The following is a 72,089-nucleotide window of genomic DNA, read 5'->3' as shown; positions in this document are numbered from 1 at the left end:
GCCATTTTCGATACTTTACCTCTCTAATCATACCTGCTCGAAGTAATCTTTCTACCTCTTCCTGGATAATGGCATTTCTTTTTGGTGCAAACTTCCTTCTTTTTTGATGGATTGGTTTGATTGACCTGTCAATGCCAAGTTTATGAGTGATTATATTCATAGATATACCTGTCATATCCTCATGTTTCCATGCAAAGGTAGACTTTCTTCTTTTGAGGAAGGATACTATGTCTTCTTTCATTTTACCAAGGATCCCTGATCCGATATAGATTTTTGATTCAGGATCATTAGGATCCAAGAGGATTTCGTCCACATCCTGTTCTCTCACCTCCAAGACATTCCTTGGAGGATACTGTAATTGCTATTGCTCCCTTGGCTTCGAGGCTGGTTTCATTGACGAGGTGTAACAATCCTTAGCCTCCTGCTGATCACTGTCGATCTTGATTATTCCCCATGGGCTAGGGAGCTTCACACATTGATGGTAGGTGGATGGGACTGCCTTCATATCATGTATCCAGGGCCTGCCAAGGATAACATTACAGCAAGACAAACAGTCAATAACACAAAATTTTTGATAATTATGTAATCCTTCCACATAAATTGGGAGTTTGATGTCCCCCAGGGTTTTCTTAGTTTCGCCACTAAATCCCACAAGCACGGAGGATCTTGGGGTGATGTCTGATTCAGGGATACCCATCTTCTTTAGAACATCAAGCTGGATAATGTTTATTGAACTTCCTCCGTCAATAAGGATCATGCGGACAAAGTGGTTAGAAATAAAGAGAGTAATAACTAAACTATCGTGATGAGGATCCTGGATGTTAATTCTATCATCCTCATCGAAGGTTATGATTTTTCCTTCCGAGACGCTTGATGTTCGAATAGGTCTTTCTCCGTTATCCATTTTTGCTTCCTTTGCATGCCTTTTAGCTGCTGAGAAGGATGTACCACAGATGTCTGATCCTCCAGAGATAAAGTTGATCACTTGTGCATTTGCTGGAGGGGGCAGGAGCTTTTTCAGGGATCCTTTCAGGATCCTGAGTCTTTTGCTTTTTTTTCCCAACAACTCTTTTAAATGCCCCCTGCTTAGCAGATATCCAATTTCCTTTGTTAATGCGATGCATTCTTCAGTTAAATGCCCGAAATCCTCGTGGTATGCACACCACTTTGATTTGTCTTTAGTTCCGGCTGGTTTGTCATTTTTTCTGGGCCATCTAGCTTTTTCTCCTAGATTCTGCATTGCAAGGATTAGTTCATGATTATCAGCGGAAAAACAATATTCAGAAATCGGAGGATAATCCTCATCATCCTCTTCTTGGTCAACAGCATGCACGTTCTGGTTGTCATTTCTATTGTAGGACTTGAATCTGTTGCTTTTGAAAGAGGATCCTTGCTTTTCTTGTTTTGAGGATCCTACTTGTCTCTCCTGGATCCTCTTGTCATCTTCTAGCCGGATGAACCTGAGTGCCCGAGTTCTTACTTCATCTAGGTTCCTCCATGGTGTCATAACAAGATCATCATAGAACAATGAATCCCTAAGCAATCCCATTTTGAAGGCCTCAACACTTGTGGCCATATCCAAGTTGGGAATCTCCAAGGATTCTTTACTAAATTTGGTTATATAATCCCTTAATGATTCATTATGACCCTGAGTTACCCTATATAAATCACTAGTCAATCGTTCAAATTTTCTGCTACAAGAAAATTGATTATTGAATAAGTTAACTAAATTAGCAAACGAAGTAATAGAGTAAGGGGGAACACTTAGCAGCCATTTAAGAGCTGATCCAGTAAGAGTGGATCCAAATCCTTTGCATAGGCATGCTTCCTTTAACTTTTCTGGAATTGGATTGATCTCCATCCTTTCCCTGTATTGTGCTATGTGTTCCTCAGGATCCGTTGTACCATCCTACGGCTTCATAGTTGGAATATGGAATCTTTTGGGTATCTCAGCATCACAAATTGGTGGTGCAAAACGAGATACCTTATGGCTTCCATCTGCAATTTCCGGGATAGGTTTGACTACCCCTGGAACACTTGATATCATATCCTTCAGTTTCTGAAGTTCTCTGGCTATAGCATGATTGATACCTGTATCCTGCATAAATCCATGGTTAGTGGTGAGAGAATTATTAAAAGTGTTACCTCCCATCGGGTTCAAGTTAGGAACATTGGATGTGAATCCATATTGCTGGGATTCTGGGATGATGGAGGGACCAGTGGAAGCAATGGTCTGCATCGGAATAAAATCTCCTTGATGGACATCTGGACTTCCTGTTTGCAAATTCTTCAAGGATCCTGGTATCTGAAGGGATCCCTGAACATGGGATGAACCTGGAACGAAGGAGGATCCTTGAACCTGGGATGATCCTGGAACGAAGGAGGATCCTTGAACCTGGGATAATCCTGGAACGAAGGAGGATCCTGAGTTCATGAAGGATCCCATATGCTGAGTATAGGATCCTGTCGGTTGGAAATATGATCCTGATGCCTGAGTCACTACTGCTGGGCCGAAATGTACTCCTCTTGATCCACACATGTGTTGAATGTCTGGGACCTCTGATGGCTGAGAAGTAATCATCGGAGTATCAAAATTCAAAGATTTGGGCATTAGTGGGGAGTGATCCTCTGCCGTTTTCTTTTGTCTTTTGAGATCTCCGATTTCCTTGAGGATCCTATCATTAGTTTCATCCTGCTGCTGCATACGATCCCTCATCTGCAAAATCAAAGTAAATATATCACTAGTACTGGGAGCAGAAGAAGTTAGAGCAGAAGATGAAGGTTTAGAGAAGATAGGAGTTGTTCTCTTCTCATCATTTTTCAGAGATCCAGATGGTGGTGGAGGCAAATGTGGAATGCCATTAGATGAATTGACTGCAGACATCGCTGTGGAAGTATTCTTCAACGATGAAGCCATGCAACACTTCCGGAATGATCACCAACAGAAAAAATTTCTTATGAATGAAGCACCAATTGCCCCACGGTGGGCGCCAAACTGTTTTGGTCAAAAATCACTTAAAGATAATGCAACCAAACTTTATGTAAGCGAGGAATGATGCTTGGTATGATGAACAAAGTGAAGGATCACTCAAATGTAAAATGCACAAGTGACACAAGGATTTATACGAGGAAAAAGCCCTTGATCAATGATCTCCGGCATAAAAAACCTCGGGTGATGGAAACTACCGATCACCAATCTTCAATATAACAAATAATGGTTACAACTTTGGATGGTAACGAGCTAGGTACAAGGATCACTATAGTAATGTATGCCAAAGCGTGTGGGAAATGTGGTGTGTCTTCCGAATGTGGAAGAGTGCTACTTATATAAGTGTGTGTGGTCGTATTTTAGGTAAATAACCTAACTATTAGCTCGTTACCCCTTCAAGAATAGAAGTAAATTTAGCCTAAATTATCGCCCTTAAATTGTGCTGAGTTTCCATATTGTCCATAACGTCCATCTTTGATTATGCATATGCCAAAGTAGCGTGACAGGTTCCTTGTTTACGTTGCTAAGAGCGGATCCTACTCGAAATTCCTGCAAAATAACATTAAATCCAAATAGAACAATCGTTAGTATGAGGATCCCTAGGATGGTCCGTGATCCTGTCCCTGGAACTCTTCTGAGGATCACTATCTGCCAAAGAAACAAGGATCACCGATTAGGATCACATGTAAGGATCACAAGTCATAAAAATCCAGCCCTAACAGCAGGTATTCAGGATCCCGAAGCGGTGTATCCTGAAGAGGATTCTGTATCCTGGACGTCCCCAATCATGAGATATCTCAAGGAAGGACATATCTCCGAAGATGAAAATCCTAAGGCATTTAGGATGAAGGTATCACGGTTCACTATTATAAATAACATTTTATACAAGAAATCTCTTGCAGGACCATATTTGAGATGCTTGGAGGATCCTGAAGCCAGAGAAGTACTTCAGGATATACATGAAGGGGATTGTGGTAACCATACTGGGGGCAGGTCATTATTCTCAAAAGTATTGAGGACAGGATATTATTGGCCAACAATGAGAAAAGATGCCGCAGAGTATGCTCGAAGATGTGATGCGTGTCAAAGACATAGTAACATACTGCATCAACCTGCTGAACCATTATATCCTATTGTTTCCCCTTGGCCATTTATGAAGTGGGGGATGGATATAGTAGGAAATTTACCAAAGGCCCCGGGAGGAAAAGTCTTTATGTTAGCAATGACGGATTATTTCTCTAAGTGGGTTGAAGCTGAAGCGTTTGTCCAAGTTAGAGACCAAGAAGTAGTATCCTTCATAAAAAGGAATATCCTGACCAGGTTTGGGGTACCAGCTGAAATCATCTGTGATAATGGGTCCCAGTTTATAAACAAGAGGACCACTGATTTCTGCAAGAGTTGGGGGATCAAAATGATAACATCTACTCCAGTACACCCTCAAGCGAATGGGCAGGCAGAATCCTCAAACAAGATAATTGTCAACAATTTGAAAAAGAGACTTGGGGCTAAGAAGGGAAGATGGGCAGAGGAATTACCATTTGTCCTATGGGCTGACAGGACAACTGTGAAGAATGCTACTGGGTAAACTCCATTTTCCTTAGTATTTGGAGCAGAGGCAGTAATCCTGACAGAGATGGTGATACCTACAGCAAGATCCAACCTCAGGGATCCTGAGAAGAATCCTGAAGCCCTATGTCAAGAATTAGATACTATTGATGAGGCAAGGGACGCGGCAAAGATGAGAATGGCAGAATACCAACAAAGAGTATCCAGAGCATATAATAAGAATATCAGGACCAGAAGAATTAAGGTTGGAGATTGGGTGTTAAGAAAGGCTTTTCAGAATACTACGAATCCTGCTGATGGAAAGTTGGCCCCAAAATGGGAAGGACCCTATGAGATTGAATCAGAATCCGGAAAGGGAGCATACCAGCTCAAGAATATGGAGGGGGATATACTACCAAGATCCTGGAATGCTATACATCTCAAAGCCTATTTCACTTGAGTTTAGAATTTAATTCTTAACTCAAGATGGTATGAGTTCTGTCTCTTTTGAATATACTTTATTTTATTTGAACCCAATACTAACTTAAGCATCGGAGGGGTGTTAGTCAAGCTAACACCCACCTTAGTTTTGGAATGTTTTGCAGTATATGCTTCGGGTTATAGCTTCAGGGTATACGCTCAGGATGCTTCGGAAGATTAGAGGATTGGCCCCCTCTCTCACGTAAAAGGGATCCCGATCCCTTCATAGGTTTAAAGGTATTCACCTTTCATCCGAATTGGGTTTAAACACCCCGCCTGGAGCGCAAGTTATTCGGGAATAGTTCAAGGTGGCGGGACCAGTCCATGTAAAAGTGGCTGACAATTTCGTTACTGTTGGCTATATCCGGAATCCTAAAGGTATATGAGGATTGATCACCCTCTCTCACGAAAGGGTATTTTCATACTCTCTAAGGTTCAAAGGTTTTCACCTTTCTAAGTCTTGGAGTTTATACACTCCCGCCTATAGCGCATGAAAATTTGGGATTATCCCCAGGATACTAAGGATTCATCTCCAGGATATTTTCGGATTTTACCTCAATAACACGAGAACTGTCTATGCACTCTAAGTAATGTTTTCTAAGACTCTGTACACAGGGGACATTTCTCCTAAGGCAATTATGTAAGGCACTAAGAGTTAAGACCAAGCAAGAAAGGACTGGGGACATATTGGTACAAGGAATTGCAAAAAGGATTGAAGTTTGAAACTAGGCTTATAATCTATTTCTGGTATGATCTTTCCTTTGAAAGTCCTAAACAATTTGATTGAGCTTTTGAAACTGTGTCAGAAGTTTAATCATACTGACTAGGATATACCCTCAGAATATATCTTCAGAATATGTTCTCAGAATATATTCCCAGGATATAATCCGGGATATCTGTTTGGAATATTTGGAGTTACAAGGATTTAAGTGTAAAATCAAAATGGAATTTGTTCATAAAAGCTAAGTAGACCATTTTATTTCTTTAAACACTTTAAGATATTCGAGGTTTTACAAAGAACAAGTTATTTTGAAACTTTTATCCAAGATATGAGATTTTGAGAAGATCTGTTTACCAAAGTTTGTTTTTACAAAGTATTGCTAAAAATATGGATTAAAGCATTTGAATGATTACACTAGTTGGTATCAAAGCAATATGTAATAAGAATCTAAAGTATTGACAAAGGCAAGTAAGTTAAAGGTAGGTTATATTATTAACATGTCAAAAGTTGTGCTTTTGGTTTCACCTTAAACCAAGGTCCATCCACCAAAAGCACGAGGAATTCATAACCATATTTACACAACGATTGAAGGTTTCGTTTCAAACTGAAACCCGTCCACCTCCAACCGTTGTATTGTCCAAAACAAAACAAAACAAAACATACTAACTGATAACCAAGGGCTTCATCCTGAAACCCAGGATCCATCCACCTTTGGTTATCAAATTGTTCTAATGCAGGAAAGGTAAATTGTTCAAGAAGACATGGAAAATAAATTGTTCGACAGGTCACAACCATCAAGCTTAAAAAAGTGGGCTCCGGCCTAGGCATAAACATCCATCATCGCCCACTTCGCTGCTTTCAAGGGGCAGCACCCTCTTCAACTACCACTCCATCAGCACCTGCTCCAGCATCGCCCCCGGGATTCTTCTCAGCATCCGCCACTTCCTCCGCTGCCTTGGAAGATCCTTCACCCGCAAGCTTGGCAGGATACTCAACAGGACTTCGCCCGAGGTCTCTCAGTTTGGCCTCCCAAGCCTTCACATCCCAGGAAGGGCATTCAAAGCCCAGGGTTTTGGCTTCATAGGCCATCTTTAATCTGGCTTGAAGGAGGGAGATTACAACTGATCCCTTGAGACCTTCTCGGTAGGAAGTCTTATCCTGCTCGCATTGGAGTTGGGTGGCGTCCATTTTGGCTCGGGCATCTTCGGTGGCCTTGTTGATAGCAGCTTTGGCTTCTTGGTTCACGGCCTTGAATTTGTCTTCATAATGCTGAGATTGTGCCTTGGCGATCATCCCTTGGATATAGGTTAAGGATACGAACCTGATTAAGAAAGCCAGTCATGAAGCCACTGGACTCAACGAACCCATGGTTCTCAAAGGGGAAGGTTTCAGACGAGGCTGGTGAGTCAGTCTCCTTTCTTTTTCGGGAACTTGAAGCACGTGGCTTGGTAGCAAGGGTAGGCTTAGGAACACTTGCCGGTTTGGGGCCGGATGCTGGTTTGGAGGTGGAAGTAGGTTTGCTGGGTTCTTTCTTCACTTGAACAGGAATGGCATAGCTATCTAATTCGTCAAGATCAAAGATCTCTGGAGCTTTGAGTGGTGCTGCAAAACAGGGAAGATATCTAAAACTATATTCTTGTCTCTTACTTTAATATTAATAAATGTGCAAAATTTATGAGAATCTTACCAGACATGTCTGACGAGGAATACTGGCTTGAACTCGGAAGATGCTGTGAAAAGGACCTGTCGCAATCAGGCAACTGGTAGATCCGGTTGATTCGTTCTTGAGATTCTTCGGAGGGAGGAGCTAACTCTTTGAAGTTTGCTGCAAAAAGAAAAAGAAGAAGTCAGGATATAACTCAGGATACATCACCAGGATATGTTTGGGGATATCTAAAAACCCTAAACCCTACCGGAGGTCAACCATTTCACCGGAAGGCTTTTGCCCTCGGGAATGGAATCCCGTTTAACAAAGAAGAATTTTCGTTGCCACCCATCCTCGTTTTTTGAAGCTTTGAGGATGAGGGGATTGCTAGAGGTTGAACAGAGCAAAAAGCGACTATTGCCGTGAGATCGGAGACGGTAAGCGAGAGGAAGGTCTTCGATGCAAAGATCGGGGACGTGAAGGGTTTTGATTTGGTTAAGAACAATCAACACTCTCCAGACCATAGGCATCGTCTGAGCAAAGCAAAGACCGGTAATCCGAAAGAACTCCATGATGAATTCAGGGAATGGATATCGGAGGCCAAGGGAAAAAGGATATGAGGAGAAGCAGACACACTCCTCGGAACATACGTCGGAACGAATGTTCCGGTCGAATGGACGAATGATTGCTGTGTCGGAAAAAGCACCGGAGGTTCTTAACGCGTTGATATCGGCGTTATCAAAGGAACACACTTCCTTCTCAGGGTTTTTCAGCAAGTTCTGGTTAACAAACGACGAAGTGGATTTGCCGGAATGGGAACGTGTTCTGGTGGCCATCGGAAAACTTGAACGAAAAAAGAAGTTAAGAGATAGAGAGAGAGAAGTACCTGAGAATTCTGGGGAAGATGATGGTATATCAATAAGAAATAGAGAAGATATAGGGGCTAAATGGATAGCCATTGAGTGAAAAACGCGTTGGGAGTTGCACAATGTCACTTCAAGGGTCATTCTGGTTTAATTACCTCGATACACGGAATAAATCTTAAAATATATCCGTTGGAGTTGGTATACCAACAGATATATTTTGGGGACAATTGTTATGGGCCATTTTCTGAACGTGTATCTTGACTAATATTCTGATTATGATTGTTTATTTGTGATCAGGATACTGGACGGGGATATTGCTAACATCCTGGACAATATCCTGGGATGTTTTAAATTAATCACGTGCAGGTTAGAGGCTGGAGCTTGCTAACGGTCAATTGGACTTCTTCTCCTCAAGACTCGGACGTATCTGTTGAGGGAGAGACGTTGAACCCGAAAGACTGGGTCTACAACGTTCGGCTAAGGAATATTCATTGGATCCCGGTTTTAGAGGATAGTTAGTTGCTTTATTTTTACTATAACTAGATGAGGGCGGATCAGTTTAAGGCACATCATCTTTCACTAACACTCTCGTACACTCTCACTCTCTAGTTCACAACAACCACCACACTTGTATCCAAATCATATTGTAACACTTAGTTGATCCGCACCGCATCCTGCACTGTATCCTGATATTTGAAGCAATAGAAGAACAAGGCAGCTGCGATTGTCAGCTCCCGAGGTTTTATGCCGGCGATCTAGATTGATCAAGGGCTTTCCTCGTACATCTCGTGTCATTTACTTTACTTTCCGCTCATTGTTTGATCATCGATACAGCTCGATATCCTGAGCCGTATCCTGAACACTGATTTTCTAAACAACTTAATAAGTACATTTTCATTACACTTTCTAGCACACTACCTCACTTAACTAATTTGATCACTAAAATGCTTAGGTAATTTTTGACCAAAACACTAGTTATGAGAAATGCTTGCTTGGTTTTGGTAGACGGCGTGCGTGTAACTGGCTGTAAGTTACTACGCACGACTACTAGACTTGGTTGATGATGATCCACTGCTTTTTGAGTGTTGGCGCACGCGTTCATTCGATGACTATGTATATTGTGCGGCCTTATTAACTTCTGCATGAAGTTTGTAGTAATTTTTGGGCGGGAAAACCCTCGAATTTTGAATTCTGACAGGTTGGTGCAAATGTCGTTGATGGCGACGTTTGAGTTGACTGCTGACACGGCCGTCATCAAGTTGTCCCTGACGGTTCGGCTTTTCGCAGGCGAGTGAGGCCCACGCGCGCGTGGTAACCGTCACTCCGAGAATCCCGCCTTACGTGGCATCTTCTAATTTGTCACGTGCGCGGTGATCTCGGCACATTTACCCAAACTGTTCCTCTTCTGTTGCTATCCTTTCCTTTTGTTTGCACTCGGATTCTCTTTGAATCTTCAAACCCTTGAAGAACACAGTAGCAGATCTTCAAGTTCCTTGAGAAGATATTCGAACTTTCTACTTGAACGTCCATGGCTGAAGATCATCCACAAGAAGAAAACCTAGGGGACGAAGGTCCCCTCCGTGTCCTCAAATGGGACCTGGGTTTATTTGAATAGATTACAAGAGGCTTCCGGTTTCCACCGGAGTGGGATGCCAGATATCCCGGTCAAAACCAGACCGCTGCCGATGCACCGCCGGGATATATTACGTTTTTCGAGGACTTCTTCCTACAAGGCAACTTCCGACTACCGGCGACGGACTTCATGGCCCATATACTTCAGTATTATGGGTTTCATATTTCGCAGATAAGCCCACCCGGCATGGTTAGGGTGAGGCATTTTGAGTTTCTATGCCGGGCTGTAACGCCCGTCTGGTTTTATTAATATTTTAATAAAAAGATACACATTTTTATGCTAAAATGTATCTTTACAAAACTTGTTATACCAACATTCCCAAATGATTACAACATTTCAAAAACAATTTATAAGTGTTTACATAATTCACTTATAACAACACAAATCAAGATTTGACGCGGAAGCTTCATTTAACGTGTGTTCGGTTCTTGCTCGCCGCTTGATCTTCATCCAGATTAGGTCCATCTTCACCTACGGTCAAAACCATGTAAATAATTAGTTTTGACACTTTAATAATCGAGTATAAACAAGTTCCGTGCTTAACGTAACAAAACAAGAAATTATTTTTGTTTTGTTTTCAGCCCCCTCACCCGGCCGGTTCGGATTAACCACCCGGCTGTGTCAGCTAACCATAAATTTTTCACAGAACCTTCACCCGGCCGTATCAGCTAATCACCCGGCCGTGTCAGCGCTGCACTTTTCTCAGCCATTAGTTCTTACCGAAACGGACATAACTCTCTCGTTTTTAATCCGTTTTACACGATTCTTTTTCCTACGCGTCCGTAACTTAATTCTCCATCATATGGAGTTAAAATCCGACATCCGAATTAACGAAATTTAAGACTTTTAAATCTTTGGCTTATTACCCTTTTTACCAAATTTTGACCCGTTCGTGATTTTATCAAACAAACATGCCTATTTGATCTTTAAACCCATGAACTTCATAATTTCAATATCTCCTATTATATTAGACTCAAAATCATGGGTTTGTATACCTTCTTTAACCCGTTTTGACTTAGAAGCTTATTTTGACCCGTTAAGGGTATTTAAGCACTTTTACCCCATAATTCATACCCATTCACTTCTAGCATTGTACTTCCATATTATTTATCAATTTATCTTCTACCACAACTATATGTGTGGAGGATTTAATGTAGAGATCTATTTATTCCGAGTGTTACCCCTCGGATTATCATTTTACGGCAAAGACTCATATAGAGTCATTTGACCCAACGATTCGCAAATTTCACTTTTTACACTTAATACAAGTATCTATTTGGTCACAAAACTCATTTCTAAGCAACCTTTAGGGGTCGTTTGCTTAATTTCACTTATAAGGGCATTTTGGTCACTTTTACCCCTCCTATTACGACGAAGGACCTTTAAAGCCATGTTCGACCAAAATCCCACTTTTAAAACTATAATCTTGTTTAGAAACCATTATATTTCTAAAATACCATAATCATGACCCAATTTATTCGGTTTACCTTAATGATAACCGAATATCTATATTTTATCCTTGTCTAACTCTTATAGAACCTCAAGTTCTACATGACGAGTTGAATCATTATACAAACCTGGCTCGGATCAATATATTGACCCATTTCGATACCTTGCATTAGTAGCCGCTAAGTAATAGCTATGTCAACATTCAATCGATATTTATTCTTGTAATCATACAACTCGACAAACCATTAGTCGATATTGTCAAAGGGTGATATTTTCACCTTTTGACCCATTTGGTCTAAATGACCGTTTACTTTTGCCAGATGGATTTATCATCCTCTCGTCTACATGACTTGTACCGGTTTACACCGTACGGTCAATTTTCCTTATAAATCTATTTCTTGATCATTTTGACCCCTTTATAACTTACGCCATAAAGTGTCCTTCAAAACTAACGGTTATCGTCAAATAGTGACCATCTTACCATTTTACCCTTATTAATTGTATTGATTTACCTTACAAGGTAATCATTCAGAACTCGTTATTTATTAGTCATTGCATGACTAAATGATCTTATTAGCTCTTTTTAATCATTCAACATGGTTTATCATTAATGTCTTTAGTTCCGAACCGCACATGACGGGTCAAAACATCATAAGTCAAATATGACTTTTGATTATTCATAATCTATAAAACCAATAGTTGTTAAAAAAAGGTGTAAGCTTTAACTTACCTAGTATCCGGATTATGCTCTTTTCCGCGTATACGATCCGTTTGACCCGCTTCTTTCCCCAAGCGTCCATCTAGCTTGTCAAGAGTCAAACTAGCATCATAATTCGTAAGATGGTTAGATTAGTCATCATTATTATGACTAGTTCATCTTACGGACTTTATGTCGAAACTTCTATTCAACTTCATCATAGGTTAGTTCGACTTTCTAATGTCAACTACCTTTAATCATATAATATGCACGATTAAGGCAAATCAACATTATGATTAGAACCCGTTTTATCTCATATCTCATGTAATTAGTCAAGCTTACCAATTACGCGTTTCACTTGAATTTCAACACTTTACTTCTCATTTAGGCATTTTAACAAACACCTAATGGGCATTCTTTTATAGAATTTAACAATCAAACTTATGGCTACCTATCTTGCCAATTTCAACATCTTTTACTAGAAGATCATCAAATTCATGGTTAAATGTCAAGATTAACTTCATAAAGTTTAAAAACCACTAGTTTGACAATCATGGTTCTAGTGTTCATCATGTTTCTACATAACCCATTTAAACACCCATAATGGATGATTATGAACTTTATAATTTCAACACTAATTCAACTAGTTATTGACTAGGGTTTACTCCTAGATATGATTTCATCCTAAATTCATCCAAACTTTAATCATGCAATCCAAATTTTCGATTTCATATGTTCACCAAGAATTCAAGATGGAACTATATAATGAAATTTGGCATACCTTATGATCCCTTCATCGAGGTGATCATGAATTCGTGCTTGGTTCGATTTAGATTGGATTTACCCCTTCAATTTGTTGATATTATGTTTGTTAGGGTTTGAGCATGAGAGCCCTTCTTGGCTCCTGTGTTTTGTACGACCAGAACACACACAAAGGTGTGTGTTTTGGTGTTTTTCGTTTTAATTAATAAAAACCCATTTTCTCATCTTAACCATTTTAGTCCCTCTACTTTACCCAGGTTTATAAAGGTTACTACATCAAGTTCCCTCATTATTTTAAAACACTAGACTAACTAGGTTGATATTCCTAGTTATTTAGTGGGTTCCAGGAGTTATAACCTGTTTTATTTTAAGTCCCGTTAACTAGGACTTCTTATAAACTTACTCCCTTAAAAGCTTTTATTCACGTTGTATTTAATATTAGGATTATTCCTTTAAATCCTAATATTTTCGGGTTAAATTTTACCACTAACGGTATTTCACCCGTCTTTCAGTATTAACGGAGTTTGATTACTAATCCCATTTTCGGGGTGTTACAAGTCTACCCCCCTTAAAGAGGTTTCGTCCTCGAAACCTTTTCTTACATAATTCATTGAGTTTAAACTCAATGTATTCGATTCGAGAAATCTTTTAAACATTACTTATACTTTTAACCATTCGTTAGTATTACCAGAAAAGTATGGTAACATCTTTTTGGTTACTAATTGTCTACATATCTCATACGACATAGTGCAACTCGAAATAATGTAATGTCGTTATTTCCACTAGTTTAGTTAACTTAGCGATATCCATCGCTTTCATATACTATCGAATTCTTTATGAATCCGTTACTTTGACCCGTTTAAAGGTCTTTAGTGAAAATTTTCACTTTTTGCAACAATTTCTTTTGTTTTCAAATTTATTTATTCGGTTCAATTATACCGAATCCACTGCTTACTATCATTTGATTTGCATATATTCTTATTTGGTTATGTCCCATTACCGGGCTCATTACTCTTTTGCATTTAACGCTACCTTTATCCCGCTTGCGTTTACTCATGCCGTTCGGCATGATATTATATTCGACCCGTTCAACTTTGAAATAGTTGAACATAATTTATTCAAAATTTCTATTTACATTATCTTGTCGTCTTTTAGTTACGACTCAAAACCCGAGTCTTTTAACTTTCCATCCGAGTTCCCGTTTCTCAGTCTACACATGTGTTTAATTCTTACCCATCAACCGGGTGTTTCACCGAAGTCGTTATTATTGCAACCCACCCGGTATGCATTAAGACCTCGCTTCATTTTTATATTCCGACCTTGTCTTCAAATTTGACGTTTTACAAGAACGACCCGTTTAGAGACATATTCGCATTTTCCGGGTTTGAGTGTAAGTACACTCCCTCCCAATGCATATCTTGATCATTCTACATGCTTATATTCTTCGGGTTCGAGTGTAAGTACACCCCTTCCCAATACATGTCTACATCATTTTACATGTTTGCGTTTTCCGGGTTCGAGTGTACGTACACCCCCTCCCAGTGCATATCTTAATCGCTTTACATGTTTACATTCTCCAGGTTCGAGTGTAAGTACACCTCCTCCCAGTGCATATCATAATCGTTTTACATGTTTACATTCTTCGGGTTCGAGTGTAAGTACACCCCCTCCCAGTGCATATCTTAATCGTTTTACATGTTTACATTCTCCGGGTTCGAGTGTAAGTACACCCCCTCCCAATACATGTCTACATCATTTTACATGTTTCTTTGTCCCTTCTCTCGGGCTCATTATCCTAATATAATACGCTTCCGTCACTCGGCTGTACGTTTACATTATGATCAAATATTTTGCTTATCTAATTCATTTGGGTACTTTTTAATTTGTCCCACTCGCCCCGTCCTTACTACATCGGGTGTAAGCATGTCCATCATAAAAAGTTCATGGTATCATGCGTTCACTACCTACTTGGCCAGAGTAGGCGATCAACACCTGGTATACATGACCTTTTTATAATTTTCATATTACACCCCATGTAAGTAATGCCTCTATTTGTTTCTCTTGGAAGCAATATCCCGGATAGGTTTTCTATTCGGGTTTTTCCAAGTTTTCAATCTACATATGCAACTTTCAATCTCTACGTATTTGTTGTATATTACTATATGTGCAATTAAATTTAAAATGTGCACCTGGTAATGCTTGCCCTGACAGGCTTTTCTTGCCATTAGCCTTGTTCGCGATCGCTGCGTGATTTAGGTCCTTGGTGAGTATGTTCTACTTGTCGTACTTTGGACCGTTCCTCCGTCAAGTCCGCAATATGTTAGACTCCCGCTATCTTTAGATGCGAGTGTCTTTCAACTAAAACATTTACAAGAGTTAATAATATCAACTTCAATAATCGCCCGTATTATAATACAAGGCTTTTTCTACTATGTGCATCAACGCGCGTATTTTCATCAACTATATCAATCATTTTAATTAGGGTAATGTGTATTACACGATAACCCTATGTGTTGTTTACAACACTTTAACACGCTAAACCATTAACATACTTGTACTTACCGGATTTGCGATCAAGCCTCGAACCGAACACTTTATTCTTTTTAACCTTGAGCTCTGATAACCAGCTTGTAACGCCCGTCTGGTTTTATTAATATTCGTAAATAAACGAGGCCCAAAACGCAAAGTTACCCCTTCGAAACCAAAAGGCCAGGGCAATAATGGCAAAAGATTTGAAAATCTTGAAAATCAAGTCTCAGGCGACCCGCGTTAGAGATACAAGTGATCTTACGCGGGCCGCGAGCAAGGTGCAGATTCGTTTGTTGACAACAGGATCCAGGCGACCCGCGTAAGGGAAGCCTGATCCTTCACGCGGGCCGCGTCAAGGCGCCAGATGCAGAATTCGGGGACAGGTTCACTGTTTGCTATTTTAATCGCCTTAGAACGCAATTATGGCAGCATGGGCGCCCCCTAAACGACCCCTAGCACCCAGGGACACATGTTGATGATCAAGGAACCCTTGTAGCCTTAGTTGTGATGATCTTGTGCTACCATTTTCACTATAAAAGGCCATAAGTTGTGTACATTGTAACCACATCTCAAACCTGCTTTCTTGATCACTTCTGGAGCTCAAGAGCACTCTTCTAACATCTCTAGTCGTGCACCACACTTCTGTAAGTATGCCAAATCCTTTGTGGTTTAGTTTTTGCTTAGTTATAGCCTAAAAGTCAATCCATCGTAATTAACGATTGACTTTACGATAAATCACAAATGGTCCAGTGGTTTGTCGAATCAAAGGTAGTTATATGTTGGTAATCATATGGGCTTTAAACCCCTAAAAGGGCACCCTCTGATTCCCACTCTAACTAGTCCAAATGTCGAGTCAAACTTGCTTAGAAAAAGTCAACAGAACGCTATTTTGCGATTTTATGCATAATCGGTAATGTAGATAGCGTGTAACCTGTCTTAACACTCATATAACATGATAATAAGTATATTAACTAGTCTAAGCTTGTATGATCCGAACTGTTTAGACCCGGTTCGGAACCGAAAGTCGCAAAACTTTGACTTTTGCTTTGACTTCAGTTCTGACCCGTTATGGTATGATTTAGATATACCTTAGGACTCTCTTAGGACTAGGTTACATGATGGTATAACCCTCTGTGACCGGTTCGTGGTTTGTCCGAGTCATTAGCACATTTCCGTTAAAAGCTTAAAAGTTGACCGTAACGCCCTTTTTACTTTAAAACGTGAATTTTGGACATGTGAAGGGACAATAACCTTAGTTACTGATTTCTAAGCATGTCCCTAAAATTTCACGTCAATCCGAGGTCTAGAATAGGAGTTATGCTAAATAGCGCAATTACGGAAACTTGAATAATAAAACGGCGCATTTAGCGTAAAGCCTATCTAAACCCAAATTTCGACACCAAACCTTTTACACACTGATGTAAAATAATATTTTGAGATTTTTAAAGATTTTTAATCATTTTTAACCTGCTCATAACCTGCGGTTATGGCATCGGTTCGGTAAATACCGAAATACCCATTTTGGACATAACTTGAGTTCTACAAAGTATTTTGACCCGATTCCAGTTGCTACTGACTTTAAATAATAAATAGAGTATTTTGGACTTTATAAACTGTTCGGAAAAATCAGATTTCCTGTAGAACTCAGAAACCTCTTTTATAATCTTTAAAATGACCAAAATACCCCTACGGGGCATATAATGGATTTAAACTCGTTACGGGCATTATGGAAGGTATCCTACTGATACCACAATCTCTTTAAAGCATATTGACTTAGGAAACTTGTGTAGAACTCTTACGGTTACCCATTACGCCTTTTGCGCGCACGGTTCGGATTATGTAACTAGTTTACATAAACTAGCCGAAATGGGTCAAACCTTATTGTTTTGACCTCAAAATCTAGAGTGTGGTTATATTACCCAGATAAAACAAGTCTTCAAACTTGTTGGGTCCGAATCACATTCCATTCCCGGTTTTCGCCTTTCACGCGGTTAAACCGTAATTATCCTTTGAAACTGACCGGTCTACGCTAAGGCTAAATTAAAGACTCGTTAGGATTCTAATAGGTTGTTTAAACCTTCGTTCCAGAATAGGAGACCAGTAAAAGAAACTTGCATTTGTTTATTAAGGATATTACTTGCTCAGGTAAATACTTTTAACTTATTTTCCCTATACGGGCTTGGGTTACGGTATATAAATTACCGCTTGTTCGGGCATTAAATCTTCCATCATATGGTGGTTAATTGAATAATTTAATCGGCCCGTTTAAATACGTTTTGTTGGCTTTACGCCTTTGGGAGCTTAATGACCATGTCCCGGATATCCTTGGCATCATTTTACGAAATGGCCACGACCCCGACACACGGGTGTAGGTGTACACCCGTAATGTGTCTAGATTATTAAAGGTATAACCGTTGGTTTTCCCGCCACGGCTTTATGCTTTGTGGCGTGTCTATTAACCTTAAACCCGGCACGACCCGGGCGACCGAACGCATAGTGAACATATAATTCTTTTACAAGATTTAATTATAAATTATCCCAAGTTATAAAGAGTTTGTGCCATGTGCATTCAAATCAACTTTTATTAAACATTTTACAAAAGTGTCGGTTGAATGTATATACCAGTGTAAACTGACGTATTTTCCCCAAAAAGATTAATGCAGGTTCTACTCGTAATAGGCTGGCCACTCCTTAGCATCGTTAGAGTCTCGCAAGCTTGGGATGCCAATATCTGTTGAACAATTATTTTTCTATCTTATTTTGATCCCCTGTGGATTTATATTTCGACGATTGTGATACTTGGATATTACATTCGATAGTTGAAATATATTTATCTTTATGCTTCCGTTGTGCATTTATATATTGTGTGGTTTGACTATATTGTTGCCAACTACGTCACGGTAATCCCCCACCGGGCCCACCAGTGATACACGTGGAAATCGGGGTGTGACAGGTTGGTATCAGAGCCAACGTTGAGTGAATTAAACACTATCCTTATGTGTTTAATCTCAATGACACAATTGCACATACTTGAGTCTAGACAAGAACATAGGACAAATTCAAATTGTCATTCCAGTTTGTCTTTTATTGTTTATTGTAATTTAAAGATTTGTTAAGCAGGAATTATGCCACCAGCAATTAAAGAGGAGGAAGAGGCAAAGGGCCGATCACTACTCACAATGATCACGAGGCCGGACCTTCGAACATGCGAGCTCCTTCGAGTACAAGGAGTGAAGAACCTCAGAGACGTAGAAGAAACCTCTTTGAGCCCGCAAGACGGTCTACCTCACATAGTTCGACACCTTCATACCGTCACTCTTTTGGACCAGATTCGGAAAACAATCCCAGTAACCCTCAACCTTTGTTTATACCTCTCCAGCGATCTGCTTCGCACCGTTCCTATGGAAATCCTACTCCTTTCTTTCAAGGCCGATTTAACCCGGCTGATTATGCCCAAGAACCAATAGGGTATAACCCTTTAGGACCCGAAGACCATTTCTCCGAAGATAATGCGGTAGATATGGATGAAGACACAGATCCCATAGAACCTACAAGAGGTACTCCCAACCATCCAATCGAGATCTCTGATGGGTCATCCTTCCATAGAACACCCTATCAAGGTCCCGACAGTTCCACTTTAGCACCCCTCGCCACTCGAGTGCAAGTCACTTTCCGCCAGTACCTGAAGAACCACAGTTAGGGGAACCTTCTGGTTACCCTGCAGAGGTGAATTCTGCCCCAGTTGCACCACCTCCGCGACCATTCGGCTATGATAACCCCATACCAGCGCACGCCGGTTCCACCCCGTACAACCCGTTTGAGCAGCCGACTCACACGCACTACAACTATAATTATGATGCCGACCCATACATGGTAGCGGCTAACTACAATGCCCTCCATCCCGACAGACCTTATGGAAACCTTTGGAGACCAGATTACTCAGCTCATGGGTATCCAGCACCTCCTAGACCTCCGGTTCAGCAGCCGTCGCAGCAGCCACGTTTTTCTCCACCGGAGCAGGAAGAAATCCTCCACCGTCTAAACCGAGTGGAACGAGACTTTGAGCAAGAACGTAAAAGTAACCGTGGATTCCTCAAAGGCCTAGCAAACTTACTAAAAGGGAGGAAGAAACGAGATCATTAGTCTCTTTATGTACTATAGTATTTACTATTACCATCAAGTCCCTGCGTGGACATTTATCGCGTTTAGTTCCTGCGTGGACAATTGCATTTCAGTCCCTGCGTGGACTTATCTTTTAGTCCCTGTGTAGACATCTATCTATGTATTTGGTCCCTGCGTAGACTTGTTTTTTGTAAACCTCTGCGTAGGTACTTATTTATTTAAAGGTCCCGTTTAGGGCAGTATGTAATCATTATTATGATTAATGGAATATATGTTATAAATTTCATTTTTATTATATACATTGTTATATGAAATGAATCAAAAATCATTCCTTTTAAATTAGACTGCCTAAATAAAGAATCTTAATAGTGAAACCTAGCCTGGTGTCGTTATAAGACCCGACCAAGATGGTAAGACTTAATTAAAAGATTTAGATTCCAGTTAACCTCTGTAGGCATGTTAACATTCTTGACAAATGTGATTCGTTATAATCACACGCGTCATTCTTATATAAGAATCCTTCAAAGGATTCCAAAACCCAAATTAATGATTTGCAAATCAAGGGTTAAATCGTCAATAAAGATGACCAATTATCAAACATCCATTAGTGATGAAGTGCCTACGGGCCATACTTACTGGCATGTAAGACAAAAGACAGTTGTAGTCTATGACTCCCTGTCAGAAAAGGTAAAAGGACTACGGTTCAAACCTTCATGCCTTGATTCTCTGTAATCCCGGCTTATAATATAAAAACGTCCCTGTGACTAGGCTTTGTGCCACTAACTATATTGTTTGTAAATAGGATAAGTTATATTCAAATCCTAAATAAAAGTGAGTAACAAATTAGCCAAATATGATCTATGTTTACCATGGTTAATGAATTGCCATAAAAGACAATTCCATAATAAACTCCTAAATAAAACTTTGTCATTATCTTCTGTGGCAGATTCGAGTTACAATGGCTGAACCAAGTGGAGTTAATAGTCATTCGAAGGAGGATGACAATGATAACGCTCAGATTCATTTAACGGGCGCTGAATTGAAAGCTCTAGTAGACGGCGCTGTTAAGGCAGCCTTGGATCGACAGTACGAAGAATACACCGAGTCCCGAAGCAGAACCCTATCTACACCACACTCAAAGCCAAAAACCCACTCTAAATCTCACAGCAAACCACCCTCGACTCCGTCTAAGCCTAAAAAGGACGACGATAGGCACTCATCCAATGAGAATAGTGTCCACCCTAAGAAGAAAGTGGTCGATGATGCACCTCGCGCCAGGGGTTGCACGTATAAGTATTTCATATCTTGCAAACCCCGAGATTTTACTGGGGAAAAGGGCGCGGTGAATTGTATGACCTGGTTAGACGAGATGGACACTGTTGTGGACATCAGTGGTTGTGCTGAGAGAGACTTGGTGAAGTTTGTTTCACAGTCGTTCAAGGGTGAAGCCCTAGCATGGTGGAGATCTCTGGTTCAAGCCTCTGGGAAGGCTGTTTTATATAGCATGACATGGGAGGAATTTATGGCTCTCATCAAGGAAAATTACTGTCCTCAGCACGAGGTTGAGAAGATAGAGTCTGACTTCTTATCGTTGGTTATGAAGAACCTGGATTGCCAGGCATATCTCACGACTTTCAACACTCTGTCGAGATTGGTTCCGTATCTTGTAACACCGGAACCCAAACGGATCGCGCGCTTCATTGGGGGTTTGGCCCCAGAAATAAAAGCTAGCGTGAAGGCTTCTAGGCCTGCTACCTTTAGATCTGTGGCAGATACATCTCTGTCTCTCACGCTTGATGCAGTGAGGCAGAGATCGTTGAGAAATGCCGATAGCGAAAAGAGGAAACGTGAGGATGATGATTCACGTAGATCCAGCAAGAAGCATCGGGGCAATCGTGATCACAAGAGGGGGTCAGAGAACAAGAAAAATGACCGACAGTCGGGCGATAAGCCTTTGTGCAAGGTTTGTCAGAAGCACCACTTTGGAAGGTGCAGGTTTGAAAAGAAATCCCCACCGAAGGCGTGTGGGATATGCAAGTCCTCTGAGCATAGGACTCTTGAGTGCAAGAAACTCAAGGATGCAACTTGTTACAGTTGCAATGAGAAGGGGCATATCAAGACGAACTGCCCGAAGATAGTGAAAAGGGCTGAAGATGGGAAGAAGACCAATGCGAGGGTCTTTCAGATGGATGTTAAAGAGGCTATCTAGAACGACAATGTTATAACCGGTACGTTCCTTATCAATGATGTTTTCGCAAGAGTCTTATTTGATTCTGGAGCAGATAAATCCTTTGTGGATGATAAGTTCTGCGAGTTATTAAAATTGCCTGTTAAAACCTTGAATGTAAAATACGAAGTAGAACTAGCTGATGGGACTATGGGAACAGTCTCAACTGTTTTAGATGGATGTGTTATATCCATTAGGAATCACTCATTTCCTTTATCCCGGTTACCATTTAAATTAGCTGGTTTCGACGTAGTATTGGGTATGGATTGGTTATCGCATAACCAAGCCCAAATCGTGTGCAACCAGAAACAAGTGGTAATCAAGACTCCGTCTGGAGAACCACTTACCATCCAAGGAGATACTCGACATGGATTGCCTACACATGTATCTATGTTAAAGGCATCCAGATGTTTGAAGAAAGGATGTGTCATTTATATGGCATAGGTGACTATTGGGGAGGAAAAGCCCAAGATTGAAGACATTCCAGTCATCTCTGACTATCCTGAGGTGTTCCCAGAAGAACTGCCTGGTCTGCCACCAAATAGGCAAGTGGAATTCAGTATAGACATCATCCCAGGAGCCGCGCCTATCGCAAGAGCGCCTTATAGATTAGCACCCACGGAAATGAAAGAATTGAGGACGCAGCTAGACGATCTACTAGCCAAAGGTTTTGTTAGACCGAGTTCATCTCCTTGGGGAGCGCCAATCCTGTTCGTCAAGAAGAAAGATGGTTCGATGCGTCTATGCATCGATTACCGTGAGCTGAATAAAGTTACAATCAAGAATAGGTATCCTTTGCCCAGGATTGACGATCTGTTCGATCAGTTGCAAGGAGCGAGCTATTTTTCCAAGATTGACCTACGGTCAGGCTACCATCAACTGAAGGTCAAGGACGAAGACGTGCATAAAACTGCATTTAGGACTCGATATGGTCATTTCGAGTTCCTAGTGATGCCTTTTGGGCTCACCAATGCACCTGCCGCATTCATGGATCTCATGAATCGCGTTTGTAAGCCTTATTTGGATAAATTTGTCATTGTCTTCATCGATGACATCCTTATCTACTCGAAGAGTCAAGCTGACCACGAAAAGCATCTTCGGTGTATTCTTAAACTGCTTCATCAAGAAAAGCTTTACGCCAAGTTCTCTAAATGTGACTTTTGGCTACGAGAACTCCAGTTCCTTGGACATGTAGTCAGCGAGCGTGGTATCCAGGTGGATCCCGCCAAAGTTGAAGCCGTCATGAACTGGCAGGAGCCGAAGACACCTACGGAAATTCGCAGTTTCCTAGGACTAGCAGGATATTACAGACGCTTCATCGAAAACTTTTCAAGAATTGCTGCACCCCTAACTTCTTTAACTAGAATGAAAATAAAGTTCAATTGGGGCCCTAAGCAGCAAGAAGCTTTTGATATCCTCAAACAAAAGCTGAGCAATGCTCCAGTATTGACATTGCCAGACGGAATGGAAGAATTTGTTGTTTATTGTGATGCATCGCACACCGGTATGGGTTGTGTGCTTATGCAGAGGGGCAAGGTGATTGCCTATGCTTCGCGACAATTGAAAGTGCATGAAAAGAACTACACCACCCATGACTTGGAGTTGGGTGCCGTTGTATTTGCACTAAAACTTTGGAGGCATTACCTTAATGGCATTAAATTTGTGATCTATTCTGATCACAAAAGCCTCCAACACCTGTTCAATCAGAAAGATCTGAATATGAGGCAGCGACGCTGGATGGAAACTCTGAACGACTATGACTGTGAAGTAAGATACCATCCAGGCAAGGCCAATGTAGTCGCAGATGCCTTGAGCAGGAAAGAAAGGGTGAAGCCAATAAGGATCAATGCCAAGAGCATTGAAATCAAGAACAGTCTGAATGAACGATTGTTAGCTGCACAGAAAGAAGCTGTGTTTGAAGCTAACTATCCAAACGAAAAGCTAGGGGTAACTGAAGAGCAGTTATCTTATGGCAAAGACGGAATTCTGAGATTAAATGGGAGGATATGGGTTCCTGTTTATGGAGGTCTTCGTGACGTTATTCTTCAGGAAGCCCACAGTTCCCGATATTCCGTTCATCCTGGTGCTGATAAAATGTACCAGGACTTAAAGGCAAATTTTTGGTGGATAGGCTTGAAAAAGTCTATAGCCACCTATGTAGCAAAGTGCTTGACTTGTGCGCAAGTGAAAGCTAAACACCAAAAGCCGTCAGGCTTGCAACAACAGCCTGAACTACCCGAGTGGAAATGGGAAATGGTGACGATGGATTTCATCACCAAGTTGCCAAAGACAAAGAAGGGAAACGATACAATATGGGTAATAGTTGATAGACTCACCAAGTCAGCACATTTCCTACCCATAAAGGAGACTCATAGCTCCGATATATTAGCCCAGTTGTTTGTAGACAAGATTGTAGCCCTTCATGGAGTGCCTGTGTCTATCATCTCTGATAGAGATACCAGATACACATCACACTTTTGGAAAAGCTTCCAACAATCTTTGGGTTCACGTTTGAATTTCAGTACGGCTTACCACCCTCAGACAGATGGACAGAGTGAGTGTACAATACAAACGTTAGAGTGAGTGTACCATTGGTCGAATTCTCCTATAACAATAGCTACCACACAAGCATTGAGGCTGCACCTTTTGAAGCTTTATATGGTAGAAAATGTAGAACGCCCGTTTGTTGGGCAGAAGTTGGAGATGTCCAGATGACAGGACCTGATATTATATTTGAAACAACGGACAAGATTGTCCAAATTCGCGATCGATTGAAAGCGGCCGAGACAGGCAAAAGAGCTACATGGATTTGAAGCGTAAGCCTTTCAATTTCGAAGTAGGCGACAAGGTATTGCTAAAGGTATCACCCTGGAAAGGGGTGATGCGATTCGGTAAGAAAGGCAAACTTAGCCCGAGATATATTGGAACTTTCGAGGTAATCGAACGTGTCGGATCGGTTGCCTACAAATTAAACTTACCGGAAGAACTCAGTGGTATCCACAATGTGTTCCACATTTGTAACCTGAAGAAGTGTTTCGCTAACGAATCACTGGTTATACCGCATACAGATGTACACATCGATGAGAGCTTAAAATTCGTTGAGAAACCTATGTCGATCGAGGATCGACAGGTTAAGAAACTTCGCAGGAAGTATATACCGATTGTGAAGGTGAAATGGGATGCCCGTAGAGGTCCCGAGTACACGTGATTTAGGTCCTTGGTGAGTATGTTCTACTTGTCGTACTTTAGACCGTTCCTCCGTCAAGTCCGCAATTTGTTAGACTCCCGCTATCTTTAGATGCGAGTGTCTTTCAACTAAAACATTTACAAGAGTTAATAATATCAACTTCAATAATCGCCCGTGTTATAATACAAGGCTTTTTCTACTATATGCATCAACGCGCATATTTTCATCAACTATATCAATCATTTTAATTAGGGTAATGTGTATTACACGATAACCCTATGTGTTGTTTACAACACATTAACACGCTAAACCATTAACATACTTGTACTTACCGGATTTGCGATCAAGCCTCGAACCGAACACTTTATTCTTTTTAACCTTGAGCTCTGATTACCAGCTTGTAACGCCCGTCTGGTTTTATTAATATTTTAATAAAAAGATACACATTTTTATGCTAAAATGTGTCTTTACAAAACTTGTTATACCAACATTCCCAAATGATTACAACATTTCAAAAACAATTTATAAGTGTTTACATAATTCACTTATCGTAACACCTCGAAATTTTGCGTCCAATAATGTATTGACACGTGTCATAAATTTACACGTGGTGTTAAATACTAAATAAAGGACTAAAGTTGACAAACATTGAAAGTATGTATACTCGAGGGTTAAAAATGTCAACGAGGGATAAAAATGCTGTACAGTAACCCTAAATGATGCTCGTACCTTCAAACGGATAAATCATGGATCGTACGGAACGAAATGCGGAAGAAAGTGAGAGATTACAAACTACGAGGGTTAATTGTGTCAACATGTTTAAGTTATACCTCTGAGTGACCCTTTAACATACCCGAGGCTTTGTAACAGTAAATTACGCTCACTAGAATATACGATATAAATTTCGCGAAGTTCCGTTTTAAAACGAGAAAGTTATGATCAATTTCGTATGCGAGGGGTTAGAAGCGTCAACAATGAAAGTTAGGGCTTTTCGGATAGTAACTAAACTAACCGGGGACTTAACGGCGCGGGTAAAAGTCACGAGGCCCTTATTCGTAAATAAACGAGGCCCAAAACGCAAAGTTACCCCTTCGAAACCAAAAGGCCAGGGCAATAATGGCAAAAGATTTGAAAATCTTGAAAATCAAGTCTCAGGCGACCCGCGTTAGAGATACAAGTGATCTTACGCGGGCCGCGAGCCAAGTGCAGATTCGTTTGCTGACAACAGGATCCAGGCGACCCGCGTAAGGGAAGCCTGATCCTTCACGTGGGCCGCGTCAAGGCGCCAGATGCAGAATTCGGGGACAGGTTCACTGTTTGCTATTTTAATCGCCTTAGAACGCAATTATGGCAGCATGGGCGCCCCCTAAACGACCCCTAGCACCCAGGGACACATGTTGATGATCAAGGAACCCTTGTAGCCTTAGTTGTGATGATCTTGTGCTACCATTTTCACTATAAAAGGCCATAAGTTGTGCACATTGTAACCACACCTCAAACCTGCTTTCTTGATCACTTCTGGAGCTTAAGAGCACTCTTCTAACATCTCTAGTCGTGCACCACACTTCTGTAAGTATGCCAAATCCTTTGTGGTTTAGTTTTTGCTTAGTTATAGCCTAAAAGTCAATCCGTCGTAATTAACGATTGACTTTACGATAAATCACAAATGGTCCAGTGGTTTGTCGAATCAAAGGTAGTTATATGTTGGTAATCATATAGGCTTTAAACCCCTAAAAGGGCACCCTCTGATTCCCACTCTAACTAGTCCAAATGTCAAGTCAAACTTGCTTAGAAAAAGTCAACAGAACGCTATTTTGCGATTTTATGCATAATCGGTAATGTAGATAGCGTGCAACCTGTTTTAACACTCATATAACATGATAATAAGTATATTTACTAGTCTAAGCTTGTATGATCCGAACTGTTTAGACCCGGTTCGGAACCGAAAGTCGCAAAACTTTGACTTTTGCTTTGACTTCAGTTCTGACCCGTTATGGTATGATTTAGATATACCTTAGGACTCTCTTAGGACCAGGTTACATGATGGTATAACCCTCTGTGACCGGTTCGTGGTTTGTCCGAGTCTTTAGCACATTTCCGTTAAAAGCTTAAAAGTTGACCGTAACACCCTTTTTACTTTAAAACGTGAATTTTGGACATGTGAAGGGACAATAACCTTAGTTACTGATTTCTAAGCATGTCCCTAAAATTTCACGTCAATCCGAGGTCTAGAATAGGAGTTATGCTAAATAGCGCAATTACGGAAACTTGAGTAATAAAACGGCGCATTTAGCGTAAAGCCTATCTAAACCCAAATTTCGACACCAAACCTTTTACACACTGATGTAAAATAATATTTTGAGATTTTTAAAGATTTTTAATCATTTTTAACCAGCTCATAACCTGCGGTTATGGCATCGGTTCGGTAAATACCGAATATACCCTTTTTGGACATAACTTGAGTTCTACAAAGTATTTTGACCTGATTCCAGTTGCTACTGACTTTAAATAATAAATAGAGTATTTTGGACTTTATAAACTATTCGGAAAAATCAGATTTCCTGTAGAACTCAGAAACCTCTTTTATAATCTTTAAAATGACCAAAATACCCCTACGGGGCATATAATGGATTTAAACTCGTTACGGGCATTATGGAAGGTATCCTACTGATACCACAATCTCTTTAAAGCATATTGACTTAGGAAACTTGTGTAGAACTCTTACGGTTACCCGTTACGCCTTTTGCGCGCACGGTTCGGGTTATGTAACTAGTTTACATAAACTAGCCGAAACGGGTCAAACCTTATTGTTTTGATCTCAAAATCTTGAGTGTGGTTATATTACCCAGATAAAACAAGTCTTCAAACTTGTTGGGTACGAATCACATTCCATTCCCGGTTTTCGCCTTTCACGCGATTAAACCGTAATTATCCTTTGAAACTGACCGGTCTAAGCTAAGGCTAAATTAAAGACCCGTTAGGATTCTAATAGGTTGTTTAAACCTTCGTTCCAGAATAGGAGACCAGTAAAGAAACTTGCATTTGTTTATTAAGGATATTACTTGCTCAGGTAAATACTTTTAACTTATTTTCCCTATACGGGCTTGGGTTACGGTATATAAATTACCGCTTGTTCGGGCATTAAATCTTCCATCATATGGTGGTTAATTGAATAATTTAATCGGCCCGTTTAAATACGTTTTGTTGGCTTTACGCCTTTGGGAGCTTAATGACCATGTCCCGGATATCCTTGGCATCATTTTACGAAATGGCCACGACCCCGACACACGGGTGTAGGCGTACACCCGTAATGTGTCTAGATTATTAAAGGTATAACCGTTGGTTTTCCCGCCACGGCTTTATGCTTTGTGGCGTGTCTATTAACCTTAAACCCGGCACAACCCGGGCGACCGAACGCATAGTGAACATATAATTCTTTTACAAGATTTAATTATAAATTATCCCAAGTTATAAAGAGTTTGTGCCATGTGCATTAAATCAATTTTTATTAAACATTTTACAAAAGTGTCGGTTGAATGTATTTACCAGTGTAAACTGACGTATTTTCCCCAAAAAGATTAATGCAGGTTCTACTCGTAATAGGCTAGCCACTCCTTAGCATCGTTAGAGTCTCGCAAGCTTGGGATGCCAATATCTGTTGAACAATTATTTTTCTATCTTATTTTGATCCCCTGTGGATTTATATTTCGACGATTGTGATACTTGGATATTACATTCGATAGTTGAAATATATTTATCTTTATGCTTCCGCTGTGCATTTATATATTGTGTGGTTTGACTATATTGTTGCCAACTACGTCACGGTAATCCCCCACCGGGCCCACCGGTGATACACGTGGAAATCGGGGTGTGACAGGTTGGTATCAGAGCCAACGTTGAGTGAATTAAACACTATCCTTATGTGTTTAATCTCAATGACACAATTGCACATACTTGAGTCTAGACAAGAACATAGGACAAATTCGAATTGTTATTCCAGTTTGTCTTTTATTGTTTATTGTAATTTAAAGATATGTTAAGCAGGAATTATGCCACCAGCAATTAAAAGAGGAGGAAGAGGCAAAGGGCCGATCACTACTCACAATGATCACGAGGCCGGACCTTCGAACATGCGAGCTCCTTCGAGTACAAGGAGTGAAGAACCTCAGAGATGTAGAAGAAACCTCTTTGAGCCCGCAAGACGGTCTACCTCACACAGTTCGACACCTTCATACCGTCACTCTTTTGGACCAGATTCGGAAAACAATCCCAGTAACCCTCAACCTTCGTTTATACCTCTCCAGCGATCTGCTTCGCACCGTTCCTATGGAAATCCTACTCCTTTCTTTCAAGGCCGATTTAACCCGGCTGATTATGTCCAAGAACCAATAGGGTATAACCCTTTAGGACCCGAAGACCATTTCTCCGAAGATAATGCGGTAGATATGGATGAAGACACAGATCCCATAGAACCTGCAAGAGGTACTCCCAACCATCCAATCGAGATCTCCGATGGGTCATCCTTCCATGGAACATATAATTCTTTTACAAGATTTAATTATAAATTATCCCAAGTTATAAAGAGTTTGTGCCATGTGCATTCAAATCAATTTTTATTAAACATTTTACAAAAGTGTCGGTTGAATGTATTTACCAGTGTAAACTGACGTATTTTCCCCAAAAAGATTAATGCAGGTTCTACTCGTAATAGGCTGGCCACTCCTTAGCATCGTTAGAGTCTCGCAAGCTTGGGATGCCAATATCTGTTGAACAATTATTTTTCTATCTTATTTTGATCTCCTGTGGATTTCTATTTCGGCGATTGTGATACTTGGATATTACATTCGATAGTTGAAATATATTTATCTTTATGCTTCCGCTGTGCATTTATATATTGTGTGGTTTGACTATATTGTTGCCAACTACGTCACGGTAATCCCCCACCGGGCCCACCGGTGATACACGTGGAAATCGGGGTGTGACACTTATAACAACACAAATCAAGATTTGACGCGGAAGCTTCATTTAACGTGTGTTCGGTTCTTGCTTGCCGCTTGATCTTCATCCGGATTAGGTCCATCTTCACCTACGGTCAAAACCATGTAAATAATTAGTTTTGACACTTTAATAATCGAGTATAAACAAGTTCCGTGCTTAACGTAACAAAACAAGAAATTACTTTTGTTTTGTTTTCAGCCCCCTCACCCGGCCGGTTCGGATTAACCACCCGGTCGTGTCAGCTAACCATAAATTTTTCACAGAACCTTCACCCGGCCGTGTCAGCTCTGCACTTTTCTCAGCCATTAGTTCTTACCGAAACGGACATAACTCTCTCGTTTTTAATCCGTTTTACACGATTCTTTTTCCTACGCGACCGTTTAAAATCCGACATCCGGATTAACAAAATTTAAGACTTTTAAATCTTTGGCTTATTACCCTTTTTACCAAATATTGACCCGTTCGTGATTTTATCAAACAAACATGCCTATTTGATCTTTAAACCCATAAACTTCATAATTTCAATATCTCCTATTATATTAGGCTCAAAATCATGGGTTTGTATACCTTCTTTAACCCGTTTTGACTTAGAAGCTTATTTTGACCCGTTAAGGGTATTTAAGCACTTTTACCGCATAATTCATACCCATTCACTTCTAGCATTGTACTTCCATATTATTTATCAATTTATCTTCCACCACAACTATATGTGTGGAGGATTTAATGTGGAGATCTATTTATTCCGAGTTTTACCCCTCGGATTATCATTTTACGGCAAAGACTCATATAGAGTCATTTGACCCAAGGATTCGCATATTTCACTTTTTACACTTAATACAAGTATCTATTTGGTCACAAAACTCATTTCTAAGCAACCTTTAGGGGTCGTTTGCTTAATTTCACTTATAAGGGCATTTTGGTCACTTTTACCCCTCCTATTACGACGAAGGACCTTTAAAGCCATGTTCGACCAAAATCCCACTTTTAAAACTATAATCTTGTTTAGAAACCATTATATTTCTAAAATACATAATCATGACCCAATTTATTCGGTTTACCTTAATGATAACCGAATATCTATATTTTATCCTTGTCTAACTCTTATAGAACCTCAAGTTCTACATGACGAGTTGAATCATTATACAAACCTGGCTCGGATCAATATATTGACCCGTTTCGATACCTTGCCTTAGTAGCCGCTAAGTAATAGCGATGTCAACTGTAACATCCGCCAATTTTAGAGCTATAGGAGTAATGCACCTCCCCGTTAGTCTTTGGGGTATTGTTAGGAGGAGACATATCAACCTCCCGTGAAACTTTGGGTTAGGTACTTTAACGCATTGGGAAACTTGGGCTATCACTTGGACTACGTAAACTAGCATGGTTGAAACTATTTTAATATGTTCGTGTTGGATATGAGTTTTTATTCTATTATGCTATGTAAACAAACTTGTATACTCGCTCTTTGCTTTTGCATTGAAACTCTATTTTAATACATGTTGCAGGTTGACAGTCAAGATGTTGAAGAATCAAGTTAGGATGGACTAGATACCCATTTTAATAATAAACCATGTTTGTTGCAATTTGTCTTTATTTGAATCAATGTATTTGAATTTAGTCATTTATGAAATTTGATTTAATCTATATTGTCACAAATAGTGTTATGATGCTTTTGAGCGATTTGTTCGTCTCATCCCGATGTTTCCGCCATCGGTTGGGGTGTGACAGATTGGTATCAGAGCCATAACTATAGGGAATTAGGAAAAGTAGGAATGCTTTGACCTAGTCTATAGTTTTAGAGCTTTATTCTCATGTTTTGCTTGAAACTACTTGCATGCTATCTTATTTGCCTTTATTTATTCTCTTTTCATCTTTCAAACCTATATGTCACTTATGTGTTAACACTTCACATGCTATACTTGTTTTATTACGTGTTAATACTTGTTCCGTTGTTCGATTCTTTATGTGTATTCTTAACATATTTCACTATGTGTTGGTACTTGTTTTATTGTCCTATCCTTTATGTACCGTTCTTGATGTGCATTCTTATGTGTTTACACTTGTTTTCGTATTCCTTTAACATACTCCCCTTTACTAAAGCATTTTACTCGATTTTTCTTAAAAACTCAAAAACCCTCGCATTATACAAACGAGACGAGTTTACCAAAATAGGTGTGAAACCCACAATTTGGTAAACAACTCTCATCCCGCTTGATTTTATTTTTGTTGCACGAAATTACACCATTAAGTTAGGAGTGAAATCCACATCTTAATGGAAATTTCAAATTTCAAATTTCAAATTTCAAATTCAATTTCTAGTGGACCCTCGTTAACGTGTCGAAATTAAATTTTGACCCAACGAGTACCAACCACACTAAGGGTACGAACTCGTCAAGCTAGGGGTGAAACCCGCATCTAGTCGACTAGTCCCACTCCTTGATTTTACATAAATCTCGCCAAGTCTCGAATTTTCGATTGAATTGGGGCATGTAGTAACCGGAAGGGTGAATACCGTTAACCGACTTGTCGGCGAGAGTATACCACCTATTAGGCCAAAGCATGCTCTCAAATTCAAAAGACCTTTTGACCACCTTGGTTAGTCAACGTTCCGTTTTGGAACCATCCAAGTTTCTTTTACCAGATGTACGCTTTATTATCTTCGATCTTTTATGATGAAACTCTTTCTTGTCAATTTTGAACCATTTTTTTTAAGATTTCACTTTTGCGCATACATCATACGATTATACATCATTAGCATGCATAATTTCACTTAATTTTAATTACACTTTCGTAACAACGAGTGAAGACATATCATCGAGATAGGAGTGATTTCCTTACCTTGACGATTAACTTCGCTTCTTTTCTCATCTTACAACGACCTCACCAACGGATTTGGGGTGATTCCCTTACCTAGGTGATCGGTACCAATACTTTCTTTAATAGACTATATTACGTAAACACGATCATGTTTATACCTAAATCATTTATCATGTATTTCAAAATGCTTCATTTATTTAGACGTACCTCCTATTCTATAATCTATTTTCACATTGCTCGCACACACAAAAATTTTAAATGTTACCAAAAACGCGTGTTCCTCGATTTCAAAAATTTCACGAAATACTACTGTCAGCCTAATCAGTTTAATAAATCCGTTGCCCACAAATTTACCAATCAACGTAAACATTGAAACACGCTCCTCTCACGCCATTAAACTAGAGATTGTTATTCTCAATTGAGAATCAAATCAACTTTTTCGCACACACCTATAAAATATTACTAATATTATTTAATCATCTACTAAAATTACTTTTCAAAACCAATGAAACATTTTTTTTCGTATACCAAATTCCTTTTTCTAAGGATCAACTTTTTCTCAAGAATCTATAAACTTCAAAACTTTCTAATATAAAAGTTACCTAAAACGATGCAAGCTTGTTGACCCCAAGAACTTTTCAAAACCTCGCTCGATACGCCAATTAAATTCAAAACACGTGGGCAAAGAAACTTCATAAGAACCGACACATTTTCAACTATGTAAATTCTTTTAAAACCATAGTAGCATTCCCATACTTTTACAAAGTACTATTTGCATAAATAGTGGATGATTTATACTCTCTTTACATTCATAAACTAGATTCTACATTTCATAACAACTCAACCTGTTTTGATTCAAAAAAAAATCCACGTTTCGCTCACAACAATGCATTATGTTACACTTATGTTCCAAATACTATTCTTATTCATACAATTATACGTCTACACTTATATTCGCATTTATGCATTTACGTTACGCTTAGCATATTCATACGATGCACGCTCATACTTATATTTGTCAAATATGCATGAACGTATACACTTATATTCATACACCTACATCTTATTCATACTTATACAAATATTCTTTTTTACACTTAAATTTATGCTCCCACATTTTAATCATGCTCATACACTTGTGTTTACTCTTATACTCATATTCATGATTATACTTGTACAGCCTACACTTTCGTTTATAGCTGTACTCATACACGCATATTTACCCGTATACATTCAAACTCACCTTTATACTCACGCAATTTACGTGATACTTAAATTCATATTCATACACTTATGTTTTACTTATAATCATATACACATTCATACGTATGCAATTTGCGTATACGCTTATACCGCTATGTTTATACTTGTATTTATATTCAGACACATTCTCACGTCTTTTATGATCCTCGTATTTATATACTCATAACTACCACGACACGTTTCGTGTCTATACTTTGACTCATATTTACACACGTACTCCCCACAATACGTTCGTATGCTTACACTTGTACTCATATTTATACTCATACTCGCAACGACATACTTGTACTTGTACTTATACAAACACGTTTACACTCATATATATATATATATATATATATATATATATATATATATACTCATACATTCCATTCGTATTTAAACATTCACGTTTTACACTAAATTTTCACATTTACATCCATACTCGTGCATCTCATGTTTACACTCATATTTATACTCATAATCACACCCGTACTCGTGTTTATACTCTCATTTATACGATTTATGTTATATTCGTACTCGCATTTATACTCACGTTTATAAGATTTCTATTATACTCGTACTTTTGTTTGTACTCTCATTTATACGAATTGTGTCTATACTCACGTCATTCGTTTGTGCTCAAATTGTGCTGACATTTATGCTCGTTTTTAATACACGTTATGCTTATACTTTTACTCATACTCCTGGCATGCGTTTTGTGTTCATGCTCACGTGCGTGTTCAAATTTAAACTTATACTATGCTCATGCTTTTTACTCAAAATTTATACGTTCGCACCTGTACGCGAGCGAAACCCGAGGGATTCGCTTGCGTTGGTCTTATACTATTTGGAACACAAATGTGCTTATGCTACCTTTCTTTACACTCGCAATCTTATTTTCAAAATTTATGCATACCTTGATTCATACGCAACTAGTACAAGATATGCGGATCATGCGACGATCAATATAATCGCGGGTGCACACGGGATTATAGTGATTGGCTCATGAGAACCATAGAGTGTACTACTGTGTATGGTAAAACGCAGAACGTAACATGACACCGAAAACGAAACGGACATAATCTGGTCAAAACATGGTGGATACGCCGCTGGTACTTCCTATATATAAGTGTTTTCACCATGTTACCAAACTTTCGTAAAACGTGCCATGAGAAATTCAGTGTTTTGTAGACCTAATTAGACCTATTACAAGCTTTATACAACTCACAAACACATTATATCTGATTATCCACGGCGAGACTTCATTCTTATGCTATTCTTATACTCTCAACCGTCTATCAGATCAACCATTCACCCTTATACCTCAATTATTCTCTGATGTCTCAACTCCAAGGCCTCAATTTTTTAAACAATCCTCTTCTGTTTGCCAACACCCTTTCAAGTCTTCCTTCTGAATAAATTTCGGGACGAAATTTCATAAAGGAGGGGAGACTGTAACGCTCCGCGTTTTCACAACTTTCTATATGCAGAAACCGTTGTCCATATTCCTATTTTTGGAAACTTTGTATCCTTGTGTTCGACGTTTCAATATAATCGTCGAAAAAAAAAATCTTTAACTTTAAATTAATTTGTTATAAACATGATTATCTACCTATCCATTTTTATTTAATAAATTAAATTAAATATTACATTTTAAAAAGTTATTTATTTATCTATTTTTTTTTTTTTGTTTTAAGAACAAACCTAGTTAGTCTAGTTAAATTTTAAAGTTAGTATAAACTAACCTAGTTAGTTTAAGTATAAAAATCTTTGAAATTATAACATAAACATGGATTAATTATAAACCATAGGGACTGTTTGTGCAGATTTTGAAACTACTAAATCAGTTAAAACTAAAGGTACCCAACCCTAGCCGCACTTATATTTTTTGTTGTCTGCTAATCTGAATTTCACCCTCATATACATAAGTTCACCTCCTTCATGTGGCCTTCAAACAAACCTAATTACCCAAACACAGAGACAATCACCTTCCTCTCAAACAAATCCAAACCCATAATCAGACCTTATCTTCTCCTCTCTCGCTACATCAGGTCGCCGTCGACCTCTCCGGCACCTCAGTTCACCGATGGGCACCCATATCTCATGATGTTCTGCAACATACGCCCCCCACTCGATTTTCAGCGGGTAACAGGGACGGCGGTGGTTCATTCCGTCGAGCGAGACCCACCCCCCTCCTCCGACAACTCACTCAAGTCACGTTCACCTTCCTATGCGCCTTCTTCAGGTAGGACGACCACCACCGTCGTGTGGTGGTGTACGGCGGCTGTACACAGACGGGAGGGAGAGAGACGCGGAGGGTGAGAGAGAGACTCGAGAAAGAAAGAGTAACGGCGGGGTGCCGTTTCCGGCGACAATCCGTCGATTAGCGGCGGAGCTGGGGCGGCGACGGTGGTGCTTCGCTCTCCGACAACTCACGGTAAAACCCCCCACCTTTTTCTTTTATTTTGGTTTCGGTTTGTATTTCTTTTTTTTAAATCTGCTGATGAATGGAATGGTGGTGTATGGTGCAAGTCCGGGCTGTCTCGGGTCACGGCTCAGGTTTCGGTTCGAGATTCGAGTCACGATTCAGAATCAGTTTGTTTTGATTTGGTTCCTTCCGTTCGATTCCAGTGGGCTCGGTTTACATCCGGGTCCGTTTCGGATCCTATCACGTTTCGAGTCTCAATTCAGTTTTGGGTTGCGAGATGATGGTGCGGGTGACGGCCAACCGTTTGGCTCCGGCTCTGGCACAAGTTTCGCGACGGAGTCGCTCCAGGTCAGTTGTGATTCGAGTTTTGTTTTTGCTAAGTTCCGACTCGATTTTGTTAATTCCTTCGTTATTCAGCAGGTTCGGGTTCTGTACAATCAGATTCGATTCAAGTTCAGTTTCGATTCACTTAGTTCAGCTCAAGTTCAGTTTGGGTTCGTTCGGCTCGGTCAACATTAGTCAACTGATCAAACTCAGTCGGCACACGACTCGGTATAATGGCGCGTATATTAATTAGTTTGTTTCGTGTTTATTTAGTTATTTTTTTTTTCCTTTTTGCGAAACCAAACTTTAAATAAATTGTATTCATAAACATACGTAGATTTATATGATTATATTGTTGCGATTATTGTTGCATTTTGGAAAATATATCGACACGTAAGTTGTCGGGATCGTCCAAAAACAGAGGAAACTCTGCCCAATTTTCGTTAAAACGATAAACATATACTTTATAGTCAAACCACAAATAAAATCGTATTGGTTTCGAATAATTTTATAACCATAGATATAAAGGTATATTTATTTTTTTTACAGCACTTCTACAATACTCTTGATAGATTTAATTCAGAATTTTTACATAAACTAGGTATAATAAATATGTACTTTATTATCAACAAGTTATACTCTATATTCCAATCCAAATCCTCCGTTATAATTTCGTATACTCATGCACCATCGTTTGCCCTATAGGGTGACTTCGGTGTTCCGTCCTCCAATCTCATCAACTCGTCATACTTGGATAATCGGAAGACTTAGCAATTTTGTGAGTATACTCGAACCCATTTTTACTTTTAACACTTTGGGTGCAACATGTATTCTATATTAAACGCACATGACACTTGAAACTTATTTGAAACTTACTCTATCCATTTAAACATGAAACTTGAAAAAATGGAAACTTATCATCAAGATAGGGGTGATTCCCAAACCTTGATGATTAGCTCCACTCACTTTCTAACTTCACCAACGAGCTAGAGGTGATTCTCTTACCTCGGAGGTAGTTACCAACTTTTCTTCGTTCTCAATGAAATTTTATGATTGAACGTTCCTTTTCAAAAATTTTGGAATTTATTTCACGTGCATGCTAATACGTTATACTGGATTCGTGTTACTTGGGTGAAACTTTATGTGATAAACTTGTCATTAACTTCGTAAGAAGCCACACCTTAACATACTCGATGGGTTGACCTGTGTATTCACATGCCAGGGATACGTTAATCTTGTTAACTAAGTATGGCATGTGGATTGTTCTAAATTTTTATGAAAATACGTTAATCTTAGATTTCGAGGACGAAATCTCCTAAAGTAGGGGAGACTGTAACATCCGCCAATTTTAGAGCTATAGGAGTAATGCACCTCCCCGTTAGTCTTTGGGGTATTGTTAGGAGGAGACATATCAACCTCCCGTGAAACTTTGGGTTAGGTACTTTAACGCATTGGGAAACTTGGGCTATCACTTGGACTACGTAAACTAGCATGGTTGAAACTATTTTAATATGTTCGTGTTGGATATGAGTTTTTATTCTATTATGCTATGTAAACAAACTTGTATACTCGCTCTTTGCTTTTGCATTGAAACTCTATTTTAATACATGTTGCAGGTTGACAGTCAAGATGTTGAAGAATCAAGTTAGGATGGACTAGATACCCATTTTAATAATAAACCACGTTTGTTGCAATTTGTCTTTATTTGAATCAATGTATTTGAATTTAGTCATTTATGAAATTTGATTTAATCTATATTGTCACAAATAGTGTTATGATGCTTTTGAGCGATTTGTTCGTCTCATCCCGATGTTTCCGCCATCGGTTGGGGTGTGACATCAACATTCAATCGATATTCATTCCTGTAATCATACAACTCGACAAACCATTAGTCGATATTGTCAAAGGGTGATATTTTCACCTTTTGACCCGTTTGGTCTAAATGACCGTTTACTTTTGCGAGATGGATTTATCATCCTCTCGTCTACATGACTTGTACCGGTTTACACCGTACGGTCAATTTTCCTTATAAATCTATTTCTTGATCATTTTGACCCCTTTATATCTTACGCCATAAAGTGTCCTTCAAAACTAACGGTTATCGTCAAATAGTGACCACCTTACCGTTTTACCCTTATTAATTGTATTGATTTACCTTACAAGGTAATCATTCAGAACTCGTTATTTATTAGTCATTGCATGACTAAATGATCTTATTAGCTCTTTTTAATCATTCAACATGGTTTATCATTAATTTCTTTTGTTCCGAACCGCACATGACGGGTCAAAACATCATAAGTCCAATATGACTTTTGATTATTCATAATCTATAAAACCAATAGTTGTTAATAAAAGGTGTAAGCTTTAACTTACCTAGTATCCGGATTATGCTCTTTTCCGCGTATACGATCCGTTTGACCCGCTTCTTTCCCCAAGCCTCCATCTAGCTTGTCAAGAGTCAAACTAGCATCATAATTCGTAAGATGGTTAGATTAGTCATCATTATTATGACTAGTTCATCTTACGGACTTTATGTCGAAACTTCTATTCGACTTCATCATAGGTTAGTTCGACTTTCTAAAGTCAACTACCTTTAATCATATAATATGCAAGATTAAGGCAAATCAACATTATGATTAGAACCCGTTTTATCCCATATCTCATGTAATTAGTCAAGCTTGCCAATTACGCGTTTCACTTGAATTTCAACACTTTACTTCTCATTTAGGCATTTTAACAAACACCTGATGGGCATTCTTTTATAGAATTTAACAATCAAACTTATGGCTACCTATCTTGCCAATTTCAACATCTTTTACTAGAAGATCATCAAATTCATGGTTAAATGTCAAGATTAACTTCATAAAGTTTAAATAACACTAGTTTGACAATCATGGTTCTAGTGTTCATCATGTTTCTACAAAACCCATTTAAACACCCATAATGGATGATCATGAACTTTATAATTTCAACACTAATTTAACTAGTTATTGACTAGGGTTTACTCCTACACATGATTTCATCCTAAATTCATCCAAACTTTAATCATGCAAGCCAAATTTTCGATTTCATATGTTCACCAAGAATTCAAGATGGAACTAAATAATGAAATTTGGCATACCTTATGATCCCTTCATCGAGGTGATCATGAATTCGTGCTTGTATTTCGATTTAGGTTGGATTTACCCCCCTTCAATTTGTTGATTTTATGCTTGTTAGGGTTTGAGCTTGAGAGCCCTTCTTGGCTCCTGTGTTTTGTACGACCAGAACACACACAAAGGTGTGTGTTTTGGTGTTTTTCATTTTAATTAATAAAACCCATTTTCTCATCTTAACCATTTTAGTCCCTCTACTTTACCTAGGTTTATAAAGGTTACTACATCAAGTTCCCTCATTATTTTAAAACACTAGACTAACTAGGTTGATATTCCTAGTTATTTAGTGGGTTCTGGGAGTTATAACCTGTTTTATTTTAAGTCCCGTTAACTAGGACTTCTTATAAACTTACTCCCTTAAAAGCTTTTATTCACGTTGTATTTAATATAAGGATTATTCCTTTAAATCCTAATATTTTCGGGTTAAATTTTACCACTAACGGTATTTCACCCGTCTTTCAGTATTAACGGAGTTTGATTACTAATCCCATTTTCGGGGTGTTACACGGGCCCATGATATAGAACCCACGGTGGAGAAATTCCAGGTGTTCTATCAGCTTATCAGAAACATGGGGTTTTACTCCTTCAGTAATCGAGGAGCTGCTAAGAAGATCTTGTTGAATCCTCCCAAGAGTTTCCATGACTAGAAACAGAAGTTTTTCTTTATTCGCGAGGAGGTGATGCCGATTGCAATGACCTTCCGTGCGCCCGATGTGATTGAGAAAAAGGAACTGGCGATTCCCAAGAAGGAAGGTTGGTATTTGAAACTCAATCCTACACCTAACCGGGTTTTCGGTGAAAACATTCTGGCGGCGGCGCGGATGAGTGATCAGTTGCCAGCGGAGAGCAACGAAGTTCCGGTCTTGAAGTTTGAAGATAGAGGTTAGTTACTTCTTTTATTACTTCTTCTTTTTTTGTGATTTTTCTGCGCTTAACTTGACGACTTCAATTGTAGAAGCGCATCTTTGGCAAGCTGCATTCCCCACCTTTGGTGGGTCCATGGGGGTGCGTTCGCTGGAAGTAGGGGAGCAGTATTGGTATGAAGAGATTAAAGGTCACTTCATGTACCTTGTTGCTGGAGCTTTTGCCGATCCACCAACTGTCACACCCCAACCGATGGCAGAATCATCGGGGCATGGCACTGAGCGAAACAGATTGTCCAGAAGTTTCCACAACAATTATCATTACTATTTAGTTTAATTAATACGTCCCATACCGTATCCCAAGTAATAAAACAAATTATTACAGATAACAACTAGTCAAATATTTTGTTCCGACAACTCAGATCTAAATATAAATATTGTTTAAATGCTTCTAGAGACTCGATCTGCAAGATTTACAGACAACTAAGCTCTAGACGCTTATTCTAAGCTTGCCTTCCTAGCAGATAAGCATCCTAATTGCCTGCCACATACGTTAAAATAATGTCAATACATAAAATGTAAAGGTGAGCATACAAGTTTGATAATAGCATATAGAGTTCGAAGTAGTTTACGCATAACCAGCACGTACACAGAGGAAAACAATGCATGTTAATTATCGACGTTGATCTATTGATACCAATGACTGCGGGTTGACTGCCCGAGATAGTTCGCAATACATGATTACCACCGTAATCCATGCAAGTAATTGTCCTTAACAACCCCCGTGTGAACGGGTGCTGAGTCCAAACTATAGTACTACGTCGTTAAGGCAGGTAGACAACATTCCACGTGTAAACATAACAACAAGCATTCATTTAGTCACGTAATACACGCAGAACGGTTAGCGTTTAAATAATTGAGTAGTGTGTTCGATTGTGATTTTTGATAGGTAACGTATGTAACACCCAAAAGTGCTAAAGCAAAAAGGGTTCGAGTATACTCACAGCGATTGATTGACGGATTGAAGGGAGCACTTAAGAGTAGGGTTAGCCTGAATACTTCAATAGCATAACGATGAGTAACACGCTAAATGGAAACAAGTGATGATGGGTCGAATAGCCTGGTCGATCAAACTGTAGGTTTCAATCGAACGGGTTGTTCGTTCGGTTGGACAATCCGTTCGGACAACCTGTTCGATCGGCCGGTAGGCTCGATCGGTTGGACTGTTCAAGTGGATTGTTTCTTCCTTTAAGTAGGATGTGTTTGTGTATGATGGCTTGTCCTTTTGAGGTTTTCGTTGTAGTATTTGAGAACACTGAAGTGTTCTTACCATTCAGGTCAATCGATCGAACGGTCTGTTCGATCGACCGGCCTAACCGATCGGTTAGACACTTCAGTAGTGAGTCCTCAGCAGGATGTCACCTGATCGAACAGCTTGTTCGATCGGGTGGCACTCCAATACATCGAACGAGTTTTAAATCGATTAAGTGTTGAAGCATAGTATCTCATGATCCGAAGAGTAATTCAACCTAACTCGTAGTTCGATCGAACAGCACTTCGTTCAATACTAGACTTCATGAAATTGTAAAAGTGTGGGGCCATGTGCTAACCGATCGGCTGGCCTGGTCGATCGGCTGACATGTCCGATCGGTTGGGCTGTTCGTTCGAACAGCCTGTTCGATCGGTCAGCATTCTGACCTGGTCGGCCTGTTCGTCTAACACTTGGCTGTTCTGATTGTTTGACGTTATATCGAGGTACTTTGACAACGAGCTGAACCATGGCACCTTCGTTCTTACTTGTTTCCCCTGCTCGAACAGGAATCACCCAAGTCCGGCCGGTGAACGTTTCAGAACGGTGGTTTATCGTTTAACCCGAAATCGGTGAACCTCGTAGATAGAATCCGAATCTTGAACCACACAACCATTAGAATGATTAGTGAGTTGTCTCAAGCTCCGTTTCTGCCGGTTTGAAGGCATTGAGTGTAAAAGAGTTGAAAGAAAGTTGGAAATCCTTCTATCAATCCTTCACACCATGTAAATGTTCAGATCTGTGATAGATCTTAGTTTGTTTATGTGGAAATCGGCTAGATCCAGGTGATTCTTGGTGGATTGAGGCCAAAACATGAAGTTCTTGAAGAACACCATGATGACATCATCCTAGAACACTTAGATCTTGATGATTTCACGGTTAGAAATCAAGATTTAAAGGATAGAAAGGTGTAGAAGTGTGCATAGATAAAAAACGTACAATATTTAGGATGAAATCTTACCGGGATTGAGAGAAATCTGAGAAATAGTGAAGAACACGAGCTGGTCGGTCAGCGGGTTTCCAAAAGTGAAAAGAATGACAATGCCAGGCCTATTTATAGGCTTCCAAAAGGGGAAAGAGTTGGCCGATCGGCCAGGCACCCCGATCGGACAGCCTGCTCGATCGGACAGTCTGTCCGATCGGCTGGGCTGTTCGATCTGCTAGGAGCCTAATCGATCCACAGCCTGCTTTGAGCGTTCAGTGCGACGATTTCTGATATTTCGATTTCGATTGAAGACGATACGAGTACGATAGAGTTTCCTATTCAAATTACTTTTAGTCCCAACCACCATATCTACATACAAGCATCTATATTTTACACTATCCTTTCGCTACCGTTCATCATATTCGATTTCGATTGAGTTCGATTGAGTTTCGAGTTTCGATTCGATTGATCACCACACATAACATAAAGTAAGCATGCACACGTAACACGTAAGGCACACACACGTAATATAACACCAAATTCGCATAATTCGAGTATCGAGTTCAATTGGGGATTCGATTAGCTTGATTATTGATTGATTAACTTTATCGCATTGTTACTTCCTACTATTCACAGTTGTAAAGCGTTTCGCGTCGATTAAACATTCGATTACTTTTGATTAATAACACTTACTCCATATAATACAAATAATAAAACATAGGATAGACTAATTACAGTCAAAGGAGTCAAACTTGACTTTGACTTTGACTTTGACATTCGGTAACACGGGGTGTTACAGCCTCCCCTTGTTTAGGGAATTTCGTCCCGAAATTAGGCTGAAAGCTACACAGCACCGTGAATGATCTTACCAATTTCTCGCTTCAGATCTTCATTTAAACAACTGCGGGTACTTAGCCTTCATGTCGCTTTCGAGTTCCCAAGTAAACTCCACGCCTCGTTTGCCTTCCCATCGGACTTTCACAATAGGGATGCGCGAGCGTCTGAGTTGCTTGCTTTGGTGATCCATGATTTCGACAGGCTTTTCCACGAAGTGTAGCGTTTCGTTGACTTGAAGGTCGTCGAGAGGTACAATCAGATCATGATCAGCTAGGCATTTTCGGAGGTTTGACACATGGAAAATCGGGTGGACGTTACTAAGTTCCTCCGGTAGTTCGAGTCTGTAGGCGACTTTGCCGATCCTTTCCAGAATCTTAAAAGGTCCAACATATCGAGGCGCTAGTTTCCCTTTCTTGCCGAATCTGACCACACCCTTCCAAGGTGATACCTTTAGGAGTACGTAGTCGCCAACGTCAAATTCAAGGGGCTTGCGTCTTCTATCGGCGTAACTTTTCTGTCTATCCCTGGCCTTCGACAAGTTGTCTCGAATCTGTAGGATTTTGTCAGTCGTCTCTTGTAGTAACTCAGGACCGGTTAGTTGCGAATGACCGCTCTCGTGCCACACAATCGGCGATCGACATCTCCTTCCATATAAGGCCTCGAATGGTGCCATTTGTATGCTGGCATGATAGCTGTTGTTGTTCAAGAATTAGACTAACGGTAGGAATTTATTCCAACTACCACCGAAGTCTATGACACACGCACGGAGCATGTCTTCAAGAGTATGGATCGTCCTTTCAGTCTGTCCGTCGGTTTGAGGATGGAATGTGGTACTCAGGTTAAGCATTGTACCAAGAGCTGCTTGAAACGTTTCCCACAATCCCGAAGTGAACCGAGCATCACGGTCCGAAATGATGTCACAAGGCGTACCATGATTACAAATGATCTCGTCGGTGTAGATTCGGGCTAGTCGTTCTACCTTGTAGTCTTCCCGTATTGGTAAGAAGTGGGCTGATTTGGTTAGACGATCAACTATAACCCAAATGTTGTCGTGACCTGATGGCATGGGCGGAAGTTTGGTTATGAAATCCATAGCTATACTCTCCCACTTCCATATGGGGATTGGAGGTTGTTCGAGTAAGCCAGAAGGTCGTTGATGTTCAGCCTTAACTCTAGCACAAGTTAGGCAACTTCGAACATAAAGAGCGATATCCCGTTTCATGCCTGGCCACCAGTACTTGTAGCGAAGATCCTGGTACATTTTATCGGCACCGGGATGAATAGAATACCGGGATTTGTGGGCTTCGTCCATTATAATCTTTTGCAAATTGGTCCGCTTAGGGTTCCAAATTCGGTCCAGATATTAGAAAATCCCATTTGCTTTGCTTACAAGCTGAGCTCCATCGTGATAGATCCTCTCTTTCTTCAAAGGGCGTTCATTAAAACAAGCATGTTGGGCTTCGCGGATGAGGGTTTCGAGATCATGCTGGGCTTAGGTATTGCGAATACTAAGCAAATAACTCCGTCTGCTGAGCGTGTCGGCAACAACATTTGCCTTGCCTGGGTGATAACGAATCTCGCAGCCGTAATCGTTAAGAAGTTCTACCCATCGGCGTTGATGCATGTTAAGTTCCTTCTGATTAAAGATGTGTTGTAAACTCCTGTGATCGGTGAAGATTGTACACTTGGTACCATACAGGTTGTGTCACCAAATCTTCAATGCAAAAACAACTGCGCCTAGCTCGAGATCATGGGTTGTATAGTTCTTCTCGTGGATTTTGAGCTGACGAGATGCGTAAGCTATAACCTTGTCCCGTTGCATGAGAACACAGCCAAGACCAAGGTTGGAAGCATCACAATAGACAATGAAATCGTTGTTTCAGTCGGGCAACGTGAGAATAGGAGCATTGCAAAGCATATGCTTGAGGGCTTGGAAAGCAGACTCTTGTTCGGTTGCCCAAACAAAAGGCTTGTCTTTATGAGTAAGGACGGTAAGCGGCATAGCGATTTTAGAGAATCCTTCTATAAATCGTCGATAATAGCCCGCTAGTCCGAGAAAAAAACGAACTTTAGACAGGTTCTTAGGCGTAATCCAGCTCTTAACTGCTTCAATCTTCGCGGGATCGACATGAATACCTTGACTATTAACGATGTGACCCAGAAATTGAACCTCCTCTAGCCAGAATTCGCACTTGGAGAACTTGGCATAGATTTGGTTCCCCTGGAGTAGTTTGAGAACCAAACGTAGATGTTGCGCGTGTTCGGCTTTCGATTTGGAATATATCAAGACATCGTCGATGAACACGATGACGAAACGGTCTAGAAATGGCTTACACACGCGATTCGTCAGATCCAAGAAAACCACGGGTGCGTTGGTTAGACCAAAAGGCATAACAACGAATTCATAGTGGCCATATCGAGTACGAAAAGTGGTTTTGGGGATGTCTTCCTCTTGAATGCGCAATTGATGATAACCTGAATGTAGATCGATCTTCGAGAAACACTTAGCACCTTGCAACTGATCAAACAAGTCATCGATTCGAGGTAGAGGATAACGGTTCTTGATGGTTATCTTATTCAATTCCCGATAATCGATGCACATCCTGAACGACCCATCCTTCTTTTTAACGAGAAGGACTAGTGCGCCCCAAGGATAGGTGCTCGGGCGAATAAAGCCTTTTTCGAGGAATTCCTGAGGTTGGTTCGAAAGTTCCCGCATTTTGGATGGAGCAAGTCGATAGGGCGCTTTGGCTACGGGATTAGCTCCAGGAATGAGGTCGATACGAAAGTCTATATCACGACTTGGCGGTAGTCCAGGAAGATCATCAGGGAATACCTGAGGAAATTCACGGACCACTAGAATGTCTTTGACTTCGGCCTTCTTTTTCTTTTCCTTCTCCGCTACTACAATGTTGGACAAGAAGGCTCTGTATTCCTTGCGGAGATACTTGCTAGCTTGGATGCATGACATGAGTTTGAGACCTTTCGAAGCTGTTTCACCGTACACACATAATAAATCACCATTCGCGAGCGAGAATCGAATCATTTTATCAAAACACACAACTTCAGCATGGTTTTCGCGAAGAAAGTCCATGCCTACTATGATGTCGAAGCTTCCAAGTTGCATAGGAATAAGGTCGATTGGGAAGATGTGACTGTTGAGTTTGAGAGTACAATCACGGAGAACAGAGTTAACGGCGACAGTTCTTCTAGTAGCGACTTTGACTTCGAATGATGAGGGGAAATAAGAGCGCTTACGACTAAGGAGCTTCTCGAATTCAAACGACACAAAGCAGTTATCGGCTCCAGTATCAAACAAGCACGATGCGTAAATACCATTCACAAGGAAAGTACCATTAACCACGTTGTTGTAAGCCTGGGCTTGACGAGCATTGATGTTGAAGGTTCTAGCACGGGCTGCTTGCTGCTGCTGCTGAGGCTGCTGCTGCTGCTGTTGGGGCTCTTGTTTCACCACCCTGTTCGGGCACATGTTTGCAAAATGGTTAGGATCACCACATGCAAAGCAAACTCGAGCATTGACCGTGGGTGCTTGAGCTGCGGGTTAGCCTTGAGGGGCTGGGAGTAGAGCTTGATGAGCGGCGGCAGGAGCTGTGGTGTTTCGGGGACCATAGCGACAGTTTGCAGTGAAATGACCGTAGAGATTGCAGTGAGCGCAGAAATGACAGGCGATTCCCACCGGATGATGATATGAGCATGTCGGGCAGAGCGGGTAGGGACCTATGTAAGCACGATTTGCTGGCGGTGCATTGGTCACTGGAGCTGGTCGGTGATGAGACTGCTGCTGAGCCTGTACGGCTTGCAGTGGGGCAGCAGTTGTTGTGACAGCACAGTTCTTGTTGCTGGAGCTGCTGTTGTTGTGCTTCTTCTTTCGGCGTGATGACTTGGATGGTTGAGCAGTGGAGTCGGCGGTTGCTGCAGTAGTAGCTTGATGCAAAGACTTGGATGGCTTATCCCAGAAACTAGACTTTACCCGCTTGTCATTGATCTCGGCAGCAAGCAAGTAAGTCTCCTTGATTGATGATGTCTTAGCGGCGTGAACAAAGTCGGCAACACAATCAGGTAGAGCTCGAAAATACTTCTTGATGGCCATGTCTGGCGTCTTGACTTGATCGGGACAGATAATGCTAAGCTGCCTGAAGCGAGCAGTTAGAGCAGCGTTGTCTCCGTCCTTCTGCTTGATGTTCCAAAACTCGTCCTCCAGCTTTTGGCGTTCATGGGGAGGGCAGAATTCGTCCATCATAATGGCCTTCAGCTCTTCCCAAGTCAGCTCATAAGCTGCATCATTCCCGCGTCTGTTTCGTTCGGCCGTCCACCAGTCTAGAGCTCGGGACTGGAAGACGCCAGTCGCATTTAGGGTACGGAGATTTTCAGGACAGCCACTTTGGCGCAGAGTGACTTCAACCGAATCAAACCATTGAAACATGGCGGTAGGGCCATCTTCTCCGGTAAACTCTTTTGGTCCGCATGCCTTAAACTGTTTGAAGCTGAAAACGGTCTTGTTAGCATCTTTAGGAGCATCGGTTCGCGACTCCTCAGACGATTTGCTGACGTTTTCGTACACCTCGCTTACAGCTTTTGCCACTTGCTTGGCGATGATAACAGTGAGACGCTTGTCTCTCTTTTCTTGGTGAGTAAGAGGGGTTCGGTGTCCAGATGAAGACATGGTCTGCAACAGACATTGTCGTGGGTCTCAGACACAACAAATCGAATCTCACCTCACACGTCTACTACTTACTAAAGCTCAGGAACACGATAAGGCATGAATCACATAAACACATAGGCACAAAATCACATAGTCACAGAAGCACATAAGCACATAGGGCACAGAATCACAGAAGCACATAAGCACATAGGCATTTAATCACGGATGTAGTTAATCTCACGTAATTCTCCTATCCGCACACAGTAGCACCTAGAGTACCCTGACTACCTCCAAGTTTGCGAGTTATTCGAATATAGCGGTAGCGTATAGCATATTGATTAGTATAGCGTATCGTATGGCATGTCAAGTATAGTATAAGCGTACATCGTAGCATAATGTCGTCTAGATTTGCAGCGACTTGTTAGCGTATTGAGATAGAATAGCAATGCGAGTCGTGTGTGTCGATCGAAGTGATAGCAAAAATCGAATAATTCTCCAAAAATTCAAACACAAAATAGGTAAGTACATATAAAACATACAAAATCGACGAATGATCAGAGTGGGCAATTGCGGGCTCAGAATCGAAACACATAAAATCGAGGGATAGATTGTCTGCGGCTATTAGACGTCGACTACCCAAAGCGATTCGACTATTCACAATAGACTTGTCGTCACATTTTGACTTTCGGGTTTGCGTTACTGCCTCGATTCTTGGGCATTCAACACGCATTCCCTAGGTCATACTTGTGAGTTCAGGTCGTTGGAGTCCGTCGAGGCTTTGGTGAGATAAATAAAAAATCCGGAACAAGTTGTCAAGGTTAGGGTTTCACCCCTAGCTAAGCAACTTCTTCCTTGCTTTAGTAAAATTTGAGGAGATTATTCATCAAAATATGGATTTCACTCCTGATTTGGTATAATTCTCCTTGTTGGTTTTTGAGAAATCAGCATTGATCAAACAATTTAGTCGAGGGTTTGCGGTTTTCACACCTAATCCCAACTAAATCGCTCGATTCTATTTGAAAATTCGAGTGCAGTGATAGCGAAGAGTAACAGGATATAGCGTATAAGCTTGGTCGGTTGGTTCCTAACTATAGTCTAGGTCTCTAAGACAGCAACCCGGACTAGGTCGTGTCTAGCCTAATTCCCTATAGTTATGACTCTGATACCAATCTGTCACACCCCAACCGATGGCGGAATCATCGGGGCATGGCACCGAGCGAAACAGATTGTCCAGAAGTTTCCACAACAATTATCATTACTATTTAGTTTAATTAATACGTCCCATACCGTATCCTAAGTAATAAAACAAATTATTACAGATAATAACTAGTCAAATATTATGTTCTGACAACTCAGATTTAAATATAAATATTGTTTAAATGCTTCTAGAGACTCGATCTGCAAGATCTACAGACAACTATGCTCTAGACGCTTATTCTAAGCTCGCCTTCCTAGCAGATAAGCATCCTAATTGCCTGCCAAATACGTTAAAATAATGTCAATACATAAAATGCAAAGGTGAGCATACAAGTTTGATAATAGCATATAGAGTTCGAAGTAGTTTACGCATAACCAGCACGTACACAGAGGAAAACGATGCATGTTAATTATCGACATGGATCTATCGATACCAATGACTGCGGGTTGACTGTCCGAGACAGTTCGCAATACATGATTACCACCGTAATCCATGCAAGTAATTGTCCTTAACAACCCCCGTGTGAACGGGTGCTGAGTCCAAACTATAGTACTACGTCGTTAAGGCAGGTAGACAGCATTCCACACATAACATAATTCGATTTTAGTCCCAACCACTATATCTACATACAAGCATAAAGTAATCATGCACAGGTAACACGTAAGGCACACACACACGTAATATAACACCAAATTCGCATAATTCGAGTATCGAGTTCGATTGGTGATTCGATTAGCATGATTATTGATTGATTAACTTTATCGCATTGTTACTTCCTACTATTCACAGTCGTAAAGCGTTCCGCGTCGATTAAACATTCGATTACTTTTGATTAATAACACTTACTCCACAGAATACAAATAATAAAACATAGGATAGACTAATTACAATCAAAGGAGTCAAACTTGACTTTGACTTTGACTTTGACATTCGGTAACACGGGGTGTTACAGCAACTGCAACCGAAGGTGCGCATATACCTAACCCCCGGCCTTTGGGCGCTATGACTTCTACTGGGAAAGAGATTGTCTATCTTTCCAGCGAGGAGTCTGTGGGATCTTCAAATGGGGAGATAAGTTCCTGGTCTAACATCTTTGCAGGTGTGTTGCGCGACCTCGGGATTGACCCAGAGGAGAAGAAGAAAAAGCCAAGAAGAAGATGATCATAACTATCGATGCTGAGGTGACCAGCAAGAAAGGAGGGAGTAGCCGTGCGACTACCGGTGCTGCTGATAAAGGTACTCTACGCTTCCGTCAGAGTAACTTGGAGGATTACGTTATTATCAGTGACTCACTTGAAGAAGACCGGAGCCACTGGTTCAAGGAGCTCAGGGAACGCTGGTTCTCGAAATCCTGATGCTGGAGCCACTCCGTCTTCCATCGCGCTTGATGAAGAGGAGGAGGAAGAAGAAGTAAAACCTGCTGCAAAGTTGGTAAGCAGGAAGAGGAATAGGGAAGAGACCACAGTAGGTGCTTCTGTTGCGCAGAAGCCTGGTGGAGTCCCTTTTATTGGAAAACAGAGCAACCTTCGCTCTCTTTATAAATTTTCTCCCGGTTAGTTTCTTTGATTTCCTTGCTTCCTTTGTTGTTACCTCTTTTTGACACTTTGTTTCTGCACAGGCCAAAAAGAAAGGAATCTCAGGTTGAGAAGCCGACGAAGCCTGCGCAAAATTATAATTAAGCCTATGAAGGCTGCTGGCGTAGAGTCTGAGAAGGAGAAGAAGAAGGCTGTTGAGAAAGCTGCTAAGAAGGAGAAGGAGAGAGAGAAAGAGAAAGCTGCTGAGAAGGAGAAGGAGAGAGAGAAAAAGAAGGCTTCGGAAAAGCCTGTTGGTAGTGAACGCAAGGAGACCGGGGCCGCTGCTACAACTTCACATGAAAAAGCGTAGGGTCCGGAGGTCGTCCATGTCACGGGGCTTGATCAGCCCTCTCATGAGAAAAGAAAGGAATCTCAGGTTGAGAAGCCGACGAAGCCTGCGCAGCCTGATGCCCCACTTCATACTGCTAAAGTAACTTCTACTACTGGGGAACCAGGCTCTTCGATTCATAAGGAAAAATTTGCTGCTACAGGAGGCGCGGGTTCTGGTGGTGCTGGAGGGTTTGTACCACAATCTCCCATCGGCCCTAAAGATACTGTGGGTGATCTTTATTATAAGACTTATATCGAGGAGGCGCGCGGTAACGCTCCCCACCAAGCTCCCTGTGGTCTAAAGCAGAAGGATACTTTCATGGAGTTTAGTGCATGTCGTGATTGGTTCATGAACTCCTTTCCTCTTGGTGAGGTCAACCGTCAAAGGGCGCGCACTCACGATGGGCTATACCAAGCTTATGTGGTTGGGGAGGCCAATACTCGCGCCGCCAATCACCAAATCGTACGTGAGTGGCGCACGATGGTTAAGGAGCGGGCTGATTGGGAGAAGTATCGTGAGCTCCTTGTGAGGCAAGCTAAGGAGTTCGAGAAGGCTATTGTTGCCTTTGCTGAGGAAAAGGCTAAGTTCGAGTCCGATAAGAAATCGGAGGAATGGGGTCGCGAGGGCCTTAGGGGCAAGCTTCGTGCTGCTGAAGATCTTCTGGCGAAGGAGCGTGCTGACTGGAAGAAAATTTGTGAGAAAAAAATCAACGTATGTATGCAACCCGAGCCAAGATTACTGAACTTGAGGGTCAAGTTGCTGAGTTGAAAAGGAAGGTTGAAGATGAGCGAACCGATAAGGAACTCGTTGAGGTCTGAATAGTGTTAACCCTTCTTACCTTTATGCCTTTTGCTTGTGAAAATTATCTAAGTTTGTCTCTCTCTGCAGGCTGAGTTGAAAGCGCAGGTATCCAATAAGGATAAAGACCTGGTGGCCAAGGACGTTGAGATTGCTGAATTGAAACGTCGTTTGCAAGAGCAAATCGACAAAAAGTGAGTCCTTAGAAATCGATCTTGAGGCTAAGAAGGGGAAAGCTGCTTCTGCTGAGGAGGCCAAGCAAAAGGCTGAGGAGGCGCGAGACATGAGTACATCCGCCCTTAACATAGCGCAGAACAATTACTCTGAGGCCCAAGGCATCATTGACACGTTGGTTGCCGAGGCTGAGTGGATGCGTGGTAGGGGAGTAGTTCTAGTATGGTTTTCTTCTTAACTTAAGCTTTTCTTTGTTAAAGCCTATCTCTTATTCATTGCCTTTTCTGTAGATGGCCAACTCTATCTTAAATGCTGGAGAACTGGATGGAGCTGTTGCTGCTCTCATAGATGCCTCACGCGCGATTGGTCACCGTGGAGGTTATCTAAAGTGTGCGCAACATGTTGAAGAAGCAATAGGACAAGAGTTCGATGTTAGTCATTGCTCAGTGACTGATCAGGCTGATGTTGCATTAGCCCGCGCTGAAAAGGCTTATGACCATATATCACTGCCTGTGATGGATTTGGTCGCAAAGGCACTGGAGCATGACGACTGGTGCCAACGGTTGAAGCAGATTCTTGACCCTTCAGAGACCGTGGAGTTGTATGATGAAGAGCCAGCAGGGAATGATGGTGATGGTGATGGTGATGGCGATGGTGATGGCGATGGGTAGGTAGCGTTGACAGGCTTTGTGCCTTGTAATTTTATTTTTAGATGTTAAATGTAACCCATTGCGTGGTCGCGCTTATTTTGATTCAAACTGCTGATGTTTTGTCATCTTATTATGTAACCATTGCGCGATTGCGCTTGTTGAACATGGCATTTATGATTGCTTTCCCTTTGTCCTGTTACAATTATTGCACTGTTGTTAGAAACTTTGGTTAAGTTAGCGCGAATAAATGTAAGTATGGCTCTTGTGCGAGTGTAACTGCCGGGTTTAGCTCTATGTTCACGGAAGACCTTGGAGGCATAACTCAAGAGCTCGTAATTTACTGAAGTGTTTTCATGCTAATCAAAAGTTTAACATGCATTTGTAACATAGAAGTTATCATGATAAAAGAAAACATAAGGCATATGCTTTCACTAATTAAGAAACTGGCGCTTAGGCCATACATCGCATGTAAGTAAAGTAAAGGGCGTTTAGCCAACATAGGAAATTAAGAAAGGCATGTGGCCAACATTAGCGGATAAAGGCGCAAGGCCGAGAGTAGTTACATATAACACTTGCGCAGTTGTTGCGCGTTCCACGTGCGCGGGACGATGTATCCATCCAGAGTGCGCAACTTGTATGTCCCCTTTCCTAGCACCTCGTGTACCAAGTATGGGCCTTCCCACTTGGGTGCTATCTTTCCGGGGCGTTCAGCATTCGAAGCTTCATTGTCGCTGAAGACATACTCTCCTGGAGTAAAGGTACAAATGCGCACTCTTGCATTGTAGTACCTCTCCAGCTGTGTCTTGTACTAGGCTTCTTTGATTCGCGCTATTTCGCGCCTTTCTTCGAGTAAGTCCAAGTCAAAACGACGCTCTGCCTCATTATCGATTGTGTTGACTGCTGTCAAGCGTGATGAGGGCAGGTCAATTTCAGCTGGGATAACCGCCTCTGAGCCACAGACTAGGCTAAAGGGAGTTTCACCAGTGCTTGTCTTCGGCATGGTTCGATGAGCCCAAAGAATGCTCGAGAGCTCATCTACCCAGCCTCTTCTCTTTGTGCCCAGACGGGCTTTTATCCCTTCAATGATACTCTTGTTGACACTTTCTACCTGACCGTTTCCTTGAGGGTGCGCAACGAAGGAGAAAGTGTGCTCAATATTCATTTCCTTCATCCATTTTTGGAGATCTTCGGAAGCAAAATTGTTGCCGTTGTTTGTTACGATTTTGAGTGGGAGACCAAACCTGCAAATGATGTGCTCCCAAATGAACTTGTGCACCATCATTGCAGTAATTGAGGCGAGTGCTTTGGCCTCCACCCATTTTGTGAAGCAATCCATGGCAACAATTATGAACTTCACAGCTCCAGGAGCTTCCGGGAAGGGTCCCACCATGTCAATCCCCCACTACTGGAAAGGCCAAGCAGTGGATACGGGGATGAGATCATTTTTCGGGCGCAGGGTTTACGGGGCGTGCCTTTGACAGGAGTCGCATTTGCGCAACTCCTTTAGGGCGTCAACGTGCATCCCTGGCTAGTAATATCCAGCGTTCATTATCTTCGCGACAACCATGCGTGGGCCTGCATGGATGTCGCAGATTCCTTCATGAATCTCCCTGATTAAGTAACTTGTATCTTAGGGGTCCACACAGCACAAAAGTGGCCCCAAAAAGGATCTTCGATACAAGATTCCACCATTAATCTCATAGAACAAAGCCTTGTTCTATATCTTTCTAGCTTCCGCTTTGTTTTCAGGGAGTATTCCTTCTTGCAAGTATTGGATGATAGGGGTCATCCAAGATGGTTGCCCTATCTCGATCACATTCACATGACACAGCAAAACCGATGGATTTTTGAGTACTTCAAGTCTTACATCCTTGGCAAGATGTTGAAAAGATGTTGAAGCGAGCTTGCTCAGGGCGTCTGCTGGTTTGTTCTCTGAGCGATTGATGTGAACTACTTTGTATGACTTGAATTGCTGAAGCAATTCTTTCGCCTGATCCAAGTACAAAGCCATAACTTCACCTTTGGCATCTTACAACCCATTGATTTGACTTGATATTAGCAATGAGTCAACATGAGCTTGTAAGTTTTGGGCTCCCATCTTGATGGTGAGGCGCAGGCCTGCCAAGAATGCTTCATTTTCCGCCTCATTGTTGGTATTCTTGAAATCCAACCTTATGGCATATGTAAATTCATGTTTCTCGGGGCTAACAAGGCGCAACCCAGCTCCTGCGCCATCTTCGTTTGAGGCCCCATCAGTGTATAGCAACCACAATCCGTCTGATGTATCCTTAATGGGAGTATCCACCACTTCACAATCTTTGATTTTATCCTTTGGGACTTCTGTTATGAAGTTCGCTAGGACTTGACCCTTGACGGCTGGGCGCGGCCTGTAGAGAATATTGTGGCCCCCAAGCTCGATTGCCCATTTTGCTACGCGGCCTGATGTTTCTGGCTTTTGTAAAATTGTGCTGATGTGGAAGTTAGTGAGTACCGTGATTACATACCCTGTAAAGTATCTGCGCAGCCTCCTAGAGGCGTGTAGCAGCGCGAGCACTAACTTCTCCATTGTTGAATATCTCATTTCTGGATCTGTAAGCACCCTACTGACATAGTAAATTGGAGTCTGAACTCCATCTCTCTCAACCAACAATATCGACCCAACTGCCTTGTCGAAGAAGACAAGTACAGAATGAGTGGCTCTTTTTCAAATGGCGCGGTCAGGGTAGGAAGCTTAATCAAACACTCTTTCATTTGCTGGAAGGCCGCTTCTGCTTCCGGCGTCCACTTGAATTCTTGTTTCTTCACGCAGTTGCGTAGAGTGCTGATAAAAGGGTATGACTTTGCAGCGTGGTTTGATAGAAATTGATTAAGCGTGGCTAGGCGGCCGGCCAATCGTTGCATTTCCTTGATTGTTCGAGGTGACGGCATCCGCTCTATGGCTTGGACTTTCTCTGGATTAACTTTAAAGCCGCCATTTGTGAGTACGAAGCCCAAAAATTTTCCTTCTTCCATACCAAAGGAACATTTGGTCGGATTTAATTTCATATTCACGCTTCGCAAAGAGTGGAAAGTCTTCTCTATATCCTTTAACATCTGGTCTTCCTCAGGACTTTTGATTACGAGATCATTAATGTAAACCTCGATGTGTTTCCCAATATCTTCAGCAAAGATTTTATCCATCAGACGCTGGTATGTTGCGCCAGCGTTTTTGAGACCGAACGACATCTTTGTGTAACAGAAGATTCCGAGGTTGGTTCGAAAAGCTGTCTTGTCTTCGTCCTCCAGCTTCATTTGGACTTGGTGATAACCTTTATAATAGTGCAGAAAACATTTCCATCTGTATGGTGTGAGAGAGTCTATCTTTTTGTCGATCTCTGACAACGAATAACAATCTTTGGGGCATGCCTTGCTGAGATCGGTGTAATCTACACACATTCGCCATCCTCCATTTGACTTCTCGACCATGACAGGGTTCGCGACCCAGCTCTGATAGCGCACCTCTCTCAAGATTCCTGCTTTTAATAGCTCGTACACTTGCTCATTCACTGCTTTAGTCTTATCCGCCCCTAAGCTGCGCCTTCTTTGCACTTTTGGTTCAACGGAGGGATAAGTGTTCAGACAATGCTCGGTAACGTCGCGCGGGACACCGGTCATGTCTGCCGGAGTCCAGGCGAAAATGTCCATATTCCTGAACAAAAGTTGTTTGAGGTGCGTTCTGATGTTTGGTGAGATTGCGTGGCCTATCGTCACCGTTTGCTCTGGGTATTTGCGGTTTAAAACCCACTTTTCATGTTCAGTTGTTGAAACTTTCACCGCTTTGATTGGGCGTGCATCCTCTGCTGACATTACTTCTTTTTTTGCATATATAATCGCCACACCCATTTCAGTTGGAAACCCGATGGCTGAGTGGGGTGTGGAGGTTACCATGTTCAGCTTTCCTTGGGTTTCTCTCCTAATCAAAACATCATGCCTTGATTTGACAGGCATCACCATGAAGTTGACAGTTGGGGTTCTTGAATGCTTCCCGTCAGACAGCGTGACGGGGAAGCTGATTTGGCCTAGTGGGAAGACCATTTCGTTGCAGAATCCTGACAGAGAGTAGTCGACTGGCTCAAGTCTCGCTTTATCTTCATCATCAAACTGATTAAAGCATTGCTCATAGATGATATCCGTTGTACTTCCCGGATCAATGAATACGTATTCTGTTTCGTAATGACCAATAATACCGGTAATGACGACGGGGCGCGTGGACCCCCGCGTACTACCGGGAAGATGACTTGTTGCTCTTGCCATGCCGGTTCGAATGGTCTCTTGCCTTTATCTCTTGCGCTATATCTTTGTGACAACCCTCACTAAATCAGGTATCCGTACAACTTAATTAATAATTAATTACTGCTTAATTACTGTGCTTGCTTGAAATTGTGGATAAAACTGCTACCTGAATACTGATACATGTACATACTTGCATCATACTTTATTTGCTGTCACTCCATTATTTACATACTGAACTCTAGTGACAACCTTGATGCACCAAAAGCACAGTAGCACTATGAACAGATAACCCATCAAACATGCTGATGTAGCCAGCATCAGGCAGACACTGCCTCTAAGGCCTGTATGAGCCAGAGATAGTTTGCTACACTAGTAGAGAGTGTAGGGATATAAGGGTTGTAGAACTGCGTCACTAGGTATAAGTTACAGTGATCGGATGTGCCTAAAACGTACTTTAAGTACAAAATTCAGCACTTTAATTAAAAATTCAGCATATAGCTAACTAATAAAGTGTCAAAACATGAGAAAAAAATGTTACTAGACACTTTCCAAAGTGTCGGGAATAAGTTGTGTCACTAAATATAGTAATAACGACACTTTAATGCTTTGTTAAGCACTTTAACGGATCACTATCCAACCGAACAACCGGACTTTACCCAGAACATAAAAATAATGCCATCAACACTGTTTTTCTTTTTCTGAGCCAGTTAGGGTCCCCGAATACCCTAACACCCGCTATAACGCATAACATACTAGTAAATGGTTTAACCTCCAACTTAACTTAACTATAACCTAACTATTAGTTGGAAACTAACCGGAGACCCCCCCCCCCCCAACCGAACTCGTCCCCTAGGGGGACACCCCTTGTACCTTGATGATTATTTAAATCATCCATGTCCCATATCAAGTGGACATAACATCCATTGGTTAATTATGGAGGGATTTGTCTATAAGTAGTAAGCTTAAACCACCATTCACTTCACTCACCACTTAACACAACATCACTCTCTCTCCCTCTCCTTGAACTTTCGGCCGAGAGCACCCCCCATCCATCCATCAATTTCGAGTCTTGATCAAGCTATTCCAAGTACACACAAGGGTTAAGGATCTCATACAAGGAAGCTCGGTGCATTCGGATTGTGAAGGACCTCACCCCATTGCTTTTATCCACGCGTTTTTCGACTAGTTTCTTCCCTAGCCTCGAGCTAGTAGTAAGTGACTTTAAACACACTCTTGATCTATTCTAAAGTGGTTAAAACGAACTTTGTCGGTTAAAAGTCATGAACTTACAAGAAGACATGCTAAAAGTTTACTAAAATGATGAATGTGTTGGATAAAAACTATGATGTTGTGTAAAACTTGTAAGACTTGTTTTGTGGTGATTATTTAGTGCCTTGTAGTGGCTCGGATCATCATCTAACCCGGATTAGTCATGTTCATGAATCATGACATAGAGTATGTTTAAGTATGAAAAGGGTTAAATGATGAAACTCTACTACACATTAAACATGAACTTGTGTAAAATCAAATTTTCTTATGAAATAGTGTTCTAAACTAGTAGATCTACGGATCTACAAACGGTATTTTCAAAGAATCAAGTGTCAAAAGAAAACATATTTTAAAACCGGATCTTTCATGAACAAGAGTGATTTTTGTAAACACACAAGTGTGTAAACACTTGTGTAACACAAAGTTTCGACAAAAGAACTATTTTTGTAAACGTTGACAAGAAGTTGTAAAGACGAAGCTTCTTTAAAAACAAGATTTTCAAGAAACCGAATTGATCTATACAAAGATCCACTAAGAATAACGGAAAGTTACTACATATTTTGGATAAACCGCAAGTTCATGTATTTTTGCGATATATATCTATTTTGACTAGTTTAATGTTGAAATGTTGTTTGATAATGTTGGGAACATTGTTGGTTTGAATTTTAAAAGAAAATGATACGCTTGAAAGCGTGGCCACCTCTAGTTACATGGGAAACTCTGGCGAAATTTCTCTAAAAACCTAGCACTTGAAAAATATTTTCACCACAAGTGTTATAAATATATTTCCAACTTGTTTTCAAAATATAAATTTCGCCACGATTTTATTTACAAAATTTCTAACTGCCGGAGGTGGGATTTTCACAAAATAAAACTGGATAAATATATATTTGATATATATATATATATATATATATATATATATATATATATATTTCATAACAACGCTTGTGTAGATTTTTATGATTATTTTGTGAACTATACGAATATTATTTTTAGGGTAAAGATAATATTACCAAATGTTAACGATTCCAAAATAATACGAACGCCTTCACAATGAATAATAAGTTACACCGGTATAATTAATACCACCCGATCTTTAAAACGTAACTTATGCATTTTCGGAAAAATACTAATAAACGCGTATTTTGACGAGAGTATTATTTTTGGGAAAAATTATATGTATTAAAATATAATATTTTTGGGAAAAATATTTATATTTTGGAGTTAGAAGTAAAATATATTTTAAGTGAGACTTAATGATATATTTCGAAATTTTACGAATGCACATGTATTAAAACCCCCATCCTTGGGAAGGAATTTATTTACCAAATAATTACAAAGTGTAATTACGGAATAGTTGCCTAACTAATTCTCAAAAACTTAAACCTTAAGGCACAGCCGTCCGTCTAATAGAAATTAGTACGTGTAGGTCGTCATTCAGCAGATTGATCAGGAGTTTTCTTGATAGAGACGCACCACTGTGAGTTCATGTCCCCCTTTTCTCTTAACTGTTTTCAGTTTTCTAAACTGCGGGGGTGAAATACATGTTACTATGTTTACGGATACTTTTATACATGGTATGGTTAGCGTAAGGAGGGTTACTACTTAGATCATGTGAGTGGGTAGGCGGAAACTTGAGGCCATTAATCCTCATTGTAGGACCGAGGGACAGTAGCGGTAGATCTATCTGGGTGTAGCGAGCCCAGCCCCAGGCCCAGCATAACGGACCTCGGGGTGACTTTGTACCCAACGCATAAATCCGCTAGGTTTGAGTCTTCCTACTTGCACTTCACATATATCAATGGCCTTGCAAACCATTGGTGATCTCTTTTTCCTTATTTGCTACATACCAGGATTTTATACTTACAAAGGTTTTATTACTCACTTACACATGAACTCGCTCAACATTATTGTTGATTTTTCCAACTTACATGTATTTCAGGGAATTAAAGATCTGGCGCGGTATGTTACGTTTTCCCGCTGCATATGAGTTACGAGGTCATCCAAGTTTAAGGGATGTGACTTTTTCCTGGACGAGTCACAGTTCTTAAACTGTGTTTATTTCATGTTAATGTTTGTGTCCTCTGAACAATGTCTTGATGTTATCAAGTTGTAGTTTCCGTTGCATAAGTCAACGCCGTAAAACAATGTTATGTTACTTATGCTTTAAAAACTTAAATGGATGATCTTGCATGGTTTTAATTTCATATAGCTTTGTTATGATTAAGCTATGGTATTAAGAAGTCACACCAAAATAAACCACGCTTCCGCAAAGCCAGGGTGTGACAATCTTGGTCCGTTGACCATGTGCGTTTCCAAGCGTCTAACCTTTTTCTCCATTCCATCATCGTTGCGCTGAATCTGGCGCATCTCTATGCGCACGTTTTTTACCAGCTGGCTTAGCTTTCCGCTTTTCAGCGCTTTCTCGATTTCTTACCTTAAGCTGATACAGTCCTCTGTCAGATGACCTGTGTCTTTGTGGAAGTCACAGTACAGGTTGGGGTCCTACCCCTTCTTGTTCGTCATAGGCCTTGGAGCCTTGAAATCGTGGTTCTCCGTCATGAGCACCTCTTTTGGTGTCTTGATGAGCGGAGTCCCGTGCTTTTCTCGATTCTCGTTCATGACTGCCTTTCGATAACCAATGCAATCAATTGTGTCTCGCGCATCCTCTCTGTATCAAGGTCATTCATCATAACCGCTGGAATGGCTGGCTTTCCATCCAGGGTTTTTGCCTTTGTTGCGCCTGTTGTTATCGCGCTAGCTTCCTTTGGAAAATCTATCTTCAGTGTAAGAGTTCTTTTACCGGCCAATGACTCTTCAGTTTTCGCAACTATTTTTGTAGCTTCCATGAGCTTATCCCATTCCTTGGGCATTCCATCTTTTCCCGTGATAGTCCTGATGAGGCTATCGCAGCGAATGGCTTTCTTGAAGTGAGCGCGCATGAGCTATTCGCTTACACCACCGATTTCCAAACACTCCTTATTAAAGCGAGTGATGAAATCTTCTAAACCTTCGTTCTCTCTGTGCCAAATGTCCGTTACCTCAGCTGTGTCGCGCTGGTAACGTCTTTGTTGACTGAAATGGTTGACAAATTGGGTTCTGAAATCGACCCATGATGTGATTTTTCCAGGTGGAAGGCTGTCGAACCAAGCGCGAGCAGCTCCTGTGAAAGTTAGGATAAACAGATGGCACCACATAGGCATGTTCCATCCTCCCATGCAACCAACACTTGTGAATACTCTAATGTGACCATCAGGATCAGTCAGCCCATTAAACTTTTCAACTGTTGGAGGCAATTTCTCCTTTGATAGCGGCGCTAGAGCGATCTTTGGAATGAACTTCGAATGTTCAGCAGCTTCGGCTGGTCTAGAGGCGAGGCGGAAGTCTCGCTCTGCTTCTTCGCTGTATCCGAAGTGCTGCATCGGCTTGTAGTATTCATGGTTCTTCTGCAAGCAGTTGAAGACTGAGGACCCTTCGTCATCTTGCCAAGTTGGATCGTTTGGGTCTGTTTCATCCCACTCATTATTCAAGTTGCCCGGCCCAAGCCGGGTCTGAACTGGAACTCTTTGAACGTTTGACGGATAGTCATAATAGCTTTCTGTCTCTCCCCGTGTGTCGCGCGTGTCATGCACGCTTGGCCTTCTCATGGGGGGAGGTCTGTTAGTTATTCCTTGGAGGTTTTGCTGCGGGGGTATCTGGCGCACCCCCTGACTCGGACCCTGAGGTGTAATCAAAGATGGTTCTGCTTGCAAGACCGCTTGCTGTGCGCTCAAAGACTGATACGCAGCATTTATGGTAGCAATTTGCTTGGCATACCAAGAGGCTGGAGTTTCGCCTTCAGGTAGCCCTAATAGCGCCGAAATGTTCTGAGGTGGAGCTGGATTTGAAGGTCCAGCACCATTGTTTCCTCGGGTTACCGTCTGAGTGATGCGAGTAAGGCTTGCGCGGGGTCCCCCGGTGTTTGTTATTTCGATTTCGCCTACCTTTTCGGCAGGTTCGATTTGGACATTATGAATGTCCTCCACCGGTCCTGCGTTAGAGTTCATGCCAAAACCGAAATCGGGAATGATTCCTTGGCCAACCATGACCAAGAAAACAGCAAAAACCTCGACGAAAACTCAGAAAAAGAAGATGAAAGTGATTGTAAACTCGGTGGGCGCCAATGAAGAAACACAGAACTAATTTTGGGGTTTATTAGTTTGGTTAATGTTTCTACCATAAGGGTTAATCTTCTTATATCTTTCTGAGCTCCTTAATAATCCGCTAATTCTGCAAAACAGAACACCGTTAGCTCGTTAAGAGGGGAATATGGGGGTTTCCCTTTTAACCAGACTCCGACGTGAGAATAAGTATCTGCTTTGAGGAAATAAGTGTGTGGTAAAGAGTGAGAGTGAAGAGAACAGAATGGTTTAATCTGTGAATGAAGGGTCCTATTTATAGCCGGAGAGGTGTAAGAGGAGATGGGCTGATGGGCCTTGGGCCGTAAGGCGACAACTTAGAGGATATGATCTTTGTCTCACTGGTGTCGACCGTTAATGGCTTCTAGAAGTTCTCCAGTGCTGGCGCACCATGAGTGGAGCCACGTGTCACTGTTGTCGGCCTTGTTGTCCCCCTGCCATCAGCAGGTAAGTGGAGATCGTGGGACAGGTGTCGCCGCCCCCTGATTGGTGCCACGTAGGCGTCCTTAAGTACTCTCTGTCTTCTGCACGTCAGACGATCGTGGAGCACGATTGAGCAGAGCCTGGAGGATGCGGATTGGCCCTTTTCTTCTGCCACTTGTACCTTGTATGCTTTCTGAAGTGGCCCTATGCCATAGCGCTGCGCGACCCTTGCTGAACACGTAACTAGCCCGCGCAGGGTATGGGTTGTTGAAGGCTCTTATCCAGAATGTTAAGTATAAGTTGACGCTCTTTTCTTGTCCAGACCTTGTGCGATATTAATTCTTGTTGAAGTAATCCGCGCGAGCCTGGGATTGAACCTCTTGCTGAGTAAGGAGTATGATCTCGCGCGCGACCTGTAAGAAGGTTCGTGCGGCTTTTTGGGACCATACCCCTTCAAGCCCCTAGAGGCTTTATCACGCCACCTTAGCGTCACGTCGTGTCCACATCACACAGGGGGCTTTAAAGCCCCTTCCTTTAACTTGCAGGGTGTGGTATAATTGTATAAAGCCACCATCATCATTACCTAATTTTCTTATTTATATATTTTATTTTTTTTAATTATATGCCAATTTTAGTAACTAAAAAATTAAAAAAAAATAATTTCATTAAAATAAAAGAAAAACATTACAAAGTCCTAAAAATGCAAAGTTAAAAAATAAAGTACTAGAAAATAAAAACTACATATATTTCGCTTGAATATGTGCCTTACGAGCCTCCAAAATGACCCGGTCCTCCTCTGCTAGATGTGAAAAGTTTTTCGCGAGAAATTCCATGTCTTTCTGGATTTGCTCATTTTCCTTCATCGATATTATTTTGTTGAATCTGTTGTCGAACTCGTCCAACCTTGACGGGCCATCCGATGGCGTCGAAGAAGACGTGTCTCGTGCTCGTGCCGCTGCCTTACTTTTATCCATACCCTTTGGTCGTGGCAGCTCTTGCGGTTGTTCAAATTCGTCGAAGTCGTCGTTTAGATTAATTGTTGTACGAGCATCGGACTCGGATGGTTCAGTAGTGGATGTTGATTTGGACCGTTTTGACCTATAGGCGGTTGGGTCAAACGGCAGTACAAGATGCCACTTAAGAGATTTGCTAAGAAACTCCCACGAATTTAGCATCGCAAACGGATCCCCATGATACAATCTATAGTCGGCATAGGCTTGGGTCATAACGTCCACGTCGCTCGAACCATTTCTTCTTCAATGATTGTTGACGAGATTAGGATGTATATTATTGAAATTGCTAATCTTGGTCCTCATAGCGGTCCACTTTCCCGAAAAAGAGTCGGTCGTACGATATTCACCACGACCCATTGCGGCGAAAAACTTCTCACGTATACGCCTCCAAAATATTTTTATATCTTGGTGTTTCCTATAAAAATGTTTAATTACAAAAATATATTTACAAAAGTATGTAAAAAAAGTTTATGGGGATGAAATTTACCAACAATCTCATCTTCCGATACGTCGAGCCACACTTATGCCAACGCAAATTCTTCCTTAGGCATCCACAATTCAACCTTCTTAGGAGCACGTGTTTCGGTCTCACCCTTCTTACGATGCCTTCTTGATCTTCCACATTTTGAGGAAGTGGGTTCAGCTTGGGTTTCGGGTACGGATTTGGTTTTGGGTGTGTTTTGGGTTTGGGGTATGTTTTGGGTTTGGGGTATGTTTTGGGGAAAAATGGAGGTTAGGAATAATATCCGTAAAAACCGGGAATCGGTGGAGTGGTCGGATGAGGAGAAGTTGGGGTGCTAGGTGGCATCGGATAATATCCAAGCTCACCCGTTCGCGGGTCTCTTCGATAACGGTCTTCTTGCTCGTTGTTGGGATTGTTTGACACACTTTGCCAAAACGGATGGCTCAGATCCCACACGTTTTGGTTGTTGGGAAATATTGTGTGATTATTTACAAAAAGTGTAGAGATTTTGTATAAAGAGTGTGGTAGAAGAGATGAAAATTATGGAAAAAAGTTGGGTATTTATAGGTGAATTATAAAGTTTAAAATTAATTTTTTATTTGAATATTACCGTTGCCAACGGTCATTTTGACCATTCCTTCATTGTTCAACTCAATTTCACCTCGTTAACGTGCTGGCGAACAAACAATGTCGCCCCCCTTTCAATCCGGCGGTGTGGCCGATGGCGCCCCCGGGGCGCTATGGTGGATGAGGTGGCGGGGTGTCGTTAAGCCACACCCACCGGCCTTAGTACTACTCCCGCATGAGCACGCTTAACTGTGGAGGTTACATGTGCTCCACAACCAACTAAGTCCAAAATGCGTTGGTAATTTTAAAGGCGTGGAAAGTCTTACGAACCAAGAATCTCTCCTGACCACGGTCGATGTGAGATTTGCGTAGGATGTCATAATGGTCCGTGTTAATCTTCTCGGTATCAGTATGGGCATTGGTATAGATATCGTTAAAGCCCAACTATTATACTTTATATGTAGCTAGGTGCATTATTTTATTAAATTATTTATATCATATAAATTAGCAATAAATGGAGGCATTAGATGTTGTACCATATGTTTTGGGGGGTTTTCAAAAAAAACTGTTGATATTTCACTTTAAACCCAAAAGTACTTGATATTGTAGGTTTAACCCAAAGTTCTTTGTTTTTCCAATTTAACCTCACAACTTTTTTACTTTCAACTTTGATCCCCTATGTTTTTCATATTTTGCAAAATGTTTTGTTTTACCTTTGGTTCTAAATTTTGTGAGTTAACACGGCACAATTTGTGTGGATCAACGATTTTACGTTTTGTTATACGCTTCGTTCTAAATTTTGCGAGTGAACATGACGTAACGTACGTGTGTGGTTCAGTGTATTTACGCCGTCTATTTTTTCCCGTTTAATAAGTTCGTTACAATGCGCGAGTCCTAAATCGAGTTAGTTATTATTTTCTATGTTTTATATGTCGGTCTAATTTCTCCACATAAAAAGGCCACAACTTCAATGTTGGTGGTCGTTGGCTATAGTGTGGCGTTGGTGCTATTTGTCACGGTCTTATGCCCCCGCCGCAACGCAGGGGCTTAACACGATAGGTTATTTATATGGATACAAGTCATGTAACGTAGTAATTATGATACCATTAATTGTATTGAACTTATTTGGTGAATTACTTATTTGTATAAGATAGTTATAAAAACTTAACCGACAAAAAACATTTTTAACACATTGTAAATGTGAATCTGATCAACAGCGTGTCAATTTCGTTGGCCGCGGCGCAACGTGCGCGGGTCAACGTTCTAATTTATTAAAATTGTATCATAGTTTCGATAAACTTTTATTATTATTATTATTATTATTATTATTATTATTATTATTATTATTATTATTATTATTATTATTATTATTATTATTGTTGTTGTTATTTTTGGGTATGAGAGCAAGATGTATGTATATCTCAAATCCAAAATCAATCGGTGACGGTATGGCCGAGTGGATGAATGACTCTAGACTCCTTTGACAAAGACAAAACAATCCCTTCCACATTGTTAGTCTCACCAGCGATCAGATCCAAATCCAAATATTCGTTTCTGTTGCCGGTTACAACCCTAAACTTTTAAGATATGCAAGTTAAGCCCCTAATATTTGGTTCAAAACATAGTACACACCATATTATTTTATTATATTTTGAGTCATGTAACAATTTTAATATATACAAATAAGAAAACATTTGACAGAGAAAGAAGAATAAGATTTTAGTTTGGTTTTTATTAATTTGAGTAATTTCATAGATAACCCCTTAAATATTAAAAAGAAAACTTTATAATTCACATAAACAACTGTGTAAAAGGACCAAAATAGCTTTACACTTAACATAGAAAAATAACATAGTTAGTGTAAGGGTCAAAATCGTTACAAAATACAACCTCAGGATTTAATATATCAAAAGATTCTTTTTTGAACCCAAAGGATTAAACTGACTAAAGCTTAGGAGTCAAAATAGTAATTTACTCCATAATAATAATCGATGAAACTTTGCTTTCCTACATATATATATATATATATATATATATATATATATATATATATATATATATATATATATATATAGGGTAATGCTATACAGAAAACCCTCAAATTCTTAGAAAACTCTGGAAACCCAAATCTCCCCCCATTTTTACCCAACCTCCCGACATTTTTTTTTTTAAATTACACATGTAATATACATGTTTTAGAGTGTTTTGGGCCAAAAAAAACAAAAAAACGCCGAAGGGATTTTTTTAAAAAAATAAACAAATTTCAGTGCCTAACATGTGTTAGACAAAAATGCTGAAAGTTGCTGAATTTTTTTTTTTTTAAATTATCCCTTCGGCGCTTTTTTGATTTTTTTGGCCCAAAACTCTTAAAAACATGTATATTACATGCGTTATTTTTTTCAAATAAAAAATGTCGGGAGGTTGGGTTTTCTAGGGTTTTTTATATAGATAGGGTTTTCTATCTAGCCCTACCCTAACCCTATATATATATATATATATATATATATATATATATATAGGGGCTGCTAGAATGAGAACCACCCCGAGTTGTAAGAACCGCGAGAACTACACCCCACGGAGCGCCGTTCGCCATGATTTTTTTTTTACAAGTAGATATGTGTATTATAAACACAGCCGTAAAAAATCATGGCGAACGGCGCTCCGTGAGGTGTAGTTTTTTACACCACAAGTTTGGTGTTTTTTAATTTTTTTTCTTTTTTCTTTTTTTTTCACCAAACTTGTGGTGTAAAAAATTACACCCCACGGAGCGCCGTTCGCCATGATTTTTTACGGCTGTGTTTATAATATACACATCTACTTGTAAAAAAAAAATCATGGCGAACGGCGCTCCGTGGGGTGTAGTTCTCGCGGTTCTTACAACTCGGGGTGGTTCTCATTCTAGCGGCTCCCTATATATATATGTATATATATATATATATATATATATATATATAGGGGACCGCTAAATGAAAATCACCTCCAGTTGTAAGAACCATGGGAACTACACCGTACGGGGCGAGTTGGACCAAAAATTTTTTTCATAAACGTAGATGCGTATATTATAAACACATTTGTAAAAAAAATTCAAAAAAAAAAAGTCGTGTGTGTAGTTTTGAGCACCACAAGTTTGTGTTTACGGGTACCGTAAATAATAAAATTTACGCTACCCGTAAACACAAACTTGTGGTGCTCAAAACTACACACACGACTTTTTTTTTTTTTTTGAATTTTTTTTACAAATGTGTTTATAATACACGCATCTACGTTTATGAAAAAAAATTTTGGTCCAACTCGCCCGGATCAAAAAGTTCTCATGATTCTTACAACTGGAGATGGTTTTCATTTTAGCGGTCCCCTATATATATATATATATATATATATATATATTTGAACGGCTCCTAAAACTTATCGGACATAGCATATATACAAGCTAGGTGTGTTAAGACTTGAGATAATTGAATTGGCCATTGAGACACCAGATAACTATCAAACTACAGTATTCGAATCATAAAATTGCAAACTGCGTTTTTAATTAGAATACCAATAGTACATACGACTCCTTAAAGTTTAGTTATAGCATAAACATATTTTATCATTACATTTGTGTTAGCTTAAGTATCGTTCAGAGGCGGAGCTAGCCTAAAAATTTAAGAGTAACCAAAAAAATTTTGAGATCAGAGTTATTCTTTGTATAAAAGAAATAAAAATTTTACACTACATAGACATAGTTAAAGGGTATTTTTAACTAAGGAGGAGTTGAGGGATAGCTCGAGCTACCTCTCCTTATACACTGCCTCTGCCCCTGTATCATCGCTATATTTATATTGTTTTTTAAGCTGAAAATAAACTAGAAAAAGAGTAATGATTGTAAAACTATAACAAAGATACTAGTTTAATAATGATTGTACTCAGTGTTGTAAAAATTGTGATTAGTCGGCCAGTAACTGAGTAATTTTTCATTAATCAGTCCATTAATCGTGAGTCGGGCCTATAGCCGGACCTAGCCGGCCAACCAAAATTCGGCGATTCCGGCCAGATTCCAGCAAAAAACTTGTATTTTCCGGCCTAAACCTCTAAATTTCGGCCAGTTTCCTATCAAACCATGTGAATTCCAACAATTAATCTTGTATACTTAAAAAAATGAGTTGAGTAAGAGTTAAAACCTAGCTACTTAAAACATTTACATATAAAAATGTGTATATGTATACATAAAACTGAAAGTTACATATAAAAAATCTGACTCGGATAGTCGCTAGTCCTCACTTCACCAACCGACTAACGACCAGCAAGTTCTCCAACCTTGACTTGATTGTACGAGAAACCCAATGGGTTAAACTAAGCCACTTATAAAACGCATGCCTACTTTGATTAACCAAACACGACATTGTCCAATATTATGGCTTAATGACAACGATTGGCCAACCACAAATACACCACTAGAACCCCACCAATTATTTGTAAACTTCAAGTGTATATAATTATCAGGGCCGCCTCAAAATTTTCTAAATTTTTCTAGGCCCAAAGCGGATGGCAAAATTGGGGTCCTTTTTGTAAACGAAAAAAAATTGCTATGAATCCTATTATTCATATATCATCTTTGTATACGCATAATTATAGATCATAAACCTCAATGTTAACAATCTCAAAGCCAAAATTACCAACATATAATATATTTTCTTAGAATTTGAGGCCCTAGGAAAATAGAGACCTAAAGCTCTTGCTTTCTTTCACTCCCCCCTTGAACCGGCCCTGATAATTATTGATATTTATCCTTTAATAATGGTGTAACCACCAAGACTAGTTTCAATGTAAATGTAAATTTAGTCATGTAGGAATAACTAGTGGTGGCCATATGTATTTAAGTTTTACTTTTGGTGAGTTCGGGTGAGTTTTTCCCTCAAAGTCTTAAGTTCGAATCTGGGTGATAGGGGTTTCTCATTGAGTGGTTTAAATTGGGGATCTATTGTGCGAGTGGGCTCTCTAGTGCGGACTCAGTTAAGACAACATATGCTAGACCTCCCGACATTCAAAAATAATTCACACATTTCAAAAAAAAAAAAGTAGGAATAAGTCGAAATCGATGCCTATGTACTACGTTAAATGTTTCTAACCATCAAGTCACCATCTCTTTGACTTGTGTATTTCATACATATTCTTATAGTTCATCACTATTTCATGCATGTAGATAAAAGTAGAGATCAATTGGTGAAAGTTGAAAGTGTTATCTCTTAATAAGTTGAAAGTTTGAAGTGTCATGGTACAAGTCAAAAGTTGAGAGTGCTATCGAACAATTGATGAAAGTTGTAGTTATTTAAATCTAATATTCTTTTGTTTAATATAAAATATTTAGAGTAATGTATAAAGAAGTCATCAACTAGTAAAAAATCATCACTGCAAAATGTTTTATAAATCAAAAGTTAGAAGTGATATGACCAATTGAGTTGCATATTCTAAACATATTTTAATCAGGAATGTACGTGTTAATCTTTGATACTACAAAATAATAAATATTTACATTTGTACTTGTTTTGATCGCACGATTTATAGAAGTATAAAGATATATAGTAAAAATAGTATTATACTTGTTTAGTAGCTTTTTGTGTTTTTTTCCTGCTAGTTTTTCATTAGAAGGTTATATGGTGGTATAATGGTATAAGCATGGCAAAAGTCGTTAGACGCTTTGTAGTGGGTCGGTTAGAGAGTTGGGAGTATTTGGTTTAGGCAGAGAGTACTCGTGGAGTACATAAACATGTTAAATTGTAAAGAAGTTAGTTTTCAGGAAATTACATATATGTCAGATACTATAAATTTACTAATATTTATAACAAAATACGTGAATATCAATAAAAATAAAATACATGTTCGAATAGTAAATATTTTGAAAATTGGGTATAAATAGAATATATATATATATATATATAGGGTTCAGCTACAAAGTCTATTTTTTCTACAAAGTCATAAAACACCACAATTTTAGTCATAAAACACACTCAAAACCCACAAATAACAGAGTGAAGATCACTAAAACACAATATCCAAACCCTATCAAGCCATAAAAACTTCAAACACACCATCGTAGAACTATGAATTTAAAACACAATATGATAATCAATAAAAAACACACTAATGTTAGTCATTCGATAATCAAAATCTTATCATCTAAAACACAACACAAAACCCACGAATATGACGTTTTAATAATCTTCACTTTGTTATTTGTGTGTTTTGAGTGTGTTTTATGGCTGAAATTATGATATTTTATAACTTTATACACTTTGTAGGAAAAAACAGACTTTGTAGACAACTCCAACCCTATATTTTTCTTTTTTCTAGCCGGTGTTGTGTTGGTATATAATTCTTTTGGCGGTTAAAAAAACATATATTATAGTTGTAACATGCACGTGACTGTACCCACCAAACTGGTCGGTCTAACAATTCTTAACCGCCCCGATCTCCTAACTCCGTCTTAACCTGCTCACCGGGAGAAGATTTGCCACGTGTAATTTTGTTTTCGTCATGTCAATTGTTGTTCGTCCTCTTTGAATTATTGTTTCGTGTCCATAATATTCAAAAGAAACCACCGGGAGGTTTCAATATATTATTAGAGTTAAATTATAATATTAAAGATATGTATAGGAAGAGAATATTATTTTAATACTATAAATAAACATTATGATGCTTTATGAAGTTCTACTTCAAAGCATGGGTGTATTTAAAAAAAAAAGATATTCACTTTAATCTTTTATAGTTAAACTTTTTT

At 40.2% G+C, this 72,089-nt stretch overlaps 1 long non-coding RNA gene across 1 annotated transcript; it reads right to left on the bottom strand.

The window, feature by feature from the left end:
• Window positions 1-29,858: 29,858 nt before the first annotated feature.
• On the bottom strand, window positions 29,859-39,949 carry LOC110898076. The gene is made up of 3 exons (XR_002569221.1): window positions 39,786-39,949; window positions 39,038-39,127; window positions 29,859-29,938 (listed from the first exon to the last, which is right to left on the bottom strand). It is a non-coding gene; the product is annotated as an uncharacterized LOC110898076 (long non-coding RNA).
• Window positions 39,950-72,089: the final 32,140 nt, after the last annotated feature.

This window comes from Helianthus annuus, chromosome 13 (assembly GCF_002127325.2).
Source record: "Helianthus annuus cultivar XRQ/B chromosome 13, HanXRQr2.0-SUNRISE, whole genome shotgun sequence".
Classification (NCBI taxonomy): Eukaryota; Viridiplantae; Streptophyta; class Magnoliopsida; order Asterales; family Asteraceae; genus Helianthus; species Helianthus annuus.
This window is presented reverse-complemented; position numbering and strand designations above follow the sequence as displayed.